We start from the raw sequence: 70,721 nt of genomic DNA, 5'->3' as shown, positions 1-70,721 counted from the left end.
ACACCCAAAACGGAGTCCCCCTCTTGGTGGGTGTCCAGCCAAAAGACATAACTGAGCCAAAGCATTGGGAAAGGAAGAATCTTACAAATAAAGGAGGACACCAGGGATGGGGGATAGTTCCCAAGGCAGTGTTTCCCAAAACCCGGGAAGTTTTAAGTTAAGGATGCATGTATATTCATGAAGGTGGGCGTGTTCAATGGGGGAATTCAGCATGGGATTGGGGCAAAAGGTGGACTTAAGAGTCCAAGTTTTAGTTGATTGAAATTACAAGGGCTGGCAAGGTTATCAGTCCTCTGGCTCCAGTTGGTCCAGTATCTGAGTTTAAATCCTGCAAAGGTAAATCAAGAATATGTGTCAGGTCAGTTTTTACTTTTGAACCAGCTTTGCGAGTTTTATTGCTGATTTTTTGTTCCTGAGCTGATAGTAGCTGTTCATTGTTGCAATCTTATGTTCCTTTAAAATCATTGTCTACTGGGTTCTATTTTGCAATTTCAACATATCCCAGGAAGTTCTGCAAAAAAAAATGTGCTTGGTCAAATAGTGCTGGGCAGCCATAGATCACAAGATGGCTAGGAGCCTAAGGTGACTTTTCTTCTTTTTCAAGATTTTTTTATTTATTGGAGAGAGCACAAGAGAGGGTTCATGAGCAGGGCGAGGGTCAGAGAGGGAAGCAGGCTCTTCTCTGAGCAGTGAGCCCAGGACTCTGGGATCATGACCTGTGTTAAAGGCAGGTGCTTGGGGCGCCTGGGTGGCTCAGTGGGTTAAGCCGCTGCCTTCGGCTCAGGTCATGATCTTGGGGTCCTGGGATCGAGTCCCGCATCGGGATCTCTGCTCAGCAGGGAGCCTGCTTCCCTCTCTCTCTCTCTCTGCCTGCCTCTCTGTCTACTTGTGAGCTCTGTCAAATAAATGAATAAAATAAAAAAAAAAATAAAGGCAGGTGCTTAACTGACTGAGCCATCCAGGTGCCCCTAAAATGAAATTTCTTTTGTCAAGAAAGCTAAGTCTTATCTTTCTTTCTCCAAGGACTGTCAGGGAACTTTCTTCTTCAAGTTTAACAAACAGTTAAAACCAAAAATAGACAAAACCACTTAACTCACATTCTAACTAAAGCCCATTGTTCTTTTTTTGTTGTTGTTGTTGTAATTTTTAAAAAAGATTTTATTTATTTATTTAACAGACAGAGATCACAAGCAGAGAGAGAGGAAGGGAAGCAGGCTCTCTGCTGAGCAGAGAGCCCAATGCGGGGCTCGATCCCAGGACCCTGGGGTCATGACCTGAGCCGAAGGCAGAGGCTTTAACCCAGTGAGCCACCCAGGCGCCACCAAAGCCCATTATTCTTATTGCTTATGGCACTTTCTTGATGCATTGATGAAGATGTTTGGCAAAGGCTAGAAAATTCCAATTGCCAAGCCAGAAAAGGCCAGATAGCAACAGAATGGTTAGAAGAGGTCTCATTCTCTGCTAAATACATACCAACCCCCACCCATGATCACACACCCTCTGCCTACTCTCTTGCACGTACCCACCCCAACCTCTCCCTGTAAGACTCTAGGTATCCATCTTGCGGGTACAGAGATTCAGTTGCTAAGGCCTGAAACTGCCACCTTCCCTTGCTATCCGCGCCCAAAATAAATTTCTTCCTTTCTCTTTTCCAAACCCTGATCTCTTGAGTTACTGGCTGCTCTTGTGATGAGTTTATCTGAGTCCGTTCAGCAGGTGTGTTGGCAAACTCAGGAACTATTCTTTTGATTTGTCCCCCCTCCTGGGGAATCCCCATGATGGAGCAGGTGGTCATAGCAAGTGTGCCTGGACTTACCTTTCATTTCCTGAGTGAGTGGCTAAGATAAATCAGCTGTAATAGATCTGTTGGAAACGGGACCCCTAATTCTTTCGGCTTACAATAGCGAGCTGGAAGTTGGGTCAGTTTTTAGAGCACCAAGACAAGAGGTACAAAGACTAGACCTATCAGAAGACCCAGCATGTTCAAATTTATGTGCGGGAGTAGTTGGGCTTAAGGGTTGGAAATTGGAGGAAGTGTATAGATTATTTATTAATTAGTCATTTTATTAATCAATTAATTAAACAACCTTTTTGTTTTAGTTGTTTGCTAAGCAGAGGAGTCATAAGGTCTAGTAAGATATAGATCAAGCCCACAGTGATTTTATAGTTTCCTATGGAAAAAAGGTGAGCATAATAAGTTAACTGAAGGTTAAAAAAAAGTAAGTTAACTGAAGGGAAAGTAGGAGGGCAGGAAGGAGGTGGTTAGAGGAAAATGCGGGGGCCGGTGTTTGGAGGTTGGGTAAATGGATGAAGGGGATGTTGGGGAGAAAAAATTTTTCTCTGTACTTCAAAGTATTTTTAACTGGTCTAGGAATTAAATTGACAGGAGACACGTTAACAGGAGAAGGTCAAATTTCTCCATTATTAGGTGGGACTCCACAAGAATATGAGGCCCAAAGGCAGTCAGGTACTTGAAGCTTATGTGCCATCCAGAACTAAGGAGAGAGGGGTGGGCGTAGGGGACCTCAAAGGGAAAAAAAGCAATTCACAGGAAGATGAAAATGAATAAATGTGTGACAAACAAATGTCTGCTGGGCCTACAAAACCAATGGGATTCAGAGAGGAATTTTAACAAACAGACTTTGCTAGGTTCCTTGCAGTCGGCCACACAAAGTTTGCAACATACCGTATCTATCTATGATGATAGTTCCTTTCCTAGAACAGTTCTAACTAAATTTTTTCAGGCAGTGATAGGGAATTACAAAGGTTCTTCCTGATCCTTTTGTTTCTTGTGCAAAAAAATCAGTTAAAAAATAATCCATATTCTGGGTTGCCTGGGTGGCTCAGTCAGTTAGGTATCTGCCTTCAGCTCAGGTCATGATCTCTGGGTCCTGGGATAGAGCCCCGTGTTGGGCTCCTTGCTCAGCAGGGAGTTTGCCTCTCCCCCTGCTCATGTGCTTTCTCTCTGTCTCAAATAAATAAAATAAAATCTTAAAAAAAAAATCCACATGCCAAAAAAGATATATTTTGGGGTGGCAAATTCTGCTCCCCTAGGAGTCAAAAGGTACAAACTTAATAAATAATAAATGTCATTGAGATATAATGTGTAGCATGGTGACTACAGCTAATTTGGAGATTGCTAAGGGAGATCTTAAAAGTTCTCCTTACAAGAAAATAAATTCTATAACTTTGTGTGGTAATAGATATTAATTAGACTGATTGTGCTGATCCTTTCACACTATATACAAATATCAGATTATGTTGTATAGCTGAAATTTACATGTTGTATATCAGTTACATCTCAGAAAAAAGTAATAATAGCATTGTTTACTCAACAGAGAGTTTTTATTTTATTATAAATTTATTTTATTTAAATTCAATTAATTAACATACAGTGTATTATTAGTTTCAGAGGTAGAGGTCAGTGATTCATCAGTTATATATAACACCCAGTGCTCATTACATCATGTGCCCTCCTTAATGCCCATGACCCAGTGACCCCATCCTCCCACCCTCCTCCCCTCCAGCAACCCTCAGTTTGTTTCCTATAGTTAAGGGTCTTTTATGGATTGTCTCTCTTTTTGATTTTGTCTTATTATATTTTTCCCTCCCTTCCTCTATGATCCTCTGTTTTGTTTCTTAAATTCTACATATGAGTGAAATCATATGATAATTGTCTTTCTCTGATTGACTTATTTCACTTAGCATGATACTCTCTAGTTCTATCCATGTCATTGCAAATGGAAGATTTCATTTTTTTGATGACTGAGTACTATTCCATTGTGTATGTACAGACACACCCCACATCCTTTTTTTTTTTTTTTTTAAATTTAATTTACTCATTTGAAAGAGAGGGTGCACAGGAAAGCATGATCAGTAGGGAGGGTCAGAAGGAGAAGAAGCAGCACACACCCCACTGAGCAGGGACACCACCACCCCTCTCCCTCCCCCACCCTGGATGCGGGGCTCAATCCCAGGATCTCAGGATCATGACCTGAGCCAAAGGCAGATGCTTAACTGACCAAGCCACCCAGGTGCCCCCAAACCTTCTTTATCCGTTAATCTGTTGATGGACATTTGTGCTCTTTCCACAGTTTGGCTACTGTAGACATTGCTCTTATAAATATTGGGGTGCAGGTGCCCCTTCAGATCACTAGATTTGTATCTTTGAGGTAAATAACTAGTAGTGCAATTGCTGGGTCATAAAGTAACTCCATTTTCAACTTTCTGAGGAACCTCCATGGTGTTTTCCAATGTGGCTGCTCCAGCTTGCATTCCCACCAACAGTGTAGGAGGGTCTCCCTTTCTCTGCATCCTTGACAACATCTGTCATTTCCTGACCATTTAATTTTAGCCATCTGTCAGGTGTGAAGTGGTATCTCATTGTGGTTTTAAATTCTATTTCCAGAGTGATGTTGAACATTTTTTCATGTTTATGTTGGCCATTTATTTCCCTGTCTTCTTTGGAGAAATGTCTGTTCATTTCTTCTGCCCATTTCTTGATTGGGTTATTTTTTCTTTGGGTATTGAGTTTGGTAAATTCTTTACCGATATTGGATACTGGCACTTTATCTGGTAAGACACTTGCAAATATCTTCTCCCATTCACCCAACAGGTTGTCTTTAGGTTTTGCCTACTGTTCCCTTTGCTGTGCAAAGGTCTTTATCTTGATGAAGTCTCAATAGTTCCTTTTGCCTTTGTTTCCCTTGCCTTTAGAGATGGTTCTAGCAAGAAGTTGCTGCAGCTGTCCAAGGTCAGAGAGGTTGCTGCCAGTGTTCTCTGTTAGGATTTTGATAGATTCCTGTCTCACATTTAAGTGTTTCATCCATTTTGACTTTATTTTTGTCTATGGTGTAAGGAAAAAGTCCAGTTTCATTCTTTTGCATGTAGTTGTCCAGTTTTCCCAGGACCATTTGTTGAAGAGATGGTCTTTTCTCCATTGGATATTGTTTTCCTGCTTTGTCAAAGGTTAGTTGGCCACAGAGTTGAGGGTCCATTTCTGGGTTCTCTGTACTATTCCATTGATCTCTTTGTCTGTTTTTAATGCCAGTACCATAGTGTCTTGATTTTCACAGGTTTGTAATAGAGCTTGTAGTCCAGAACTGTGATGTCATTGCTTTGGGTTTTTTTCCAACCTTCATTTGGCTACTCAGGGTCCTTTTTGATTCCATACAATTTTTTTTTAAGATTTTATTTATTTATTTGACAGATAGAGATTACAAGTAGGCAGAGAGGGAGAGAGAAGAGGAAGCAGGCTTCCTGCTGAGCAGAGAGCTCGATGTGGGGCTTGAACCCAGGACTCTGGGATCATGACCCAAGCCAAAGGCAGAGACTTTAACCCACTGAGCCACCCAAGTGCCACTCCACGCAAATTTTAGGGTTATTTGTTCCAGCTATGTGAAAAATGTTGATGGTATTTTGATAGGGATTACACTGAATGTATAGATTCTTCCAGGTAGCAGAGACATTTTTACAATATTTGCTCTTCCAATCCACTCAATAGAAATTTTTTGAGTTCAAGTATTTTTACTTAATTTTTTCCTTTGTGTTGCCTCACTTTATTTATTTTTTTTTTAAATTTATTTATTTGAGAGAGAGTGGGGAAACGAGCAGGAGGGGCAGAGGAGAAGGAGAGAGAATCACAATGGACTCCACACTGAGTGTGGAGCCCAGTGTGGGGCTTGATCTCAGGACCCTGAGATCACAACCTGAGCTGAAACCGAAAGTCAAATGCCCAAGTCCTTTGTGTTGTTTTATTGAGTTTGATTTCAACTTGATATTGGCAGAGGAAAATAAGTACAAAAACAAAGAATAGGTAACTTTGGCTAAGAGAAATATCGGTCTTTATAATTAAACTGTTTTACCAAAGCTAAAAATATGTATAGATGTTCTTTATAGAGCTTAAAATCTGAGGAGAGGCATTTAGGTTATAGGTTAACTATAGGTTAACTATAATAGTTATCAACCTAACTATTAGGTTGAAACTTTATTTCCAACTAATTGTGAGACTTCAGGTCAGTCATATAACTTCCCGAATCTTTATAACTTTCCTGATCTTTAAAGTAGATGTGTACGGGGAGAAAGAAAAATAAGAAAAGAAAATGAAGGGAACACAGAAGAAACATGTGGTGGGACAGTCCAGAGACATGAACCTGCCTGAAACATCTGGATCACTGCAAAGCATTTTCAGTGGTAGGAGCTGGAGGGGCAAGCAGCAATCATATTCTCAAGGGCTTTGAGTGATGTATGTAGAGGTGGAAAAATAATTTTCCCTCTACCATGTAAGGGTTAAGGACAGGCTGTCCCAAGATGGGATACTTTGGCATGAAGATTATTTTGAGTTAAAAAGCAACCAAACCCAGTAGATTCAGGAAAAGCTCTCTACCTCCCCCTAAACTGCCTAAAAATAGTATAGATAATTTGCTTTAGGAAATTTATCACCATAGATAACTTCATTATAATATGAACTAGGTACAGTAGGCAGGGAGGAACCTAGCTAGTTCTTTGATCAAAGTCCTCCATGTCCCATTGTTACTGAGTGGTGCAGCAAACCATTGTTTACCAAATATTTATTCTTTTTCATCTTTTTTTGAATTACATTCCTTCTTTTTGAAGTTCCCAGACCCCTATGCCCTTCTCCATAGTTCAGGATGACATATATATCTAATTCTGCCTGTTTTTGAAATGTCCACATCTGTGTGGATTTCTTATATGGAAGAAATTAAGTTTGCTTTTCTCCCATTATTCTGTCCTATCTATGTCAAGTTGATTTTTTTGTCCAGCTAGAAGGGTCTTGAAATGGACAGGAAATTTTTGCTCTCCAACACCTGGTGTGGTTGGTGGCAAGATACTTTTAACTTGTTGGATGTCATTCACCCCAGACACTGCTGTAGCTGAGAGATACATGGCAAATAGTTGGCAGAAGGTAAGATTTCTTACCATGTCAGTTTCCGGGAATCGCTGTCTGTGGAATCTGAAGGAGAGAGGTGGTATCTTCTTTCTCTCTTTCTAAATTTAGATTAGCAGGAGAAAATGCTTTTGGAATCAGTTCCTTGGTCTCAGTGACTCTTTGTTTGAAATTAGTAGATTATTCTCGTTTTTGATCCATTTCCTCCTAGGGATGGTCTTTGTATCTCTTCGTGTCTTTATGTCTTATGTCATTAAAAGGACAGAAGTCGGGCACAGCCTTATAATCCTGCTGTTGGAGCTGACCCCACAGACTGGTAAATTCACAGTTCTCATCAGACCAGAGTCTGCTTAGACAAACTTTGCTGTGGCTTACAGTTTGTTGCTGAGGGACAACTTGGGAGCCAAAGCTGCAAAATTGGTGGGCATAGATTGAACACTTAATAGCTGTTAGAACACTTGCCACCGCAAGAAGACTCCCCTGTTAGGATAAGTTGGTCATGGGTTAGATGGGCTGGGACTCCCATGGGTTGGGAATGGGTTAGACTGACACTAGGTCACCTGCCAAACTCACGAAAAACTTCCTTGCAAAGAGGAACACTGTAAAACAACACACAACCCTATGACACATCCCTCTGAAGTATGAGTTTGGCACCAAGAGACCAAAGACTTAACTAAAGTTGTTAAAGTGCATCTATTTTTCCTTTGGTCTTGTTCTGTGTCCTAAGGGCTTGGGTTTTTGACTAGTGAGAATATCCTCTTTGGTCTCTACTATCTGGAGCTTGTACTTAGTGGGATGCCCCGGGGTGGCCACTTGCATAGACTGGGGATCTGAGTTTCTTTCTCTCTCCAGTTGTGCCATCTCACAGGAGTGTTTGCCACGAGAGATTCTAGCCCAGAGGGGCCTTTGTTGTCTGAATGTTTGTTGCTTGTTAGTGCTGGAAAGTCTCATTCCAGAAACTTCTGCCCAGTGTCAGAGGTCAGGGGGTCTGTGACTGGAGGGGTCTCAGGATTTCATGGGAGACTGGAGGAGACACTGTTTTCACCATGGCATCCTCACTTATTGTACAGCAAAGGGTTTTTGCTTACTTAGATTAATTTTGGGAGTAAACTTTTGGATCATGGGGACTACATCATCTCTGCTCTCTCTGAATGCCTTTGCATCTTTGGTTAAGCCATTAAAAGGCTGATTGGTTTGAGTTGCTATTAATAGATCCTACTCATCGATGACTAAGTGATGGATCCTTTAAATTGGCTATGTTTTTAAAGAATTACATATTTTATGGAGAGCTTTCAATTGTCTTATTAGTATAATAGCTAGCCTCAGGGACTCCCTTGACGAATGAAAAGAACAATAAAAATCAGACTTAAGATATGAATATAAATGTTTGCATCTAATGTAAATTCCTCTTCTTAAAATCCAGCCTTATCTACCAGTTTTAACTTTTCTTCCCCTACAAGATTTACAGGGGGCACTCCAGCCTAATCTCTATGTTTGAAGAATACAGGTTGTTCATATAGATGTTGGATGCCAGGAAATGAATTTAACAAAATCGTCTGAGACTGGCATTAAGGCTCACTTTACTCCTATCTTCCAGGGCTCTGTGATCAAGGCATTCCTATGCAATGTCCTTTGCTGGTGTATTGTAGCTCCCCCACTGTATCTCCTGGAGAGTAACAGGTCTTTTAAATTATAAGGCCTTTTACCTCTATTTTCAAAAGATCTTACCAAATTTAGAGAGCAATGCAAAAGATTATTTGACTGTATTCACAACTTCCCCTTCATATAGGAAAAAGATGACCAAAATTTCTTTTAGGACTTCCTACAAATGATCTGCAAAAGGCTAATATTCAGGGGCTAATAGAAACCAAGGTTAAAATAGTACACCCAGAACAAAGGCTTTTGTTAAAATGCTTTACACAGATTTTACAAAGATAAATCTTTTGATTCTCACTTTAGTTAAAAACTCTCTCATATACAAAAGAAGAGTGAATTTAGTTTAAAAAGGAACTATTATGGCTGTAGTTTCAGTTATTTCGGGAATTAGAAACAACTGTTTTTGCCTTACAAAGTTCTACAAAACCAAAAATGCAGCTCTAGAAACAAGTCAAAGCCCATCTATTTTTACCAATCCCCAAACCTTGCCTGTTCTTCTCAAAATGTTTGTGGATATTATAAAAGATCATGATATTGGAATAAAATTGTCCAATACTTGCAAAAAAAGAAAGATTTTACATTATTCTTCTATCCCTTGAAATTATAAATCTTATCTTGTCTTTAAAATGTAAGCATAGTCCATAATCTCCTGAAACTGAAGGGGGGAAAAAAAGGAGATGGGGGTGGTGGCGGAGGGAAGGGGTGGGGTGGAGAAACCTTTTAAAAATACAAATTGCCCAGATTCTAGCACCTCCAAAAGACAGACATGCTCTAAATATCCACCTTGGAGAAAACTAAGACACTCCATCTGTGCTTTTATCATGTAAATTTTCTACCCTAGCTTTGCTAGTACCTAAGAGCCATTCTTTGAAACCCAAATTTTAGGGAGAGCTGTTTCTTTGAGGGGGAAAAAAAAGTGTCTTTGGAAATTGGACCTTTACTACCCTCTTCACAAATATTAGTAAAACCAGTATTAGATTTTGGTTGCATCTTGGTTGTGTATTTGTATGTGTGTCCAGATATGTTGTAGATGTGAAATATTTTCTCTACATCTGGCATTGCTAAAATTAATTTGTAAAAGAGTTCTGCTTGATTAAAGACAAGCACTTGTAAGAATTTGGTATTCTAAAACTAACCTAAATGTTTTCCAAGTTCCCATGATCAAGGGAAAATATTCAGTATTGAAGCTAATTTAAGATTGTTGGTTTAATTGAAAGAGATATGTCTTTATAGTTATCAGCATTAAATATAAAACTTTTATTCTGCTTATATATAAAAGTCAAATAAGTTTATGTTGTTTCTGTTGTAAAATTTGTCAGAAAGAAAGAATAATGATTGACATTGTCTAATGTCTCATGAAGCTTTATGGGTAGTCTAAATAAACATTATTGTAAATAAAATAGACATTTAATAAGAAGATTTGCAGGCAAAACTTTTTTTTTTTTTGAGTAGGCAAACCTTTAAATGGTTCCCAAAATCTTTGGTAACCTGACACTTTAAAGTTGTGCTGACGTAAGTGATGAGTAAAGTTATATTCATTAAATATCTTGATCATTTTCAAATAAGAAAGTAATGAAACATTAGGTACTGAACATGGTTTATCTACTTTTATTACAGAGAAGTTAAAGATAAATTTATGTCTTTTAGTAAACATGTCTTAATGCTTATAAAAAGATCATATTATGGGGCGCCTGGGTGGCTCAGTGGGTTAAGCCGCTGCCTTCGGCTCAGGTCATGATCTCAGGGTCCTGGGATCGAGTCCCGCATCGGGCTCTCTGCTCAGCAGGGAGCCTGCTTTCTCCTCTCTCTCTCTCTCTGCCTGCCTCTCTGCCTACTTGTGATCTCTCTCTCTGTCAAATAAATAAATAAAATATTAAAAAAAAAAGATCATATTATGAAAAAGCACATTTCTAGAAAGTATGAAATATATTCATAAACTTGCCAACCCAAAGAATTCTGGTGTGAGAGTTCACAATTGGTTATGTAGGGGCACCCCAAGGGCAGGCCACCCCACGATGGGTCACTTTGGTGGCATCGATGACGTTTTAGAATGTAGGTGAGGTCCGGAGCTGACCACCAAGAACAAATTCTTAAGACCTCTCTGGTGCAAAAGGTGATTTTATTAAAGCACTGGGCAGGACCCGTGGGCAGAAAGAGTTGCTGCTCTGGGCTTGTGAGGAGCGGTCACTTATATACTTGCAAGTTGGGAGGGGTCAGGGATAGCGTAAGTCTCTAAGGAATTTTGGAAGCAAGGTTTCCAGGCCCTTGAGGGACTAGCTGTTGTTGGGAAAGGTCACTTATTACCCTCTAATAAGCCTCAGTCATGAGTCCCTTCAGATGTATATCGGTGGGCCATATGATTGGGGATGATTGCCAAAACAGATCCTGGGCAGTGGAGAGATATAGGAAGTTTCCAAAGGAATTTTTATACGTTAAAGTAGACTTACAGGATCCTGATTGTGGTGGGAGAGGCGGTCAGGCTAGGATTGCCTTTTGCCTTTAGCAAACTATAAAGGTGGAGGCAGTGGAATCCCTAGGGGAATGTCACTCTGCCTGTTTCAAGGACTTGTCAGTGGGCTCTAGGTAGTAAGGAAATTTAATAACTTTTCTTCTGCCTCTGTTTTCCACATCAGCATGAATATTATTTTTTTTTAAGATTTTATTTATTTATTTGACAGACAGAGATCATAAGTAGGCAGAGAAGCAAGCAGAGAGAGGAGGAAGCAGGCTCCCTGCTGAGCAAAGAGCCTGATGCGGGGCTCGATCCTTGGACTCTGGGATCATGACCTGAGCCAAAGGCAGAGGCTTTAACCCACTGAACCACCTAGGTGCCCCAGCATGAATATTAGTTTGAGTCAAAAGCCAGAAGATTCAGGAAAAGCTCTTTATTATCCTCCTCAACTGCCTGCTTGTACCAAGAAGAGAGCTATTAACAGAGATTCCTCTTGAATCTCTTTACCTGAGAAATTTATCTGCATAATAGGGGAACCTTTGTTTTCTACACATCTCCTCTGACCTTCCTGGCAATGGTCCTTCTCCCTCCTGCATCCTCAAACCCCTTACCCTTCTCCTAGGCTCACATAAGCTTCCTATTGCTTCACTGCCTTTGGACTTTCCTGTCCGTGGTGGATTCCTTGTACATACTAAATGAAATGTGATTTTCTCCTACTACTCTGTCTCATGTCAATTTGATTCTTAGTCCAGCTAGAAGGGCCTTGAAGGGGACAGGAAATATTTCTATCCTTCCTTTCCTCATAAAAAACCCTCACTTTTCACCCTGCAAGTGGGACACAACTTGGATTACTCCCTGTATCTGGGCTCCCTAAATTGCGATACTCTGACTGCAAATAAAACACTTGTTTGCCTCATGGTGTCTCTTTAGGATGCAGTTTTTGAATGTAGGTGAGGGTCGGTGGGGTGAGGTCTGGAGCCGACGACCAAGGAAGAGTTCTTGAGATGTCTTTGGTGCAAAATGGTGGTTTATTAAAGCACGAGGACAGGACCTGCGGGGCAGAAAGAGCTGCTGCGCTGCGGTTGTGAGGGGTGACTGATTATAAAAGATCGGTTTGGGGGAGGTAAGGAAAAAGGGAGGTTTTCAAAAGAACTTTCATATGCTAAAGAGAACCTTCAAGATACCAGAGGCCTTGCCAGCATCAAGTTAAGGTTGTTTGTCCCTCTAGTAAGGCATTAACATTAAGACATTGGGGAGCTTCCCTCTGGAAGTTAGGTTATTGAAAAGAATGGGTATTTAGAGCGTTGGGTGTTATACACAAACCATGAATCATGGAAAACTACATCAAAAACTAATGATGACTAATGGTGACCTATGTAACATAATAAAAAATAATAAGCATAGTAAGAAAAAAAAAGATTGCTTTTTTTCCTTGTAAATCACTAAGGCATTTGTAAACTGAGGGAGGCTCTTGTCCAGCAGGACTGTAATTTCTACATTTGTTTTTTCCTTCCCTTAGTTTTAGGGTAAGCAGGAGTGCCTGAGGAATGTCACATATATCCCACCTTGGAAGGGGGGGGTTGTTTGTGGGGTGTCAGCTTGTGTTTTGTCCGCAGCTTGCCCTCTGCTCCCTCATTTATTTTCAGGTTAAATAGTCCATACAGGAGGCTGAGTATACAGTACCAGAGCCATTGGAAGAAACTAGGAGAAGGTGGAGTCACAGATGCTAAGAAAATAATATCAAGAAACTCGGGAGTGACCAACGGTATCCAGTGCCACAAGAAAATCAAGATGAGAGAAAATTATCTTTTGAGGTGGAGAAGGCTTACATTTTAATTGAAGCACCGTGTTGTTACCCGACGCTCAGTAAGCCTGTGTCTGAGACACCGGTTTTGAAACAAAAGAAGCAGCCCTAGGAGCCTTGGTGGCTCAGTCAGTTAAGTGTCTGCCTTCCTCTGAGGTCATGGTCTCAGGGTCCTGGGATACTGTTAGGTCGGCGGGCTCTGGGAGTGCAGGAGGAACAATAGAAATGACCTCCGGTCCCGCCATCTTCCAGCCTCCTCCCCTGCTTTCCTTCACCCTTGACTCTCCCGCCAAAAGGATGTATGCCCAGGTCACGCCTCCATAGGTAACCCGATACCTATGCAGGAAACAGATAAAAGACTCCCGCCAACTCCCTCCCAGTGCGACTTCCCCCACTCTGCTTTCCAGAGTCTGGGGAACCTCGCCTGAGGGTGCCCACCTCCTCCCAGAGCAACTTTCCTGGCTCCCCTTCTCCTGAGCCCTGAAACTTCATGGGAGAGTGTCTTTAATAAATCTTGCCTTGCACCCACTTCGCCTGGTGTTGTGTTTATCTCACCTGTAAAACCTTACAGATAGAGCCCTGCATCAGGCTCCCTGCTCGGTGGGGAGTCTGCTTCTCCCTCTCCCTCTGCTGCTCTCTCTCTCAGGTAAATAAATAAAAAAATCTTAAAAAAAAAAAAAAGAAAAGAAAAAAGAAAGGCAGCCCAGGAAGAAGGCAGGGGATTATTCCCAAAGCTGCCTTGCTTACGTTGAGCCTAGGGACAGATTATATATGTTTGGGGAAGGAAATGAGTTCGTGAGAGGAGGGTGCAGTGTTTCTTGAAACCTTCAGGGAGGGTGGCTTGAAACAGTTTGGAGGTGTGCATTCTTTCAGACAATGAGGAGCCATTTGGGACCTGGTACGATTAGGTATGTCAGATAATTCAAGACAAATGTTACTGTTTGGTCCCCTTTAGGTTTCTACAATCAGTGGGTGAGCAGGAAGTTGCAGGAAGTTGGAGTGAAAAAAGCAAAGTTAATGATTAATAAGATGTGCATAAAACTGTAATTAAGTAGGGAAAAAACAGAACGTGGAGCGAAGTGAATAATGCAACTAATACAACTAGAGTTGTACTCATGCTTTGAAAACAGGTCTAGGAACCAAGCATCTGGCCTCACCTCCTGCTTATATTCTTCTGCCTGGTCTAGTGGCTCTACCAGAAATTTCTACGTGTTTACTTTGTGCCTTCAGATACTCAAAGTTCATGTGCAGCTGCATATTTAGATCTATTGATTAACTTGGCAGTATTTGGTAACGAGCAGGATGACTGGGTTGATTCTCCAACAGGTCACCCGCTTTAATGCAAAGCTAGTCTGATAATAAGCGCGGTCCTGTCACTCAGAGCTAGGAGATAACAGAAAGTATGTACAGATCTCCCACAACTTACTGTTACTGATCTATCATAGCTGCTAACCTAGAACATGAATAGGGAAGCCCTGGCCAGCTGCTGTGACAGCCCCTCAGTCCCAGCGAATCCCCTGGGGGCTGGAAAGCTTAGCTCCTGGCTGGGATTGCCAACACTCTTGCTGAAAAACTTGAATAAACTAACTGGTCACCAGAGAAGCTGATCACTCGAGAGGCTGGGGTTTAGAAAAGAGAAAGGGAGAAATTTATTTCAGGTGCTGGCAGCCTGGGCAGGTGGCAGGCTCAAGCCTTAATAATCAACTTTTTTGCCTTCCAGATGGACACCTTAAGTTCTACAGGGAGAGGTTCAGGGGGGTATACGCATACTTCAGTATGACCAGTGTCTTTATAAAATGGGGAAATCTAGGTACAGAGACATACACAGAGGGTGTCATATAAATGAGACACAGGGAGAAGATAGCCACCTACACGTCAAGGAGGGATATATGGAACAGATCCTTCCCTCACAGCCCTTAGAAGAAACCTATGCTAACACCTTGATTTCAAATCTCTAGCCTCCAAACAATGACTTTCTGTCATTTAAGCCACCCAGTTTCGGGTACTTTGTTTGGCAGTCCTACAAAACTAATATAAGTGGTTTTCAGGGTAGGAGGTGAGGCAAGGGTTAACTACAGTGGGTCACAAAGGAACTTTTTGAGGTGATGGAAATGCTCTATGTCTTGATTGTGATGGTTACATGATTGATGGAATGTGTTTGTCAGAAATCACAGAACTCCATGCTAAAAAGGGAAAATATTATTCCTTGTAGAATTATACCTCTAGGAACCTGACTTGAATATATTAACAGAAAAACTAGATTAAAAAATTTACTTTTAAAAATTAAAAATTAGAAAAGTGACCCAAGATGTATGTATGTATATTAACATTGATCATAATAACAACACAGCAGAAGAAAACACTGTGTCCCAATATTAGATTCTTTGAGCATAAGAGTTACCCTCCCCAGAAACAAGATTCTTTCCCTGATGGACCTTACATTTTAGCAGATGAGACAGCCATTATATAGATAGAGAAGCATATATATATATATATATATATATATATATATATTATAGTGAAAAATGTGTATATTTATATATCTTTTTATATATATAAAATGTCAGGTCGTGATAAGTTCTGTGAAGAACATAAAACAGAATAAGGGGGATAGGGAATTAAAGGAATTCTTATTTTAAAGATTTATTTATTTAGTTTTAGAGAGAGAGAGAGTGGGTGGGAGAGAGGGCCAAAGGGAGAGGGAGAGAGAGAATCTGGAGCGGACTCCTCACTGGATGCAAAGCCCAATGCCTGACCCTGAGAGCATGACCCGAGCCAACCAAGAGTTGGGTGCTTAACCGACTGAGCCACCCAGGTTCCCCAGGAACTCTATTTCAGATACAGTAGTGTGGTGGTCAGTTCTGTACGTCAGCTTTGCTAAGCTGTAATCCCCAGTTGTTCAACTAAATATTAGTCTGGGTGTTGCTGGGAAGATATTTCGTAGACATGATTCAAATCCAAAATCGGTTGACCTTCAGCAAGGGAGGGTGGACCTGATTTGCTCAGCAGAAAATCGTTAGAAAGAGATGCTTCCCTGAAGGGGAAATTCCAGCTGTGTTGGGAGATAGAAAACTCGAGAGAAAATGTGTTATCTTAAATGAGTTAACCATGTTATCTTAGAATTTTACTAACCAAGGAAGGGGCCACATTTTTTAATCAGATGTGCTTATATTCTACTTTTAAGGAGCCTGTTTAAAAAAAGTTTGTTGCAAGGGTTATCGAAGTATAATCCACAGACAACAACATCAGCATTTTTCAGGCTCACCTGTCTTCCTGAATCGGAAACTCTGGAGGTGGGACTTAGTAATCTGTGTTTAAGGAATTTACCAGGTGATGCTGATGAACACTAAAACCCAAGAACCACTGGCCTAGAGCAAAGATAAAATTCCACCAATAAAGACTCCAAGACAGCAACTCTTGGGTTCTTGAGAATCATCAGGTGCTCGTTTAAGAGCAGAATTCTGGGCTTTTCTCCAGGGTCTGATCTGGTAGGTCTGAGAGGGCCCCAAGAATCCATTTATTATTCATTAATAATCCCCAAGAATATTTATTTATTTATTATTTGTTTGTTTATTTAAAAAAAAGATTTTATTTATTTGAGAGAGAGAGAGAGCGCGTGCTCATGCATGAGTGTGAGCAGGAGGAGTGGCAGAGGGAGAAGCAGAATCCTCAAGCTGACTCTGCACTGAGCACCTAGCTGGACTTGGGGCTCAGTCTCAGGACTCTGAGATGGTGACCCGAACTGAAATCAAGAGTCGGCTGCTTAACCAACTAAGCTACCCAGATGCCCCTAAACTACATTACATTTGTATATGTTAAAGACACTGACTTAACACAATAAAACTTAACCCATCTTATAAATGAATGGCATTTTAAAAAGTCCTATAGCCCAAGAGTTGCTAAAACAAAATTCTGCAGTAAATCATACTATTAGTTCATTGTTAAAACTTGGGAAATTAAAAAAAAAAAAAAAAACCTAGGTTATTACTGCGTAGAACCAGATTGTTACTAAATAAATATTATATTCTTCCTTTTCTTCATTCTTTTTTAGTTTCTTTTCTAATTTGCTTTAACTGATTTAGTAACAGATATGGTAAAAATTTGAATGTAGTATAACTTCTAACTCATAGAAAATATTAGAAGCAGGGATGCCTGGGTGGCTCAGTGGGTTGGGTTAAGTTCTGCCTAAGCCCAGGTCATGATCTCAGGGTCCTGGGATTGAGCCCCACATCGGGCTCTCTGCTCAGTGGGGAGCCTGCTTCCCCTCCTCTGCCTGCTGCTCTACTTACTTGTGATCTCTCTCCCTCTGTCATATAAATAAGTAAAATTCTTAAAAAAAGAGAGAGAGAAAATATTAGAAGCCACTGATTATGGGGCACCTGGGTGGCTCAGTGGGTTAAAGCCTCTGCCTTAGGCTCAGGTCATGATCCCAGCATCCTGGGATGGAGCCCCGCATTGGGTTCTCTGCTCTCTGCCTGCCTCTCTGCCTATTTGTGATCTCTGTCTGTCAAGTAAATAAATAAAATCCTAATAAAAAAAAAAAAAGAAGCCACTGATTATAATTACCAAGACTTTTAACTTTATATCATGTCTCTACATGATCAACAGAGATTTTATTAATGATTTGGTAAAGCTGAATCAAACTTTTAACATTTTACTTTGATCAGTGTTGCCATCTCTGGCATGTAATTACAGAGTATTAGTATTGTCTTGTACTAAATTAAAATGTTACAAAAGAAGATAAAGTAATTAAAGAGGACAAAGAATGTCTGCCATGCTTTCATTAATATCAATAAATTGGTCTTAAAATGAACTGAAATTCAAGGGGTGCCTGTGGCTCTCAGTTGGTTAAGTGTCTTCCTTCAGTTTAGATCATGATCTCAGGGTCCTGGGATCAAGCCCTGCACCGGGCTCCCTGCTAAGTGGAGTCTGCTTCTCCCTTTCTCCTCAATCTGCCCACTGCTCGTGCTCTGTCTCTCAAATAAATACAAAGAATCTTTAAAAAAAAAAAAAAAAAGGAACTAAAATTCAAGTCAAGTTTGAAAAGGGGTAAAACGGAAGCAGGGACTTTCTAGTATCTTATCTTTCTGTTACTTCAATTAAAGTGAGATCTTATATTTAACATCGATTTTTTGAGTTATTAAAAGTATTGGCCTAGTCCCTATCCCAGCGATTGCTTATAGTATAGTTTTCATCCATTGGTACTGAGTACTTAATATAGTGTATTGAGAAGGATCTGAAATTATGTCCAGCTTAGTAGTAAAAAGTATTACAATTGATGATGACTGCTTGCGTGTGGGGATAGCATTTTTTATATAATATGTTTTTCCTCACTCTAATCCAAGACATTATAGGTAGTGAGATATTATCTCATGAAAACATAACAATAACCCTACCTTGGTACCCTTATCTTCTTTATGCAAATGAAGAAAGTGAGAGTAGGGGGGTTAATAAGTTACTTGCCTGAAGTAATCATTTTACTTGGCCTTATAGTCAGTTTATAATGGAAGAACTAATATTAGTTCTGATTATCAGAAAGGTTTCATAGATGAAGTGGGACTTTTGCTAACCCTTGAAGAATGTACGTCGTTTAATATGTGGAAAGATAGGTGGTAAGAGAACAGCATTAGCAAATGTGGAAAAATGAGAATGGGACTTTGTGTTTCACGGAATGATTGAGTCAGAAATACCTGGTGGGAAAGCAAGGAGAATGTAGTACGTGTGGCCACACGGTGGAGTGCTTTAAATGTCAGGAAGAGTATGGTTTTAACTCCACAAGCCCTGGTAAGTCACAGAACATTATTGATAAAAGCGGTATTTTAGGAAGATGAATGTAATGTTGGACTGTTGTCAGCAGGCTTCATGGGGGTTATGCGAGAACAAGTGGGAGAGATTAGTTCCAGAGAATTCGAGCATAGGTAATCATAGTGTGCCCATTTTATTGAACAATTTTATGTTTAGACATTGAACTAAGCACTTGACATATGTTATCTTTAATCCTCACAACAATGTAGTGTATTGTGATCTTCATTTCATGGTGAGAAGATAGGTCTGGAGAGGTCTAGATCACAAAGTTCATTGATGGAGCTGATCTTCAGTCCTGGGTAATCCAGTTCCAGAGCCCCATGTTTCCCTGCTCAGAATTAGTAAGTAGGAAGGCCTGTATGTGAGTGCTGAGAAAGGAGGAACTGGATAATTGACTTGAGGAGATATTAAAAGCAGTTGGTTTCAACATTTGGGCTGCTGCCCACAGGAAGAAATAGGAAATGCACAAACCAGGACATATCTACTCATAGATATAATCTGAATAGATCCATGAAACGCATTTATTTAGCCTTACAATGTGCTCTAATGTTTTTCTGTTATTTTATTAACATTTTTTCTGATTGTTACTCCCTAAAGACTTTACATAGGTTTTTAAAAAGTTTGTTTATGTTGGGACGCCTGGGTGGCTCAGTGGGTTAAAGCCTCTGCCTTCTGCTCAGGTCATGATCCCAGGGTCCTAGGATCGAGCCCCACATCCGGCTCTCTGCTCAGCAGGGAGCCTGCTTCCTCCTCTCTCTGACTGCCTCTCTGCCTACTTGTAATCTCTGCCTGTCAAATAAATAAATAAAATCTTAAAAAAAAAAAGTTTGTTTATGTTAAGCAATCTCTACCCCCAATGTGGGCCTCAGCCTCATGACCCTGAGATCAAGAGTCACGTGCTCTCCCGACTGAGCCAGCTGGCGCCCCTCCCACTAAAGATTTTATATTTGACTAACAGATGGGTTGTGTCTCCAAACTGGAAAACTCTGAACTATAAAATATGAAAGAGACAAAAAGCTGAAAGTCATCTCTAGGTTTTTCTTGAGCATAAAGGCGATTGATGAAGTTTCCTGCAGCTCTGTAACAAATGACCACAAACTTGGTGGCTAAAACAACTGATATTTATTCTCTTATAGTTCTGGGGACCAGAAGTTCAAAATCACTAGCACTGGGCCAAAGCCAAGGCGCTGGCAGAACCACTTCCTACAGAGGCTCTAGGGGAGAATCTCCCTTGTCTCTGCAGTGTCCAGCGGCTGGTGGCGTTATTGTGGCTGCATTACCCCCGTGCTTACCTCCATGGTCACACTGTCTTCTTTTGTGTGTAATCTCCCTCAGCCTCCCTCTTTCTTTCTTTTCTCCTTCCTTCCTTCCTTTCTGTATTTTTTTATTTATTTAAGATGTTATTTATTTATTTTAGAGACAAAATGAACATGGGAGTGGGGGGGAGGAGAAGAGGGAGAGAATCTTCAAGCAAACTCCCTGCTGAGTGCAGAGCCTGATCCCAAGACCCATGAGATCATGATCTGAGCCCAAACCGATAGATGCTCAAAAGACTGAGCCACCCAGGCACCCCTTCCGCCTCTTCTTTTAAGGACACTCATGATTGCAGTTAGAGCATACATAGATAATTCAGGATAATCTGTCTATCTCAAGATTCTTAAGCCAAAGACATCTGGAAAACAATGAGAACGGCATATCTATAGGAACATGGGTTTATCAGGTAATTATGCCCCTGGATTCCTTCATTTCCTTTCCTTTTCCTCCCTCCCTTCCTTAGTTCCTCCCTTTCTTCCATCTTTCCTTCCTTCCTTCCTCTCCTCCCCGCTGCCCCTCTTTTTTTTTTTTTTTTTTGTTCTTTCTTTTGTATCCACCTGAGAAATCACAATATATTAGACATAGAGCCACTTTGTACAAATATAGGGTAGTGCCTAGCACAGTATCTGCCATATAGTAGGTGCTTGATAAAATAGCTGTTGAATGATTGTGATGTTTCTTTCTTTCTTTCTTTCTTTTTTTTTTTAAGCAACCTGTCACTCTAAAACAATCTAGTCTTTTTTCTGGCCCATTATGTGTCTCTCTGGCCAACAGAAATCTGCTTTCACAATTTGGTAGGAGACCTTAGAGAACATAAGGTTCTGGTTGTAACCCCTCATTTTTACTCTTGAGGTAACAAAAACCAAGGACAAGTGATGGCAGTGGAGCTAAAGAGGCAACAAATTTGGATAAGACGACAAAATTAAAGGCCACATGACAATGGGTTCTTTTTAGATGGTGGGTGTGAGACTTACTGAGTCAAGGCAGGGTCCAATCAGTTGGAGATGTTCTACTTGAATCCCATGTTTTATGAAATGCTGAGTAACATAGAAAAGGCAAGTTTATGTTTGGTCCATCAGACATCATTCAGTTTTGAGAACGAGGTTCAGGGTAGAAAGTTAATAGCTGTGGCTTAGGACTCTATCTTACCTCTTTTCTTTGCCTGATATTGGGCAATTTTCTTAGCTCTGCATGCCCTCACCACTCAGTGGGAGAATATCTATAATAGTATAATACCTTTCACTTAGGGTTCTTGTGAGAGTTAGGATAGTGCATGTGCCTTGGTCAGAATGAGTGCTCAGTAAATGCTAATTCTTATTCTTGCTATACTTTATTTGCCTTATTCATTTTTATTCTCTCATGAATATACACTGGAGTTTTCCAGTGGCTCTGTGATATGTCATATGATACAGCAACAGATCAAATATAGAAAAAGATGTGAGAATCCAGCTGTCCTCTGTTAAGCCAGGCACTAAAGAGATTTGCAAAAATTTAACAACACTCCTCTCACTAAATTCTTATTTTTGGCAAACAATCATAACAGCAGTAGCGAAAAAAAATATTATGTTAACGAGTAATGGGTTTATTTTTATCACTTAAAAATGAATTTGTAAGTATTGAAATATTTCTCACTTTTAATTTTTAATACATTCAATGATAGATATCATCCACATAAACAAATATATCTTTGGGGTCCAGAGTAATTTTTAAAAGTTGCAAAGGAGTCTGGACTGATAAATTTGAGAACTGAAAATTTAGAGGCATGAGAATGGGATCTAATAGGGTAGCATCAACTTCTCAGAGTCCAAGCTCCATTGAACATCTTAACTAAATTTGGTTCCTTTAGTGACAGCTGACAAGTAGCTGATGAAGAAGAGCCCAGTAGAGGTGAACATCTTGCAGGGAGTGATAAGGGGAGTTTCAGCTGGGGATTTCAGGGGAAACAGTAGGCCTGGAGAAGGGTGCTTTTAGATAGAGCTAAGCCACCCCAATCAGTTCTTTCCACCGGGCCCCTTTCCTCTATCTATCTATTTATTTATTTATTTTTTCTTTCAAGTTTTTATTTAAATTGCAGTTAGTTAACATACAGCGTAAAACTAATTTCAGGTGTAGGATTTAGTGATTCAGCACTTCCATACAAGACCAAGTGCTTATCACAAGTGCCCTCCGTACTACCCATCACCTATTTCTCCCATCCCCTTGCCCATCTCCCTCCCCTCTGGTAATCCTTTAGTTCTCTACAGTTAAGAGTCTTTCCTGATTTGCCGCTCTTCCACACCCCCTGCCCACATGTTCATCCATTTAAGCTGTTAAGAGTGCTTTAGGATGAAAAATTACAGTAATATATTCTAAGAATTATTTGTCTTATAGGTTTTTTCTTTTTTTTAATTAAATCATGCTTTTGGCATGCCAAGTGGCCACTGGGGACCATTTCTGGAAAAGGTTTAATTATAACTGCAGAAAGCTCTATCATCACCTGAGGCTTTATACAGAAAGACCGAAGCTCTACTGATTTAGTTTCTTTTTTTTTTTTTTTTAAGATTTTATTTATTCATTTGACAGAGAGAGATCACAGTAGACAGAGAGGCAGGCAGAGAGAGAGAGAGGGAAGCAGGCTCCCCGCTGAGCAGAGAGCCCGATGCGGGACTCGATCCCAGGACCCTGAGATCATGACCTGAGCCGAAGGCAGCGGCCCAACCCACTGAGCCACCCAGGCGCCCCTGATTTAGTTTCAATCCGCTCACATTTCACAGAGCTTTAGGAGAGAAAACCAGCTCTCTGGCATCTTTTTTTAAAGCCTCTCTCTAAAATCCTATAGAGGAGTTTTTGTTAATTGTGAATTCTTAAGGAGAATTATTGAACGGATGGTGTTCTTTCCTCTCTCTTCTCTCCTTTTAAAATGGTTTTAGAGAATTTAGTGGTGATTGCTAACCAAGGATCACAGGCCAGAATGTATATGACATCATTTATTTTCCAGTGTGCACCTGTGAATCATAGGCCGCAGTGGAATGTTTAATATTTTCAGATACATTGTTTTTTCCTAGCCCTAAACATTTTCTTTTGCAAAAAAAAAATCTTGTGCAAAACAGAGATTAAAGGCTTAAAAAGAAATGAAAAGCGAATTCCTAAGTTTCTAAGTCTGATTCTTTTGCACCTTTTGTAGTTAATTGAAATAGTTTGCTAATTACTGTTCTGCCTTTGAGTTGCTAGAAAAAACAATTATTTTTTTAGTATAATTATATTTCAAATACTGCAAAAACAATATTTATATTGGTTGTCTATCTGAAATTGAGTTTAAGCAGGTGCCCAATATTTTAATTTGCCAAATTTGGCAACCCTATCCTACCTAAGCACAGCTAGTTTCCTTTGTTTGTCTTTATTTAGAATATTTAGAACAGATATATTATTTCTGAGTGGTTTTGTAGTTAAAAGCAAAAACACAGTTTTCTCAATGAAACAATTACTTGGCAAAGTGCTCTAATGTATAAAACAGAATACTTAATTCTCAGAAATGGAGTCCATAAACTAGTACTGGTCTTGCAAATCAAGTTTTGCTGCTTAGCTTGGGAAACGTTGCCTTCTGGTTACTGGGTAAACTGGCTCCACCCAGCTGCTGGAAGGAGATACAAATTGTAACAAAACCGGAAGTTGGCTGGGCTGCCTTCGCCTCTCAAGGTAAGCGTCTCCTTCTGTTCTCTTTAAGTCAGAGCTCTTTGCAAAGCGTTTAAAAATTGAAGCCAGCTAAGGCAGCAGTAGTGAGAGCAGGCCCCTGTGATGATGGGGGCGGTAGGCGATGCAGAATGAATGCTTTAACAAAGTGCGTTCTGAAGCTTGTATTGAGCTAATGAGTTTTCACAAACGAGTTAGGTTAATAATATGTCCCATGACTTTGACTAACGAGCTTTAATCCCGAAAAAAGGGTGATTATAAGTAGAATCATGCTTGGGATCCTGAAAAGCATGGACTTTATTCATGCACGTGTGTTTCTCCTTTTTTAAAAAAATTGGAAACTGTGGGAGCTCTCTTTTATAATGAAACCTAATGGCATAATTACCTGTATGCAGATTACTTAGAGCTTTGTTGTTTTTTAAAGTACGTTTTAATCTAGAAGCTTTAGCTCCCCTCACCCCCTACCCCTGGTGTGCCTTTGGAATTTCAGAAAGGCTCTGGTAAGACCTTTGCCGCCCCCTCCTTTTTTTTTTTTTTTTTTTTTTTTTTTAAATCTTGTCAGTGCTTCCCTTGGGACAAAGGAGATTTTTCAGTTTGTAAATGTGTTATCAGGGATATTTCTTTACAAAGCTAAACTTTTAAGTTCAGATATATTCTTTTTCTTCTGAATTAAAGTGGAAAGATTTGAGTGCTATATAGAAGTGGAGGCTAAATTTTGGTTTATTGATTTGTTGAAAATAATGAGCTAGACATTTTAGATCATAGTTTTGTTTAAGGGGATGAGTTCTGGTAGGTTCTTTAGTAAGCCAACATGCTGACTCTTTTAGCCAAGCGTAGCTTCTATTTCACAGCTCTCCATTAGGGTAATATCAGATTCTCTGGAAATCCCACTGTACAAGAGCTGTTTTCAGGGTTGTCTGCTAGTCAGTGTGAAAGGGGATCCTCAAGCCGACCATAAGACAAGTCACCAGCTGGGGAAAGTGTGATAATGTTTTTTATTAGCAAAACCAAAGCTTCGGGAGGTTGCGAAGAAAGAGCAGTTACAGAAGGTGGACAGAATTAGGCAAGACTCCGTGGAACGAAAACCTTATTTATTTTTTCTTTTAATTTATTTTTACTTAAATTCATTTAATATACAATGTTTTATTGGTTTCAGATAGAGGTCAGTGATTCATCAGTCTTCTATAACACCCCAGGGCTCATTACATCACATCCCCTCCTTAATATCCATCACCCGGTTACCCCATTCCCCATCCCTCTCCCTTCCAGCAACCCTCAGTTTGTTTCCTATGAAGAAGGAGAGTTCAACGGAAAACCTGGTTTATGGTGGGCACAGTGCTAGATGTTTCATACGTATTGCCTTACTTAATCTTCACAAAGCACCTTGGTATTGGTTGTATTTTCTCTAACAAAATGAGAAAACTAAGACCTGGTGAGTTTAAATAATTTGCCCACAGTCACATAATTTGCCCACATTGGTGCCGCTGGATTCCAATCCTGCTGGATTTGAACTATGTGATTTTGATGTCCATAACGTTCACTGTTCCATGGGATACAGTAGTAGATGACATTTGAAATAAACTGTGAAAGAGGGGAGGAGGTTTTACTTACTAAAATGAAAACAAACAAAAGCCCTGAAAGTAACATAGAATGTTTGAAAATAGATAAAAGAAAAAAAGCTAAACAGTTTTATCATTTCTTTACAGTCTTTATATATGCATATTTTGTGGTTATAAATTCTTTTATTACATTATAAAGCACTACATGCTTTAAAATTTTTAAATCATTTTTATATTATAAACAGTACATACTTTTCAAAAATAGGTTCAATACAATGAGGATTAAAAAGAGGAAGTCCACTCCTCTTCCCCTATTGAAAACACTCTCCTGGGGGTAACCACTCTTGACAACTGTTGAAAGTGTGGAGTAAAGTTGGTTTTTTTTCCTTTTCCCTTTAGCTTTTAAGTAATATTTCTTTCAGTATACTAGGTATCATTTCATAATCTGCCTATTTTCATTCCTCAGTGTGGCATGAGCATGTTTCCACTTAAGTATATGTAGACTCCTGTTTTAGAGTTTTTGTGAAACAAGTTGATACTTGCAGAGCACCTAAAAGAATACCTCACTCCTGTAAAGCACTCAGTAATTATTAGCTGTTATCATTGACTATTCTTTTTTTTTTAATGTTTTTCCTTTTATTTATTTTTATTTTTATTTATTTATTTGACAGAGAAAGAGAGAGCACAAATAGGGGGAGTGGCAGGCAGAGGGAGAGGGAAAAGCAGGCTTCCTGCTGAGCAAGGAGCCCCATATGGGGCTGGATCCCATGACCTTAGCCTAAGGCTGACACTTAACCGAGTGAGCTACCTAGGTGCCCCTGACATTGACTATTCTATTTCATTCTTCTAAGTGAGTGAGTATACAGTATTCTAGTTTATTTTGTAACCACCCAAATTGTCTTAGATTTTTGTTATTACAAATATAATTTTTGTGTAACTGCAAATTTTTCTGTAGGATAAATTCCTAGAAGTGAAATTCTTAAGTCAGAGGTTAAACATATTTTAGTTTAGTAGGATTCTGTCAAATTTCTTCCAAAATATTGTGCCACTTAACACTCTTCACTGTGTATGAGTGTGCTCATTTTTCTACATTCTTGCTTATTCTGGATATTAGCAGTCTTTTGCATTTTCCATGAAATGACAGGGAATAAATTTTTTTTTTTTTTTTTTTTTACATAAAAAGCATAGTGTTCAGAGATTTTTGTATCTTGTTTTTTCCCATTTACCCTAAGTCTGTTTTTACGTAGATAGGAATTTGATGCATGAAATAATGGAGGTCCCAGTTAGAAGGCAGAACATGGGTAGAAAGAAAGAGTGGTGCTTATTCTGGAAGTTAGTACAAATGGTATGTTGTCACTAGAGCATGGGAGAAAAAAAATCCTTAAAATGGGGTTGGGCTGAATAGTACAAAACATTAAATGTCTAAAGTTTTTGTCCTGAATTTAATTATTCCTGGGGGGCAGATGAAGGTTTCTGGGGAGAAGAGTGATATGATGAGAATTATATTTTAGGAAAATGATCTTGTGCTGGTGTGTAGGACAGATTAGAATGGAGATAACGAAATAGAGGCCAGTTGAGAGTGTTTCATTAATTTTGGTGACAAGTTATGAAGGCTTTGTGCTTGGAGTGATGATGGAATGGAAAGTAACAGATGTAATAGAATGGAGAGCAGAAGAGAGATGCAAAAGGGATAGGTAGAAGGCTAGTGGAAGAATCTGCAGAACTGGTTTGGAAACTGGTCTTAAAGAGTGTTTGGGCTCAAGTCTTGAGAATACAGGGTTTCGAGTATTGCTGACCAGTAATGTGTTGACAGGCCACCATTAGAATAGGGAAGTCAGTTGTAAGAGCTAGTCTGGAGGGAAAAATGATAATTTCATTGCAGACAAATTAAGCTTATTGTCATCCAAACAGAAATCTCTATAGAACTGGAAATTTGAATGAAAGCATTATGGAGATGTGGGGTGGGGCATTTGGAGAATTGGGAGATATTCTACGGATGAAAACTGAGGCTAGGGAAGTGATGATGAGCTGGCAGAGAAACATAGGGGAAAGGTTAAAAGTCTTGGGAATGGATATGTTCATGTATGAGGCATAAAGAGGAACCAGACTTAATTACAATATTTTTACAATAACTATTTCTAACATTTGACCTCAGATCTAGGTAGACTATCCTTTAACAGCCCCCAAAAGTCCATGCCCACTTTTTTTTTTTTTTTCCACCTTTGGTTCTTTTATTGCTTCTGTTCAAATTGTGTACCCTCGGAGCCCCTTTTCCTCCATAATGCCTTGTTTACAATTACTATGTCAACGTTAAAGGTCTGATCTGAAGTTATGGATGGCTTATTGGTTAAAACCTCTGAAGTCAGATCAGAGACCATACTTTTCACCATTCATTTGCTGTGCTTCTGATAAATGTCTTAATCAGTGCCCTGGTTTACAGTGGCAACAGTTACACCCCTCACACTTTCCTGGATTGTTTTGAGGAGTACATGCCAAATCGTTGACATGATGTCTGACATGTTGTAAGCCCTTGGTAATTGTTAGCTCTTCTTATTTTCTCCTTGTACCTCTAGATATCTACAATGAAATACAATTTTTTCCTATTCTGCTCCTGTGTGATCTTAGACCATAGTTTCTATAAACTACATGAGCTTCAGTGTCCACATAGCAAAAAAGCAAACAAACCAACCAGACTCCTCCCCCCAAAACCCAAAAAAACCTTTGTTTGTTTTTTTCCAAGGATTAGAGTTCATTTCTGTGAAGCACCTACTGTGATGAGTAGAATGAATTCAATAAATAGTATCATTTATTTATTATTATTATTACTTTTAAAGATTTTATTTATTTATTTGATAGAGAGAGATCACAAGTAGACAGAGAGGCAGGCAGAGAGAGAGAAAGAGGGAAGCAGTCTCCCTGCTGAACAGAGAGCCTGACTCGGGACTCAATCCCAGGACCCTGAGATCATGACCTGAGCCGAAGGCAGAGGCTTAACCTGCTGAGCCACCCAGGTGCCCTAAATAGTATTATTTAAATGATAGATTAATGGCATTTGCTTTTGTTTCATCTTTTAGTTTTGCATCTTTAGAGAAGGTGCCATTCCACCAAAATTGTACCTAATTTTGTTTTGAGGGTTATTGAGAGGGCCATGTGGAACGATCCAGATGAAAGCTCTCTATCATGTAATAAGATTTTTGCTTCCAGCCTTTTTTTCAGAGATGAATAAAGAAGATGAAAACATTGCTTGCTGAGGATGCTGTGATTAGGGGAATCAGGATTAGATTGTAGAGTTCCCCACTACTTTTTCTTTAGTGGTTTTCCTCTACCTTTCCTTTACTTTTTCTTGCTTTTACTTAAACTCGAAATTCTTTTTCAGAATTCTTTTCAACCATGTTAAGTTGTGAGACCTGACAGATCTCAGATTGGTGTTCAGTGTGCCAATTTTGGTGCCTCTCTGTTTTTTAGAACCATTTCTGAAAATGTCATAACTCCAATTGTTAATTTAAAAAAAAATCTTTTTTTCTCTTTGCTCCTGCTGTGCAAATGGAGTCTGAAACATTTTTATCTGAGGAAGTGGCAATACTTGACCTATTTTTCATTTTCTCTATAATTTGAGATTCTACTTTCAAAGCCAATTTTTGATGTAGAACTTTCTGTGAAGATAAAGCAAATTGCTGGAAAGAAGGGGAGCACATTTTCTGAAATATTTCAGAAGGCTTGAACAAATTAAATGCAGATGAAAGAAATATATGAAAATCTCACTTGTCTAACCACAACAGTGTTTGGAGGAAATTAGCACATACTGGTGATAAGGAACTTTAATAGTGATAATAAATAATGGCAGTTACCATTTATTGACATCTTGATGTTTTTAGGCATCAAACTAGTTGTTTTAATGTCCATTCTCTCAGGAGCTTTAGTTGTATGACAGATCTCTACATTGCTTTTTAGACTCCTAGACTCAATGTTTTGTTCTTTGTTTTTGTGTTTGTTTTTTGTTTTTTAAATTTTATTTATTTCTTTTTTTTTAAATTTTTTAAAGATTTTATTTATTTATTTGACAGACAGATTACAAGTAGGCAGAGAGGCAGGCAGAGAGAGAGGAGGAAGCAGGCTTCCTGCTGAGCAGAGAGCCCGATGTGGGGCTTGATCCCAGGACTCAGAGATCATGACCTGAGCTGAAGGCAGAGGTTTTAACCCACTGAGCCACTCAGGTGCCCCTAAATTTTATTTCTTTTAAAGATTTTATTTATTTATTTGACAGAGATCACAAGTAGGCAGAGAAGCAGGCAGAGAGAGAGGAAAGCACGCTCCCTGCTGAGCAGAGAGCCCAATGAGAGGCTCAATCCCAGGACCCTGAGATCGTGACCTGAACTGAAGGCAGAGGCTTTAACCCACTGAGCCACCCAGGTGCCCCTTGACCTATTTTTCTGAAATTCTTTTCCACCTAACTCTGCCACTCTATTTCTACCTCTTTCCACCTCTAGCCCTAGGCCCTCTAGGTTTTTGGTCACAGGCCTATCTGGTTTACCCTAGATCCTGCACAAAATGCTGATGTTACAAGTGTGCTGAGTCCCAAATTAATTTCCAATTCAGCTTGGAATTTTAATTCCATTTTCCAAGAGAAGGAATATTGTAAATGGTGGTTCTGTTTCTAGGCCCAAAGCCTAAAAGTGAAAGCATGTTTAACTTAGAAATTAATTGAGATATTTTTCTCTTACAACAAAGGAAAAGAAAATAATGCCACTGTAATTCTAGTAATAAATAAAATGAAAACTATATTGAGTGAGAAGTTATTTTCTTTGAACACTGTGGAATGCAGTTGATGGAAATTCTGAAAGTGTTTAGATGTTTCAGGGATTGCCGTGTTTTTGTTGTGATTAATTAAAAATATATTTTTTTCTCATGCAGAAGGTCACTGTGAGAATGCTTATTTATTAGTTTCTGTTTAGGTTCACAAATGGAATAAGAGAGAATAAGACATTTTTATCGAATAAATACATCTCCCATCTCCAAAGTCCTCCCTGTTGCTTGGCTTATTTTTCTTCGGTTCTAAGAACTCTCCTACTGAAATTCTCAATACTCCTAATTTAGAGCTTGATTCAAGGCTGAAACTTAATGGTCTGTATATGCTCTAAAGTAGCATTTTTCAAACTGCAGGTTAAGACCCATTGATAGGTTGTACAATAATGATTCAGTAGGATAGATAAAATCAACATTAAAAAAAAACAAAAACAAAAACAAAGTAAGGAATAGAAAATGTAGGAATTTATCCCAAGAGGTAAAGGTAAATAATGTCTCTTGAAATGTTTGTTGGGTCATAATGTAAAAATATTTCTTATTTTTCTTACCCGAGTATGGTAGAAAATTACATAAATTCACTGCATGTAGCAAAAACAAAAACAAAAACCCCCAAAACAAATAAACCTCAAACCAACCTTTTCTAAATTATTTAAATATTTTATAGTGAACCCTTCTGGTTAAGTTTTTTTTTTTGTCTTGTTTTGTTTTTTGTTTTTAAACAACTCATTTCCCATAATTAAGAAAACCTTGTTACCTCATAGCTATGCTTTAAGACTCTCACTGTGTGGGCACCTGGGTGGCTCAGTGGGTTAATGCCGATACTTTCCACTCAGCAGGGAGCCTGCTTCTCTGGCCCTCCCTCTCTGTCTGCCTCTCTGCCTACTCGTGATCTCTGTCAAATAAATAAATGAAATCTTAAAAAAAAAAAAAAGACTCTCACTGTGTGCTTGTATTCATATCTTGGTAATGTAGACTGGGTGTTACTGGGCTGAGTTCCTGCAATTTTTGTGTGCATGTTAATTTTTGAACTTTTTGATGCCTTAATTTAAAATGAATGACTAACAATGAGAGCTAGAGCTTGATTGCAGTATAACTAGACTTGATTAGTTATTTGCTAGCTTCATCATCTGACATGTTTTTAAAAGATGTGCTTTCCTCCACTTCTTCTTTTCCTCAAATGTTCTTGGATTGACACAATAAAAAGACATTAAATTACTAACTTAAAAGAAATTCTTAACAGACTCCTTATTCTAATGAATTTCTTAACCTAAATGTTTTCCAATTGGATTCTTCTTATTTTGTCTGAATTTTATCTTTGCTTTAATTAAATATACTGTCTTGATTCATATCACTTGCCTCTGTGGTCCACAATCACAATACTAATTAAATATTCATGCAAGTGCAAGAATTTGGTATTTAAATAAAAAAGGGTACATTTGTTTTGAAGTTTTATCTTTGTGTGGGATGTGTGTAGAACATGGTATAAGCCGTTAGCATCCTTTATTACTAAATGCCTGTTTTTCTGGCAGGAAGGAAAACTATGTAAATATCACGTTTGGGAATATTTCAGTTAGAGAATCAGAATAGATTCTCTTTTAATTTTTTAAACTAATCAGTCTATCTTTGTCCTGGGATGACAAAATGCAAATTATGATACTTTTATTTTCTATATTGTACTCACCACCGAATCCACTGTCAAATGTGAATATAAAAACTTTAAAGAATCATACAAAATTGGTGTGAGTTTTTCAGTGCTTGAAGACCTCATAAATGAATATAATACAGTTCATTATCCATATTACATAATTTTAACTTAAATGTCTCATGAATAACTCCTTATTCTCTTTCATAACTGTGCAGTCAGTTGGCATAAGTTGGCTAATGAAAGTATTTGAAAAAAGGTTGTTTCTTAAATCATTAACTGGAAAATCATCAGTAACCATTGTAATGCAAATAGAGCTTCACCCTAAAGGGTCAGCATCTAACCAAGGACAGAGAAATTGCTGGTTTACTTCCCTCCCTCACCTTGTTTGTTACATTTTCCTCATGATTGACAGGTGGTGGGCCTTGGTCACTTCCCTTTCCCAGTTTACACATCTTGCTTTGATCATTCCTGATATCCTTTCCTAATTGGCTCTCTTTCTTTTTTTTATTATTTTTTTAATTTTTAAAATTTTTATTATTTTTTAAAATGTGTTATTTATTTGAGAGAAAGTGAGAGTGAGAGAGATCACAGAGAAGGAGAGGGAGAAGCGACTTCCTACAGAGCAGAGAGGCAGGGCTCCATCCCAGCACCCCGCGATCAGGACCTGAGCCAAAAGCAGACCTTTAACCGATTGAGCCATCCAGGCACGCCCCCACCCTTGACTTTCTTAAAACCATAATGTTAGGCATGAAGATGATCCTGAATTTATTCTGGTTCATTTGTTATATTTCACAAATGAAGACGCTGAGACAGAGATTAAGTAACTGTATTGACGTCATTCAGCTGCACAGTGCATAGCAGAGACTGGAAATCATGTCTTGTTTCTGCTTTCACCGGACAGGAAGTCAGTGCCAAGTAATTATTTGCTAAACTGGGCTGACTTTTCACCTATACCATCCTTTAGTCGAGTGGCGCATTACTGCATTTAATCTTCATGATAATTTGGCTAAGTTCACTTGGTTAAAACTGTGACCTTGATTCTCTCCAGCAGATCTTGCCTGGTCCTCAAATTAGGTCTGCCCCTGACAAATGCACACGAATGTCATCTTTGAATAGAAAAATTCCCGTACCGCTCCATTCTTTAGTGCTCCTTTTCTTTTTTCTCTCAGTTTCATTGAGAAGTGATATAGGTTACTGTATATGTTTAAGACAGTTAATTCCAAAATATTGTTTCCTATAGTAATTAACCATTTCCAAATTTACCTTTTTCTTATGACTCTAGAGAAATTTTGTGCTTCTCTTATATTATACATTTTTTTTTCAGATGCTTTTGATTTGTTTATTTGTTCTTTTTGTTCATCCTTAAATGGGAAAAGCTCTACCTAGATTTGATGTTTGAGAAAAGATAGAGGAGTATGTGGTACCATTGGATCCTATGCTATCCTATCCTATCCTATCTGCTTGATAGCAACTGGTGGAAAGTGCAGGGCTGGTTGAAATATGTAGGCCCCACCGTAATTTCTGGTGTCCAGCAGGAATTCCTTAGTTTAGTGCTGGTTCAGTATGGGGTTTGTAATTTATGTGATGACGAAAGAGTAATGTACTCTAGTGATTCTAAGAGTGCTTTTATTTTGTCCCTTTCCATCTCTGTGGAGGAGAATGAGCTGCTTCGTGGATTCTGCCCATTTGTAGCCTCTCCACAGTTGACTTTTCTTGACGGCTATGTAACATGTCCCTGCCATCTTTCTCTAGCCTTGTTATGTGCAGTGATTAGAAGGTTCTGAATATATGAACGAAGTAAAGTGATTGCTGTAGGCCACAAGAGGGTGGGACTGACATAAAGTAGCTGGTTTTCTGTTTAGGTAGATGGTAAGAGGCGGAGAAGAATATTGCTTGGACTGACCATTGTGTTTCTTAATTCAGAAGTACCCGGGCTGTGGGTAATAGAAATACTGTTTCTTGCAGTTGGTTCTCTGTTATCCGCAGTTTTCAGTATAGCAAATTAAATCATCCACCCTGTCATGATTAATTTAATGGGAAATTGGGAGAAGTCATAATATATGAGACCTATTTAGGTGACGGTATTTAAATCTGAAGAAACATTTCTTACTTATTCTTCAAGCTTCCTAGGATAAAGTAGGATAGAACCTTTTGCTTTTAGTAGACTGGTTTATTATTACAAATCATGCTAACCAAAGCTAACATTAATTATCTTTGTCAGACTTTGGGTTGTGTCTTTATTTCTTTGTATCTTCATTTTATTAAATCAACTTGAGAGGAGGGTATTAGTTTCCTAATTTTTCAGGTAAGCAAGTGGAGGCATAAACGTGATTTGGTTAAGGTCTCATAACTGGTCATTGGTAGAGCCAAGATGCAAATCCAGTCACACTTCACATATCATTCTTTTTATTACATACTTCTTAAAATATGGTTAGCTGTCTGTTGAAAGCAAGCAGCCATCTACAATTACTATTCTGTGGTATGAAAGCTTTATATTTTAATTATGTATGAAAATAATATGCTTTTAATCTTCTTTTTGAGATGGCAGTTCTTGGATTTACCCTTGGTACCTTCGTGTTTGTGCTGCTCATTAGTTCTGTGGCTAATTATCCCACTGGAAAAGTAGGAAGGTCATGCCATGGAATGGTTCCTGAACACGGCCACACGGCACGCCCCGATCCTATTCACAACATTTCAGTGAGCCAAGTGACATTCAGACCAGGAGATCAGATTGAAGGTACTGTGCTGGGATGAACTATTTGCGTTTTGAGTTTCACTCTTTTCCTGTACATCAAATCTGTATTACTGAGGGATTTATACAGTTTCATTTAAATCTGTTCACCTGTTTTCTGTAAGATGCCACCGTCTCATACTTTCTATAAGATACCACTGTCTCATACTCATTTTGCATTTAACTGCTACTGATGACTAAATTATGTAAGTGGTATATCTCCTCCCCAGTCAGAGAAGATTTTTAAGTACGCTTTTATCATAGGTTAATAGATCTTTTTTAACAGTGCTATTGACTCAGAAGAAGAGGAAAATAAATTTTCTTTTGTCTGGTTTAAGGTGTAATAAACCCTTACTCTTCTTGGTACAGTGTAAACTCTTCTGTTTTTCTAATTATTCTGGTGAAATAAATGTAGGCTGACTTAAAGGTGTGTCTATAGCAGTGTTTTACAAACTATTTTCTGCAATTCTAGAAATGCGAAATATTAACAAACTCTGACAAAAAGAATGTATGGAAAAATAAGTTTGGAACCCTATGTATTATATATCATGTACTTTGGAGAGTTTTGTCTTACACGTAGGATGTGAAAGGCTTTGCAAGTTTTCAGTAAAGAGACAAGTATTTACTTTCAGTCAGCATTTTTCAAACCAGTTTGGCCCTGTGGACCGCTCCCTGACCGTCACCTACCACTCCTTCCCCTGCCTGTAGAGTGGCTATTGACATCTCACAGAGTGAATGTCCAGTGGAACACAGTTTAGAACTTCTTCGTCTGTAGGATAGTTTCTACCATTTTCTCACCTGGTGCAGTTTTGTATATGTACGCCAGATTCAAACTGTGAGTGCCTCCTCTGAACAGTTTCCTTGTGGGGATGTTGCTAAGACTCTTGAACTATCTTTTCTTTTGTTTCTCAGTTACCTTGTCAGGACAACCATTTAGAGGCTTTCTTTTAGAAGCACGGGCTGCTGAGGATTTGAGTGGCCCTCCTATTGGCTCCTTCACATTGATTGACAGTCAAGTGTCACAGCTTCTGACCTGTGAAGATGTACAGGTTTGTGTTATGTTTGAAATCTGTCGGTTTTCCGAGGTTCTTTTCACTACAGCATGGTGGTTGTAAGACACACAATGACATTACCCATGTATTGCAGACATCTAAACAGATTCACACTGATCAAGCTTTCTCTCTCATTTTCCTATCTGCAATATATTTTTACACATCAGCGTCCTAGAAAAGGCATTAGCTTGAAGAGTTTTGATATTTTATGTAGTATTGACTCTTACTATATTGGTTATAAAGGGTGTTAGTATTGAAGATGGGATTCTAGAGTGGAACAGAGGTCTAATTTTTGTCATTCATTCCTTCATTTAATAAGCATTTATTATGCCAGGAACTGTTCTGGTGCAAAGAGATATGGTGATGAGCAAGACTTATTCTTGTTCTTTGAAGAGCTCAGAGCATACACATAGGGAGAACATACGAACATAGGATGTATGATACAAAAGTAGAACGTAAGGGTATAGGACAGATACGCAAGGAGAACACGTAAGACTTAGCTTAGAAATGCACAGGATAGGTAGGAAGCGAGGCAGGGAAAGTCACACACAGGCTGCAGGAAATTGAGAGAGAGCTCCTTGGGAGGAGGTAGTCTCCACATCCGGCCTCAAAGAATGAGTAGGAATTTTCCAGGTGAATGAAAGTGGGAAATGAGATTGTCCAAGGGAAAGAAATCCCTAAAATATAATATATGTATGTGGAGGCAGGACTTTTTTCCTTTGATGACTTTTCTGCATTCTCTTTGTATCAATTAATGGAAGGAATATAAATTTATAGTATAAATGAAATAAGGAGCAGGCTCTATATAACGTTAGTGTACCCAGTGTTCATAACCCTCTGCAGTTCTTAAATTTCCATCGACTCTACTTTATTCACAGAGCTGGCTACCAATCTGGTGTCCATTAGCCGACATGTATTTGTTGAGTTCCTGAGTTCCTCTTCTTAATGAAACTGTCTTTACCAGGGTGTTAGCATCACACAGTGATAGATTACTTTGCAAAATGATAGTAGTTCCAGCCATGCTCAAATATTGAGTGGCTGAATGGTCTTTCTTTTCTATTTTACTTCAGGGATATGCTGTGAGTCACACAAGTTCATCCAAGAAAACAAAAATTAAAGTCTATTGGAATGCTCCAAGCAATGCTCCGAATCACGTAAAGTTTCTGTGAGTAGGAGGGCTTACAAATGTGCAACTAGTAAAATTGAAACAGTAATGGTCTGGATCATTTTTGATACCTTTTGGACATTTACCTGTACAGGAGAGGTTTGCTGTAGTAATGACACCACCTTAACAAGACAAGTAGTCTTTTACTTTTTTGCTTGTTTTTTTTTTTTTTTTTCCTAGCACAGGACCTGGAACCTAATAGACACTTAATAGACATTTGTTGAATGAGTGAAGTATTGCAATGCCTTAACACTAAGAGGCATCAATTACTACTTGAGTCTATGTATAGTGTACAGACTATTACATTTTTTTTTATTTTCTCTTGTCTTAATATGAGAATATGAAAAAAAAATCCTGAAGTTTGGGTGACTTTTTTTTAGTGTTACAACTTGCAGATTAGATTGTCAGAAAAGTAAGATGGTGCATGCCCTCAGAATAACGAAATTCAGTAGAATTAGAAGTCCTTCCCCCTTCTATCTGCAAGGGTAAGTGGAATGTTATAAAGCAGTGTAATGATTCCTTAGTGGTGTTAGAGACATATATTTTAAGGAGAATTACTCTCCTGGCATGTCTCTGTTTTTTGTTCTACTTGGTACACAGGTCCCAGCACACAGTAACACAGCTTTGCCCCTGTCTGTTGTGTGGAATGTGGAAAGGGACTGTGACTCCAGTAAGAGTTGATGGTCACCTATGTAGCATTCTCCCTGTATTTCCCTGCTACACCTGCTCTGTGGAATAATTTGAATAGTGCACTCTGAAATAGGTAGTGACAGTAGTATGTTCTTTATGTGTCAGGGAGTAGAAATCTGTGCAGTTTAGTTCTTAGTTCTGCATTCAGGACTGCTGTATGTCCAAAGAACAGACAAGGGAGAGAGGAGAAGAGAAGAAAAGAAAGCTCAAGAGCGAGCAAGAGACCAAGGGCAGTAAAAGTTCACTTAGTGATGAGGTGGAAGAGTCATAGAGTTTCACACTAAACTAGTAGTACTATTAGGTAGTATTAAGTTGGGTGTCCCTACTTTACTCCTTTTTTTTTCCCTATTTTTTTTTTTTTCAGTTTGATTATGATGGGCCACAATCAGGGTTCTGTTTGATCTCATTTGTACTGCATTTCAGAGTCACAGTTGTTGAGAAGTATAAAATCTACTGGGTGAAGATTCCTGGTCCTGTAATTTCACAACCTAACGCACTGCCTTTTACCACACCGGAAGCTACAGTAGCCCCTTTGTCCACATTACCTCCGGTCTCCCATCTAACCAAATCAGTAAGTGACCTTTTTATGGTTTCGACAAATGCAGTCTGTAATAATGGTATCATTAGGGACTGTGGTTCTTGGTTGGCGAAGCGTATAGAGAAGTAGCTGTACTGGGTTGTGGTAGCAAGTTTTTGGGACTTCCGCAGGACATCTGCAGGATATCTTCATGGTAACATTATGACTTGGAGGTCAGAATAAAGACAGTGCCAGACCCTGCATGTTCGAGGTGTGGATCTGATATCACTCAGAGTCTCTTCTGCCAAATAGCAAATGTGGAGAGGAAGATTAAAGCTTGGGCTAAATTTAGACAGGATTTGGAGGAGAATCTTGAAATAGCGATGGAACTCTTGGATCCGATTTCATGAAGGCCAATGAGTACTGGGGGATTCTCTGTGCTGAGCTACAGAAACTCTTCACACACCCCTCAGGCAGAATTCCATTCAGGCCCCCTGGTTCAGAAGAATGATGACGGAAGAAAACATATTTGGTAAAGGATAATGCATATGGGAAACATTAGGAAAGTTTCACTGAAAGAAATTCTGATGTTAGACTTCCTAATTCAGAAGTCCGTTAAATGAAAAATGTCTTAGAGCTGGTGATTACTGTTGAAAGAAAAAGCTTGGGCTGATTCCCAACTTGTCTACTTTATGTGTGACTTTGGACAAGCTATTTAATTCTCAAGAGGTCAGTTTCTTTACCTAAGAAATGAGAAATCATAATATCTAGCTCTTAGTATCATTATGAGAATTAAAGTAATGAATGTAAGATTTCTAACTGATTTGCACTTAATAGAAATTCTGTAAATATTAGTTCCTTTTTTCTTTTCCTTCTCTTTTTAAAAACCTTTTTATAGCTCTTTGTTCTTGTAGAGAAGACTGAGTAAAGCACTTGTGATCCTGTGTAATGTCTCACTTTGTTTCCCTTCTACATTTTGCAGTATATGATGATTTTATTTGACTACATTATTATGAATTTTACACCTTTTAAAAAAAGATTTTATTTATTTATTTGACAGAGAGAGCTCACAAATAGACAGAGAGGGAGGCAGAGAGAAAGGGGGAAAAGCAGGCTCCCACCGAGCAGAGAGCCCAATGTGGGGCTCGATCCCAGGACCCTGGGACCATGACCTGAGCCGAAGGCAGAGGCCTAACCCACTGAGCCACCCAGGTGCCCTGAATTTTACACTTTTGACCATACAATTAGATCTTTTATTTGCACTAGTTCTGTTTACTTAGCCTCTTTTTTTTTTTTTTAAGATTTTATTTTTAAGTAATCTCCATGACCAGTGTGGGTATTGAACTTACAACCCTGAGACCAAGAGTTGCACTGCACACTCCACTGATTGAACCAGCCAGGCACCCCTCAGTTTAATTAATCTTAATGTTTAGTTTCAAAGCTGCTTTAGGGTAGTAAATGGCCATTTTGGACCTGAGCTTCCTGGTAGGAATCTACTGATAGAATTATCTTTCCATATATTCACATAAAAGGCATTTGTTCTCGGAGCCTTTATGGTATCTCTGCACCAGGTTTGTAATCCTGATTTTAGAAAGGCAGAGTCACGAGATTATAGCATTTGTAGAGCTAGAAGAGACCTCAGGGTTCAGTCTCTGTTGTGTAGTTGGAGGATGCAAGAGAGACAGGCAGTAAGTTCTTTAGCAAATGTGATGAATTGAAGGGGAGAGCAGTGATCAAAACCCAAGTTTGGTAGTGGCTTGCTCTTTCCACTCAGTGACTTTTCTTTAAGTTCCTGTGAAATAATAAGAAATATATATATTGGTCTCTGCTGTGTTTCCTGCTAATATTTGGCCATTGACCCCAGTACCTGATACAGAGCTCCTAATCCCTTGTAATTTGCTGAGTGATAGGGATACCTTTTGTTCTAATGAGGTAACTCTGGGTGGGCTCCTAGATGGGGGCAGGTCTCCAGAAAGACCAGCCCATGCCTTTCCACCCCACTCCTTATTTTCCAGAGTTGAGAGGTGGGCTGAAAATTGAGTCAACAATCCATCATGCCTCCATGATGAAGCCTGTATAAAAATCCCAAAAGTATGGGGTTCAGAGAGCTCCCAGGTTGCTGAACACATGGAAGTGCTGTAAGGGTGGTACCTTGGAGAGGGTGTGGAAGCTCCATGCCCCTTTCCACATTCCTTGCCCTGTGTGCCTTTTCCATCTGACTGTTCCTGGGGTTTCATCCTTTAATAATACACTTGATGCACCTGGGTGGCTCACTTGTTAAGCATCAGACCCTTGATTCTGGTGCAGGTCATGATCTTAGGTTGATCCAGCCCCACATGGGCTTTGTACTCAGCAAGCAGCCTGCTTGAGCCCCTCCCTCAGCCCCTTTTCCTGCTTATGTGTGTTCTGTCTCTCTTTCACTCTGTTTCTAAATAAATAAATAAAATCTTAAAAAAGAAATATCACACTGGTAATCTAGTAGGAAAGCTGTGTTCCTGAGTTCTGTGAGCTATCCTAGTACATTATCAGACTCGAGGAGTGGGTCATGGGAACCTCCAGTCCTCTCCAGTGGGAACCTGGAACTTGTGATTGGCCTCTGAAGTGAGTAATCTTCTGGGACTGAGCCCCCAACTTGTAGGATTGAACACTAACTTCAGGTAGATTGTGTCAGAATGGAATTGCAATGTGGGACCACGATTGGTGTCCACAGAGAATTGCAGAATTGGTTAATGTGGGAAAACCCGCTACACATTTGGTGGCCAGAAGTATTGGTAGAGTAGAAGAAATGAGAAGTTTTTTTTTTGATACAGTTCCCATTAGATCTAGTTACACAGTGTTTAACCCACAGAATGGGAGAAGATATTTGCAAATGACACTATAGACAAAGGGCTGATATCCAAGATCTATAAAGAACTCTTCAAATTCAACACCTAAAAAACCAGATAATCACGTCAAAGAATGGGCAGAAGACATGAACAAACAGTGCTCCAAAGAAGACAAAACAAATGGCTAACAGACACATGAAAAAGTGTTCATATCATTAGTCATCAGGGAAAATCAAATCAAAACCTCATTGAGATACCACCTTATACCAGGTAGAATGGCCAAAATAAACAAGAGAGTAAAAAACATGTGTTGGAGAGGATGTGGAGAAAGGGGAACCCTCTTACACTATTGGTGGGAATGCAAGTTGGTGCAGCCACTTTGGAAAACTGTGGAGATTCCTTAAGAAATTAAAATTAGAGCTTCCCTATGGCCCTGTGATTGCACAGCTGGGTATTTATCCCAGAGACAGTGAAAAGAAGGGCCTTCTGTACCACAGTGTTCATAGCAGCCATGGCCACAGTTGTCAAACTGTGGAAAGAGCTAAGATGCCCTTCAACAGATGAATGCATAAAGAAGATATATGGTCCTTACACAGTGAAGTATTATGCCTCCATCAGAAAGGATGAATATCCAACTTTTGTATCAATGTGGATGGGACTGAAGGAGATTATGCTGAGTGAAATAAGTCAAGCAGAGAAAGTAAATTATCATGTGATTTCACTTATTTGTATATAATGTCCTCCCATTATGAGAAGGAAAGGAAAAGTGAATTGGGGTAAATCAGAGGGGGAGATGAACCATGAGAAACTATGGACTCTGAGAAACAAACTGAGGGTTTTCGAATGGAGGGGAGATGGGTTAGCCTGGTGATGGGTATTAAGGAGGGCATGTATTGGGGCACCTGGGTGGCTCAGTGGGTTAAGCCGCTGCCTTCAGCTCAGGTCATGATCTCAGGGTCCTGGGATCGAGTCCCGCATCGGGCTCTCTGCCCAGTGGGGAGCCTGCTTCCCTCTCTCTCTCTGCCTGCCTCTCTGTCTACTTGTGAGCTCTCTCTGTCAAATAAATAAATAAAATCTTTAAAAAAAAAAAAAGGAGGGCATGTATTGTATAGTGTACTGGGTGTGGTTGATAAACTGAATCTTGGAACACTGAAAAAATTAAAGAAAAAAAAACTCTTCTGAAATATACCCTCACAGCACCTTTTCACAAGATGACTGTACATTTGCTCTGTCAGATTGTAGAGCTGACATTTTTTGATAATATTTCTCTTTTTTGCTATAACAAGGAGCTCTAAATTAAGTCATTGTAGGTTGTTCATGCTTCTTCTCCACTTAATTGTTATTACTATTATTTAGAGTGGTGGTATATATAGGAGTAACCATTTTTTCTAATACTGTTTTAATATCCAATTTGAATGGTGGTATATATAGGAGTAACCATTTTTTCTAATACTATTTTAATATCCAATTTGAACCTGAATTCTAGAAGCAGAGTCCAGGATCTAAATATAAAAACTTGCTAAGAGTTTGTCTGTTTGCTTTTTAGAAGTGCATTCTAAAAACTCAAGGATACACTTTAGGCAAGAGTCAGTGTGAACCTAAATATTCTTTAAAGTGTTTTTCAAAATTTGCTAAAAACCTCGCTCCAGAACTTAATTAATGTGAAATATTTTGTGTATTAAAGTCCTTTTAGTACTCTTCACATTATAGTCCAACTAATGTTGTGTCTTCCAGGTTTCAATTAAAATTAATTAAGTTTAAAAGTTCACAACCTAACTACTGCTCTGATCATTTCTAATTTGGATTGTGTCTTTTGTCTCCTACTTTGAATCTCTATTATGAAAAGATACTTTTGTGAAAATTTGTGCTTCAAGTAGTGGCTCTTTTATCATGGTGAAATGAACTGCCTTGTCAGTAATTAAGACTTTTTCTCCCTGTCATTTTTCTAGTTCAGTGCCTCAGATTGTGGGAACAAGAAGTTCTGTGTTAGGAGTCCTGTGAACTGTGACCCAGAGAAGGAGCACGCCTGTTTCTTCCTGTCCTTCACACGAGATGACCAGTCAGTGGTGGTTGAAATGAGTGGGCCCAGTAAAGGCTATTTATCCTTTGCGCTTTCTCATGACAGATGGATGGTTTGTATCCCTCACTTACATAAGTGATCACGAAAGAGGGAGGCTAATCAATGGCGGTGGACTTGTTTGTTCCATGGTCAAATGATCATACTTAAAATGGGGAGGGGGAGGGGGAGGGCAAGACACAGTAACTTAGAGGAGATGCTGACTTAAACACTTTTTAAGGTATATCGTGTTTATAACAGTTGTGCAATTATATAGCTCTAAGAACAGTCCATCCTACGGAGAGTTCAGAAAATTGCTCTATAGCCGGTGGACTTGCCCCTGTATCTTTCTGTCTGTCTCTGTGATAAAAGCAGGAAGTGCGGTTAAGAAAAGTTGCTGTGCATAAAAGTCTTACGTTGTTTGTGATGCTTTTCCAACACTCATTGTTTTCTCCAATGGCCAGCAACCACAGCGTGAGTTGCTGCCTCAGTGTCTCCATTTTGGTAGTCATCGATCGGTACATATCCCGGAGAATGACACCTGCTGTGTCCAGGCATAAATACACCTTCACTGGAGGCTCCTTTGTCAGATCTAGGGAAGGCAGCATTTGTGTTTTTTTTTTTTTTTTTTTTTTTTTTTAAGATTTTATTCATTTATTTCACAGGCAGAGCACAAGGCAGAGAGGCAGGCAGAGAGAGAGAGGAGGAAACAGACTCCCTGGCGAGCAGAGAGTCCGATGCAGGGCTCCATCTCAGGACCCTGGGATCTTGACCTGAGCCAAAGGCAGAAGCTTTAACCCACTGAACCACCCAGGCGTCCGGGCAGCATTTGTTTTGAGCTGATTCTCCCTCTCCCCTGGTAGTGCTGGCTGGATGGAATAGTTCTGTAGATGGCAGCCTTGTGCCACGGTGTGGAAGAGCAGAGTGCTGCCAAGGCATCCTGATCTCCCCGAGGGAAGGCCAGAAAGTGTGGGCCAGGACACGTTCGAGTCCTGTTCAAAGCAGAGTTGGCAGGAGGTCAGGGATGACTACAAATGGAGAAAGCCTTTTACTTCCATGTTAGCAAAGTCAACAGGGTCTTTCCTGTCCGGTTTTAAACTTAACATCACTTCTTTAGGAAATCCTATTTCAAAAAAAGAAAGGAATGCTGAGATTCTGTACTAGAAGAACTAATATTTCCCTAAAAGTGTACTCTGATCATATTGGTCCTTGTAGGTTGCTTGGAAGTTTTGCAGGAAGCCAGGGGTAAAAAATTACGCCAAGGTATTTTACTATATGTGTCTGCATATGACCTAGATGTTTTACGATATAGTCCTTGAATGCTCCCATTATTCTCTTTCATTAGGCAAAATGTATACCTTAAACTTAGGAGAGATAAGATATGTCATATGCTTTTATTTTTTATTATTTTTTTAGAGAGGGGAGGGACAGTGGGATAGGGAAAGAAAGAATCTTAAGTAGCTCCATGCCTAGTGCAGAGCCCGAAGCGAGGCTCTTATCTTATGACCCCAAGATCATGACTGAGCTGAAATCAAGAGTCGGGCGCTTAAACGTCTGAGCCACCCAGGTGCCCCAGATACATCATATGCTTTTAAAAATAACATATAAGAAATTAAAACTCTTTCTTTTTTAAAGTTGTTTGTTGGGGGGCGCCTGGGTGGCTCAGTGGGTTAAAGCCTCTGCCTTCAGCTCAGGTCATGATCTCAGGGTCCTGGGATCGAGCCCCGCGTTGGGCTTTCTGCTTGGTAGGGAGCCTGCTTCCCCCTCTCTCTGCCTACTTGTGACCTCTCTCTCTGTCAAATAAAAAAAAACCCAAAAAACCAAAAAACCTTGTTTTTTGGGAAGTTTTATACTTGATTGAATGATGTTACAATAGTTCCAAAACATTTTCCCCATTTCCCTGTGTAACTGTCATCAGACCTATAGCATTTTTTTTAAAAAAGATTTTATTTATTTATTTGACAGACAGAGATTACAAGTAGAGAGAGGGACGGAGGTGGGGGGAAGCAGGCTCACTGCTGAGCAGAGAGCCCGATGTGGTGCTCAGTCCCAGGACCCTGAGATCATGACCTGAGCCGAAGGCAGAGGCTTTAACCCACTGAGCCACCCAGGTGCCCCAGAGCTATAGCATATTCTTTTGGGTATTTGCAGTTCTGGCCAAAATGAACCAGGTTTGGCACCTAAGGTAGATGACGAGACTGGATTAAAAATAAAATGGAACTACACAGCAATAAGAAAAGAAGGTGGTAGTGCTTGTTGTGTGAATGGGATGGAACTGGTTATGATGGAAATTCTGAAGATGGGCCCCCCAAGGATTGATTAACAATGGTGGTCTTGTTGGAAATTAGTGTCTAGCTTCATCTCTAACATCAGTGCTCATTTAGATATGTGCTCCAGTCCCTTAACTAAAAAACAGTCACTTTAGACCCAAACTTTATGCAGCAGTATATTCATATTTTTCTTTCTCTGGTCACAGAAAATCTGTCAGCGAGAGGAAAAGACACTACTGCTCCTCTGGGCGTGGTGATGAGGAGCCCATAAGTAGACCAGTTGTTTCTTTTCTAAGTTGTAGGCATAGATGGCACAAAAGCATTTGTCTTTAATTCAAGATATATTTATCTTACTTAGAAATCTTATGTTTCTAGTATAGTACTCATCAAAAAATGTTTATAAAAAAGACTTAATTATGCAGGTGCCGTTGATTTACAGAGCAATCTTACTTAATGATTAAAATCATCTGTACACCTGTTTGCCTAAATTGAGTGAAATAAATCATCCTCAGAAAATATTTTTAAAGTAGTTATTTCTATTTTTGGCTATTTCAAAAATTTTAGGATATTTTTATGATCTGCTCTTTCTTTTCAGTACCTAATATAAATTTAAATACAAAGGTATCTGATGCTATGAATATTAGCTCAATGTTACCTTTTTCAGTTTTACTTGTAAATTAATGATAACAATTGTTTTGGTATTAGGCTTTGCCATTAAAATTGATGAAGAGTATAATTTTCCATATTTTTGCTAACAATGACTTGATAATGTCTGAATTTTAACTACATTTCAAAGCACACACATATTCCCTATCTCAGATACTTTATTAAATGATATAACGTACATAAATAATACTGTATATTCTTGATATATTTTTTCCCAAACTATTTGAAAGTTGAGTTATAGATATATCATGACATTTTATCTTTGGAATTTTTAGCAAGTATCTCCTAAGAACAAGGATGTGCTCCTATAATTACCATATCTTGATCACATTGAGAAAACTTAACAATGATATAATAATTATATGCAATATAGTCTATATTCCAAATGCTTCAGTTGTCCCCATATAGTCCTTTATAGCTATTTTTTAAAAATATTTTTATTTATTTGACAGACAAGCAGGCAGAGAGGCAGGCAGAGACAGAGAGAGGAGGAAGCAGGCTCCCTGCTGAGCAGAGAGCCCGATGCGGGGCTCGATCCCAGGACCCTTGGATCATGACCTGAGCTGAAGGCAGAGGCTTTAACCTACTGAGCTATCCAGGTGCCCCTTTATAGCTATTAAAAAAAAAATTTCTGACCCAAGATCCAATATATAATACTATATATTAGCTTCTTTTGCCTTCCTTCTCCTGCCCAGTGTCACCTTGCTCTGTACATAATTTCTTTCTTTTCTTTTTTTTTTAGATTTTATTTATTTATTTGACAGACAGAGATCCCAAGTAGGCAGAGAGAGAGGAGGAAGCAGGCTCCCCGCTGAGCAGAGAGCCTAATGTGGGGCTCCATCCCAGGACTCCAGGATCATGACCTGAGCCGAAGGCAGAGGCTTTACCCCACTGAGCCACCCAGGCGCCCCTGTACATAATTTCTTAATGTTCAGTTCTAGAATGTTCCCAATTCTGGCCTCTATTGTACTTCAGATTGGAATTTCCAGTGGCCAGCTGATCTTGTCCTGATGAATGTTCCTGGATGACACTAACTGTCATCTGTAAAACTGAACTTAATATATTCCCTCCTCATATTTCTTGTGTCCCCCATTCTTGGTGATCAAAACTAGTAGTAAAAAAGCAGTTACCATTATTGATTCCTTGCTTCTTTTCAGATACCGTCCTGGGCAATTTATAGACTCTCATTCATTGCTGCCGCCGTTGTCTTTGTGTTCAGGGAATTTGGTTGTGACTTAGAGTCTTTCCTTTTATTCACAGCTATAAAGCTGTTTTTTAAAAACAAATTCTGACCCAAAAGCCAGTCATTTATCACTCAATACCTTTAATTGTTACATCTCTTTCATCTGTTATCCTGACTGTTTTCTAGATTTTTTTTTAGTCTAATTCTGTAGAATGTCCCACAGTTTGTACAGTAGATTCAGGTTCAGGTTTTTGGCACAGTACTACCTAAGGGGGTTGTTTCTATCTCAGTGCATCATATCAAGAGATGTGTAATGTCTGATTATTCCATTATTGGTGATTCTGTGTTTCATCACTCGTCTCTGTCAGATATTTCCATTGTGAAGGCGTATTTTCTCTTTTTAATTAGTAAGTCATCTGTGAGGTGATACTTTGATGGTGAATATTCTGTTCCTCAATAACATTTTACCAAATGATTTTAGCATCTATTGATGTTCCTTTCCTGAAACAGGTTTTACATTTGTGGTTGCAAAATGGTGATTTTCTAATTTATTTATTAGCTGGCATTCTTCTAAAAAGAAGAGCATTCTTGGCATCCACCCTTCACTTTTTGTGAAACAGTATGGACTGATGAATTCCTTCGGTCTGTTGTGTTATGGTTTATCATCATCATTCTTCTTTTAGATGCTCATATTGACCCAAATGTGGCTCCTTCAAGCTGTGTGTGTGTTGCTGTTTTTTGTTTTTTTTTTTTTAAATGCCCTTTGATGTGTCTCCATTAGTTTTTTGGTGTGGGTTTGTTTTTTGGTGTAACAAAATGTCCATTCATCTTACGCTGTTATGCATTTTCATTTCTCAAAGGAGGTCTGTTCTCTGTTATAGGAATAATGTTTAGAAGTCAAGATTTGGGTGCTAGTGTGTTCATTGCTTTTAACCTTCCAGATACTTTTGATTCTGTCTTTGACATACTTCTTCATTCTCTTTTTTGCATTGTCACTATCTCTGACTTGGCTTACACTTTTATTGTCATTTCCAGACCATCACAGTGGCCTCTCACTAGTTTTTAGCAGTTTTATTCCATGTCATCTTTTTTTTTTTTTTCCTCCACATGTCATCTTTTAACAGTCACTGTTGTTTTCTTCCTGAGCTTCCATGGAGATCATCTCAATCCTGTCCCCAGAAACTTTGGTGAGCCTTTAGTAGTTATAGGAAAATTTTTTTTGTTTTGTTCTTTTTTTCATTAGCTTGGCTTTCAAAACTCTTCAAGGTCCATGTTGGAATTTCCAGGCTTACCATGTATATCTTTTTGGCTAACGTAATTACCTGTTTCCTAAAAGTTTCACATATTTTTTTGTTTCTATGTATTTGGTTCTGGAAGTTCCTCCGTTTAGAAAACTTTTCCTTTAATCTCAGCTCTACCTTATCCACGTGTATTTTTTATTCTCTAAGGCCTACATAATTATAATCTTTTCTGATAACTTTTTTTCCAGTCTTTTGGCTCTACATGATTTGTGTTTCCGTGGTACTTTGTCTAAACCTGTTTTATCATAATTCACATACTATTGTAACTATCTCTTCCATTAAAATGTAGTCTTTGGTTATAAGAACAATGTAGTCATCTTTATTTTTCCCACAATATCCACACAATTATTTTCTGAACAGAATACGTTCTAAATGCTTGGTTCAAGAGGAATAAATGGGAGAAAGAGGATCTGTCTGATTCAGAAACTTGGTGGAACTTCTTCCATGTGTACTTCCCTGCTCCAAACTTGGGGTTTTTAGAATTGCCTGGAGCCCAGGGTTACAAAAGCACCTTTTCATACTCTTCGCTGTAGAGTAGAGAGAACTGAGAGTACTTCTCCTTCCCCAACATTCTCTCCAGTATTGGAGAGTACTCTCTGCAGTGAGTTAGTATGGCAGTTGGCCCATCATCATTTTGCCTCAAAATCAACCATTTTGTTAAAAGCAAAATTTGTTTTAAATAAAAGAAGAGTTTGTATACCTCAGAGATGATAGTCTAGAAAATACGCCATTGTTCGTTTAAATTAGAGATCTGCGAACTTTTCCTGTAGAGGTCCAGGTAGTAACTACTTTAGAATTTGTGGGCATCTGGTCTGTGTTTTAAATACTAATCTCTGTGTGGTAGCACTGAAACAGCAAAAGACAATCCATAAATTAATAGGTGTGGCTGTGTTCCAATAAAACTTCATTTGTGGGGGCACCTGGGTGGCTCAGTGGGTTGAGCCTCTGCCTTTGGCTCAGGTCATGATCTCAGGGTCCTGGGATCGGGCCCCGCATCAGGCTCTCTGCTCAATGGAGAGCCTGCTTTCCCCTCGCTCTCTGCCTGCCTCTCTGCCCACTTGTGATCTCTCTCTCTCTCTCTCTGTCAAAACAAAACAAAATAAAACAAAACAAAAAACTTCATTTTTGGACACTGAAATTTGGATTTCATGTATTTTGGCTCATCATGATATATTCTTCTATTTAACAAATGGTTTAGATATGTAAACATCCTTCTTAGCCTGTGGGGTCTACCAGAACAGGCTTCAGACTGAATCTGGTCTGTATGCCATAGTTTGTTGATTGCTGGTTTAGATCACCATGACTCTTTGAGGTGGGCTAATTCTGATTTGAATAGAAGGTGTGTAACAGTGAATAATTGGTTTGTTAAGGTTATGAACTTGGGAGTTCTCAAAAGTGGAACTTTAAAAAAAAATTAAAATATGTTAGAATATCATTGGGATTCACAGCAAAGTTTATTTTAAGTTGTCAGTCGTGGCTTTGTTTAAGGAGTTTAGTGACTACTGCAACATATGAAAGATCTTGTTATATAGTTTACAGAGAATGGTTTAGAATAGGTGAAAGAACCAGAACCATACACAGTAAAGTGCAGATTATTTCTTTGTACCATCATTTAAATGTATTTTAAAGATTTAGTCTGTCCTCTGATAGTCACTTTAAGCTCTAAATTTAGAGCTAAGGAATATTGGAGACTAAAGGGTAGATAAGAATTAGACTGACAAAAAAGTGCTCCTTGAATTCAGACAAGTTGGTTTTAATATGTAGTAGTAAATCTCTTGAGTGTGGACAGTATTAGCAGTATCTGATTACAGTGTCTTCATCTTAAAAGTTACTGCCCCCTTGGGGGCGCCTGGGTGGCTCAGTGGGTTAAGCCGCTGCCTTCGGCTCGGGTCATGATCTCAGGGTCCTGGGATAGAGCCCCGCATCGGGCTCTCTGCTCCGCGGGGAGCCTGCTTCCTCTTCTCTGCCTGCCTCTCTGCCTGCTTGTCATCTCTCTCTGCCGAATAAATAAATAAAATCTTAAAAAAAAAAAAAGTTACTGCCCCAAACCCAATGTCGTGCAGTGTATTTATAGTTATGAAAATTTGTAAACACAGATACTTATTTACAAACAATGTTCATAATAAATTCAGTGAAAAAGGGTAATAGAACTGAGTATTTTTCTATTTGGGGTGAAAAGATGGGTATAATTACAAATAGGTTTGGATGAATGTACATGAAAGCTTTGACAGTCCTGTTTGAGTTTATGGGCATATAAACATGTTATTTTAATCTATTTTTACATTGAAATTATGTTGCTTTTGAATTATAACAATTTTTTTTATTTGAATAATATGTAATTGACACACGATGTTACATTAGTTTCAGGTGTACAATGTAGCGACTGGACAGTTGTTTTTTTTTTTTTTTTTTAAGATTTTACTCATCTATTTATTTGACAGAGAGAGAGATCACAAGTATGCAGAGAGGCAGGCAGAGAGAGAGAGAGGGAAGCAGGCTCCCCGCTGAGCACAGAGTCTGATGTGGGGCTCGATCGCAGGGCCCTGAGAACATAACCTGAGCTGAAGGCAGAGGCTTAACCCACTGAGCGATTGGACATTTTTAAACATCATGTTATGCGCATCACAAGTATAGCTACTATCTGTTACCATACAACACTGTTATAATACAATTGACTGTATCCCTGTGCTCTACCTTTTATTCCCACGACTTTACTCATTCCATAGCTGAAAGCCTCCATCTCCCACAGCCTCTCGCCCATTTGCCCATCTGTCACCCTCCTCCCCTCTGGCAACCATCAGGGTTGTTCCCTGTATTTATCAGTCTGTTTCTGTTCTTTGTTTGTTTATTCATCATAGCAAAATTATTTTAAAGTTATAAACTGGACAGCCAGTTCTTGGAATTCATAGTATCATTTAAGACTGAATCTGTAAATGATGTTTTAAAAGCATCCAACACCATTTGATTTGATTTCATTAGGGGTGCTTTTTAAAAACAAAATGTTGACATTCCTTTGAATTTTTCTCCTGTGCAAACGTTTTCAGGGTGATGATGATGCTTATTTGTGTATTCGTGAAGATCAGACTGTACACATACAACCTTCCCATGTGATGGGGCGAAGTCACCCTGTGATGGACTCCAGGGTAGGTGTGAAAATTCTGGGACCCTCCACCTGGTTTGTCTGCCTTTTGGCGAGGTGGCCAACAGTGGCAGAACTGTGCTGCAAGATAGCTCAGTTAGCAGAGAGCCAGAGAAGGAGTCTGGCAGCAGGCTTCCTTTCTTATAATACTCTGGGAGAAACTTTTCTATGCTTTATTTTATTTTAAAAATAGTATGTAAAAATATAAATTGTATTATTATAGCTATAGGTTTAATGTATTATTAATATCATATCATTTATATTTAACATCATATATTAAAGTATATATCTTATTTTTCTCTAAATTAATAAAATTATATTTTAGGTATACAACATGATGTTTTGATACACATATACAGAGCAAAATGATTACCACAGTTGTGTCCTCACAGACTTAATTAACTCTTTTTTGTGGTGAGAGCACCTGAAATTTATTCACTTAGCAACTTTCCAGTATACAATACAGTATTACTAAATACAGTCATCATGCTGTACGTTAGATCTCTAGACTTATTCATCCTACGTAACTGCAACTTTGTTCCCTTTGACCACTATCTCCCCTTTTCTACACTTTGGAAAAGCACCAGATAAGTTTCTCTTGTAGCAAAAGATGAATTCTTGCCTATGTCACCTAAATCCTTTTTTCACATCTTAGAAAAGAGTATATTTCTCGTCCAGTGAGAAAGAAAAGCGTGTAGGGCAGGGACCGGTTCAGTGCCTTGGTCAGTTGTCTTCTGTGCCTCTTCTTGGCATCTGTGCCACCGGTATTTCTGGTAGAGAAGTGTCCCTTTCCACGTGGTGGTTGGCAAGCACATGAGCTCTGACAGAGCAGTAGCTGTCGCCTAATGACTTCACACTCTCTGTAGAGCTTTCCCCAGGGCTTGGGACTTCTCCCTTGTTGCATATTACATTTTGGCCATGAGTGTATCACTTCCTAATTGTTTCTTCAGTGTTTTGATTTTGTGTCTGTGGCCAGACGGGGTTAGTGCATCTGCCAAAGTTTCTAACCTGGGTAGAGGACTTGTGGGGTTCCAATTCAATGTAAAAAATATTTTTGCCAAGTTGGGGATAAAGACAAACTAGGAGAAAATGTTTCTTATACTCCTCAGAGAGGAAGTAGGAAAACAACAATACAGCAGACAAAACATGCACAAAGGATCTTAGGGAAAGGATATCCAGCAGGTCAGGTCGATCATATTTTAGTTTTAGCAAATCTGTGGGAAGTGCTGAGAAGACCCATTGTGTATGTTTGTAGGACACTCTTGAGGATCTGGCTTGGAGGCTGGCGGATGGTGTTATGCAGTGTTCTTTCAGAAGAAACATTACCCTTCCTGGGGCTAAGAATAGATTTGATCTAAACACAAGCTACTACATATTTCTAGCAGATGGTGCAGCTGACGATGGTACGTATACTGATGAAAACTATCTTTTCAAGTTTTTCCTCTCTCTTCTTTCCTTTTCTACCTTTCCTGGAGAGACTGCTATAATTGCTCATTTTCTTAAGATATATATATATATATATATATATATATATATTTGTGGGTAAAGAATTATCAAAACCCCTTTTCATTTTTGCCTGACAGTTTGACTTTGGATGACATTCTCATTTTGTTTCCCAGGGAACTAGATAAAAGTAGTGTCAACTATGTTGTAAGGTGACATGCTTATGATAAAAATGACTTCTGACTGGCAAAGTGCACTGGGACCAGGAAGAACTATAAATACCTAGCAAGAAGCCATATCTTTGGGTTTCCCTAAGTGTTGTGACATTGGCAGATCCCTGGCAGGGATCCTGTTAGCAGTGGCTGTAGGAGTGTTGCAAGAGATACTGCTTTTGCAGGATAACCTGTCTAATGTGAAATTCATCTCCTTGAACCTGAGCTTTCTCTACGGAGGTGGAGGAGGGGTAGGGAAAATAGCTTCTGACCAACTGAATAAGGTGCTACAAGATCTCTCATCAAAGCAAAATGCCTTTAAATGCCCTGCAGCTGTGCTAGTCTCTGTACCACATCTAAGTGAATCTGATGTCAAGTGCAGCCCATGGTAGTTCTATGAGTTTGAATGTTTACTTTATCCTTTTTTTTTTTTTTTTTTAAAGAATTTTTCCTTTATTCTTAAGAAGACTGCCTGGTGGGTATTGTAATACCTATTAATAAGGATTATTAGATTTTGTTTAAGGTCTTGGCTGATGATGTTTTGAAGAAGTACAGGAAATGCCAAGGTAGTATGTAGTGACTCGTCTCTGGGGAGATAATACCGTCCCCAAACTTTGAGGATATACCTTTCTTTGAAAATGGCGAGAAGCTGGGCGGATGGAACGGAAGGTTAGGGGCTGAGGTAAAGGAAGAGGAAGAGCAAAAATATGGTGTAGGTAAAATTGTGAAAAGCCTTTGCATTTTCTATCATGTGGTTTTTGATTCTTTTTTTTTTTTTTAAGATTTTTATTTATTTATTTGACAGATAGAGATCACAAGTAGGCAGAGAGGCAGGCAGATAGAGAGAGAGGGACAAGCAGGCTACCTGCTGAGCAGAGAGCCTGGTGCAGGGCTCGATCCCAGGACCCTGCCTGAGCTGAAGGCAGAGGCTTAACCCATTGAGCCACCCCGAGGTGCCCCTGGGTTTTGATTTGATACTCTAGGTAAAGGGGAGATGATGGTTTTGAAGCAGGATAAACTGTCCACTCAGTGTTAGGAGAGAATTTAGGAATATTTGTAGATTTAGTTGTAGGTGATATGTGTAGTTATCTGAGTCAAATCATGTAGTCTTGTTTGCACCAGCAATAGCAAATATAGCTTGAAAGTCATTTCTTGGTAAGTGATATTAATGAAGAAAAACTACTCAGTGCTTCATGAGTGCCAGTGACTGGCTAAGCACTGTAGTTAGATCCTTCATTTTAATCTTAATAAAGATTATATTAGATATGTTCAGAGAGCACAAGCAGACAGAGAGGCAGGCAGAGAGAGGAAGGGAAGCAGGCTCCCCGCTGAGCAGAGAGCCCGATGAGGGGCTCGATCCCAGGACCCCGGGATCATGACCTGAGCCGAAGTAGAGGCTTTAACCCACTGAGCCACTCAGGTGCCCAGTCAACACTTTTGAATGTGGAAAATATAGGAATTGAATTTTTAGTGAGGAAAAGGGTCAACCTTTTGTGTTTTTAAAAGGATACCACTTAAGTAGAGGTAATTGTGTTTGTTGTTATCATAGCGGTCACTTACTGTGTGTTACATATATCTCGGGCTTCACAGAGGCTTTGTCAGTAGACATTATAGTACCCATTTAAGAGAAGGAAACTGGAATGGAACCTAGAAAGGCTAAGTAACTTGTTCCAAATTAAACAAGTAGCAGATTCAGAAATTACGCCCCAGACTGTTCCACTTACAGAAGCTGTGCTCTTTCCATGATACTAAACTGCTTCCTTTGGTGCCCAGTATGGTACAGGTGCTTCATGTATGACTACGGATGCAAATGGATACCTTCCATTGCTAGGGGATTTAGCAGTTTGTATTTATACTTAAAAAAACTCGACACTTAGGGGTGCCTGAGTGGCTCAGTTGGTTAAGTGGCTGCCTTTGGGTCAGGTCATAATCTCTTGGGGTCCTGAGATCGAGCCCCACATTGGGCTCCTTGCTCAGTGAGGAGTCTGCTTCTCCCTCTCCCTCTCCCCTTCCTCCCTGCTCTTGCTCGCTCTTTCTCCCAAATAAATAAACAAAATCTTAAAAAAAAAATCTTGATACTTAAAAAATTTACATCTTAAAGGAAAAGCAGTTTCATTTAAGTGGATGAATTCTATTACATAATAAATTATGTGTGTGTGGGAGGGGGATGTGTGACAAAGCCAAAAATTTCTTCTTAGGGTAGCACTGTAGAAATTGGAATACATTTTGATAGAAACAATATTTTAAGTGATAGTTCCAATATTTGCCTAGAAAACTCTAGTTCATGGATAATGTAGGTGTAGAATGGAGTATTGTATCTCCCTTTCCAGCTGGTGTTGCTATGCTGATGTTATGGTGGGGAGAATCTCTCTCTTTTGTGGTGTTTCCCAAAGTGTGGCCTCAAACAACCTATATCCTAACCAGTTGGAGGAACTGCTGGAAATGTAGATTCCCAAACTCCAGCTTTTAGACTCACTGAATCTCTTGTCATTGGTGATTGGAATCTGCATTTTTAACAAACATTCCAGGTGATTGTTTTATGTACTGTAGTTTGATAACTTACTACGCCAGGACAGGGTTCTCCCAAATAAGGTATATACATTGTAGGAGAGTCTAGAGGATACAAGGAGTAACGCTAGAACCTTCTATTTAGATTGATCTGATCTCATCTCAAAAATTTCGATTTTAATATATTTTACAGTGCTCATAATGCATTAAGACAATAGTACATCAATATGTTTATTAACTAAAGTATATGTATATCAGGAGCATAGATTCATTTTTTTTTAATTAAAAAAAATTTTTTTAAGACTTTAGGGCACCTGGGGTGCTCAGTCATTAAGCATCTGCCTAGGCTCCGGTCATGATCCCAATGTCCTGGGATCAAACCTCATATTGGGCTCCCTGCCCAGTGGGAAGCCTGCTTCTCCCTCTCCAGCTCCCCCTGCTTGTGTTCCCTTTCTCACTCTCTCTTTCTCCTAAATAAATAAGATCGAAAAAAAAGTAAAAAATAAAAATATTTTTAAAAAGATTAAAAAAGATTTTAAAAAAGAGAGCAGGGGCAGAGGGGAGGAGAAGAGGGAGAGGGAGAGGCAGACTCCTTGCCAAGCAGGGAGCCTCATGGCAGCCCAATTCCAGGACCCAGGATTGTGTCCTGAGCCAAGGGTAGATGCTGAACTGACTGAGCCGCCCAGGCGCCCCTGGACTTTTTTTTTTTTTAAATAACTGGTGTGCAGAGCAAAAAAAGCAAAACAAAACCTTAAAAAAAAAAAAAAAAAAAACCCCAAACCCAAACCTAGATATTACTGCTTTAGGGAATAAACTTTCCATTACCCTTGTGTTGGGGAATAAAGTATTGCCACATAAATCATTGTCTCTTCTGTTATCTAGTTATGTGTATGTGAACCAGGTATAAATTGCACTCTGCTTAAAAGCAGTGAGACTTTGTGAGGTTGAAACCATTTTTCAAAGCAATCATAAAACTCTGTAACCCATATAAATGTAAAAGGTACACAATTGCAGTAAAATCCATTTAAAACCTTTTTCTAATGCTATCTTCACCCTCCCTCCCCCAGAATGCTGACATTGTCCTATCATGAAATAAGGAGTCATGGGAAATGATAGAACTCACTTGGGTGCATAAGTAATTCACAATTAGGAAATCTACCAATTTAAATAATTCAGGAATTGGAGACCCTGTCATCGCATGACTGGTTATTTTAACAATTTAACAAATTTAAAAATTTAATAGTTTAACAAAATGACTGGTTTAACAATTACATCACTTAATATCATAGAGTCTTGTACTAAACACGAACTCCATCTGCCTTAGAGTAGAAATCCAAGATTATGATGGAGCCATACAAAGGAATCCCAGAGTTATAATGGACTTCTGCCTTAATGAAGGTTAAGTTCTTGGTTAGCCCGTGGGTCTGCAGTGAATCAGAGTTTAAAAATACTTTCTTCCAACTTGCCTCTTAGGCTATTTGGACTGTGGTCTGGTTTTCATCACCACAACTCTGCTAATTCAATATAATTCTCAATAGTTATTGTCTTTTTCTTCTTGACTCTCTTCTCTAGGTATTCATTACATAAAGCTTTTTTCATTTTCTGCTTTCTCTCTGATCTTCTCTGTTATAAACAAGCCATGATATAATAGTATTTGTGAAACAAATAACCAGTTGTCCTGAAACCATTTTTTGAATAGTTCACTTTATCTCTGCTACTTCAAAAATCCTCTCTATTTTTTTTTTAAAGATTATTTATTTATTTATTTATTTGCCAGAGAGAGAGAGAGAGAGATTACAAGCAGGCAAAGAGGCAGGCAGAGAGAGAGGGGAGAAGCAGGCTCCCTGCTGAGCAGAGAGCCCGATGCGGGACTCGATCCCAGGACCCTGAGATCATGACCTGAACCGCAGGCAGAGGCTTAACCCACTGAGCCACCCAGGCGCCCCCAAAACCCTCTCTATTATATGCCAAACATCTATCAGTAAATCAAACTATTTCTAGCTTATTCTTCCATTAATTTATTACTGTAGCAGTTGAAATTACAGTAGCTTTATAAAAGGTTATGAATTGTGGTAGAGCATGATTCCTCTCCTGGCCTCCTTTTCAGCAATTCTTGCCTCTTTGTTGTGTATCTGTTCTACTAGATAAACTTTAGAAACACGTGTCAGATTCCATTGAAAATCGTATTCGGTTAGGGTTAGAACTGCAATGAAATTTTAAGTAAATTTTGGGAATAATCGACATCTTTGCAATAGTGAGTCTTTTCTATACAGGAATATATTGGATAAAATCTGATGGTTTTCTTCAGGTCTTCGTATAGGTTATATATTTTTTGTTACTTTGTTTCTATGTATTTTATAGATTTCTAATACAAGCTCTTGTGTGGTTATTTTTCTTACACTTTCTAAATTTGTTGGTGTATAGGAAAGTTACTGATTTTTGAATATTTGTCTTGAATTTAGTCATCTATTTTGCCAGTTGATTTTTGTTGGTTTTTCTAGATAAAGTCTTATCTTATGCAAATAATGACAAGGTTCAGCAGTCCTTATTTTTTTTTTTTTCTTGTTTCATTGCATTGTTTACTTTGTTGTGGAAATGGAAAAATCAGACCAGGGAGAGATCAGTTGACACTTGGAGAAGTAGGAGAACTCATTTATTTTACACCCACAGACCCCGATGAGCTTGTGCTCAAAATTCTGGGCCACAGACAATGGAGTTATAGAGTTTTAAAGGGGACTGCAGGCAGTCAGGTTCCAAGGGCTAAGCTGACTGCTGGTAGGTGGGTTTAAACCATGGGAGCAGGGGTGGGGGCACTGCCTTAGTTGGGAGCAGTAGTGCGAGGAGCCTGTGGTGGGAAACCTGTTTACAGAAGCAGAAGCAGCTGGTTATCTCTTGCTCCCAAAAGGGCTTCTGGTTATCTCTAGCTTATTGTTAGTAACTTTACATCTTCTGGGGCCATCTGGCCTGGGCCTGCTTGGTAATTCTCCTCTTCAACTTCTCCCAGAAAAACGTGGATCAGTAGTGGTGATGTGGCAAACATTTTTGTCTTGTTCCTGGTTTTGATGGGAATGCTTCTGATATTCAGTGTTGTGTCATGTTTGTTGTATTTTTTTGGTGGATGTCTTTATGGTGCTTAGAATATTATCTTTTCCTAACTTTTACAGAGTTCTTGACATGAACATGTGCTGAATTTCATCTGATATCATTCAGGCAGCAATTGAGATAATATTTTACCATTATTTTTATAGACTTCAGAATTGCAGACAGTCCTCTCTCAGGGTAAACTTTGCTTGGCTATGTTTTATAGCTCTCTTAATGCACAGTTGATTTAAATCCCTAATATTTTATTTAAGCTTTCTGTATCTATATTTGTAATTGATTTTGGTCTATGGTTGTGGGAATGTGTATGTGTGTGCACATGCATGTCTAGTTTTGGTTTCAGTATTATGCTAATCTCATAGAATGAACTCTAGAAGAGCTTATTAAATAAGAATTTTTAAAGTTAAAAAAATTTTTTAAATTGTGTGTTAGAACTCATCCACATAATAACTGTCTGAACCTTTAGGGATTAATTTAAAAAATTCTTCTATCATTAGTACTCTCCAGTTACTACTACTTCTTTGGTGAAGTTTTCTAATAAGATTTTTCCAGAAATTCATCCATTTCATTTAGATTTTAGAATATTTTTGGCTTAATTAAAGTAGTGTGTAGCATTTTTGTATAATTTTAGAGTATCTTCTGTATCAGCAGGTGTGCTACCCTTTTTATTTCTAATACTGTTTGTGCTCTTTCTTTTTATCTTGTGGTTGGAATTGCCAAAAACTCAGTCGATTTCACTGGCTTTCCATAGACTTCATTTTTTAACTTACTAGTTTGTTAATTTCTACCTTTATTTTTAATCCATCTTCCTTTCTGGTTTTCTGGGGTATATTTTGTTGGTGTAAACACCTCTTGAATTAAATGATGACTTCAATACTTTGTGTTTTTTTTTTTAATAAATGATTTTTAAATGATAAAAACTTCTTTTGAATGTACCTTGATTGTATCACATTTTTTAAAAAAGGATTTTATTTATTTATTTGACAGAGATCACAAGTAGGCAGAGAGGCAGGCAGAGAGAGAAAGGAGGAAGCAGGCTCTCCGCGGAGCAGAGAGCCCGATGTGGGGCTCGACCCCATGACCCTGGGATCATGACCTGAGCCGAAGGCAGAGGCTTTAACCCACTGAGCCACCCAGGTGCCCCTCACATTTGTTTTGATAGGATAATAAAATCTTTAAAAAAAACCCCAAAAGACCAAAATGCTTTTGTTTGTCTTCTACCCACCCACTTTGTCCAGGTCCAGTTTCTGTTAGTTTGGTCTAAGATTCCAGATTTTTAAAAGTATTAGTATTTTTGAAGAATTATATTTGACATTTTCAGTGTTTTTTATATTGTCAGTGATCATTTTGACTTCATAGTGTTTGACTGGTTTCTTGCCTACCACCAGCTATTCCAGCATAACTTCTCCATTCTTCGTCCTCATGGTGATTCAGCTGTTGATTGGCTCAGTTATTTCTTTAACATGTTTCAAGATGATTGTGTGTACTGTGATATACATTTACATGGCTTTTGCATATGAGTGTCATCCCTGATGATATTTATTTATTTCTTCTCACCTTAAGAAAGACTGTTTTTGTGCCATGCCACTGTTTTTCCATTCCTTCTCTCTTGAGGAAGTAATTCTTCATTTCCTATCTTTGAAATTTCAGGTCGAATTTACAAGCACTCTCAGCAACCTTTGATTACATATGAAAAACATAATGTGACAGACGATCCGAAGAGCGTGGGAGGATCCCATTCTTTATTCCTTCTGAAGGCTCATGGTAAGTTACATGGGAAGTATTTTTACTACTTTGTGCAGGAAATTTACCTGATGACCCAGTGCTGGCTGGATTAGGAATGGCGGTGGGTATAATTTACCAAATGTTTATCAGTCTTCCATGTTTAAATATTAATATTTGCAAGTAGCCATATCTGTCTTAATGTTTGCAACTTTTTATTAAAAATGGAAAGTAGAGATAATTAGTGGTTTTAACCCTGGCTGTACATTAAAATCACTAATGGAGCTTTTAAGACATCCATAATTTTTCAAGAGTGCCCTAGTTATTTCTAACCTTAGCCAGAGTTGAGTATCTGGGTTAATCAATTTAATTTTTGTAGCACCTTAATTAGGCCATTTATTAAAATGAAGGCTTGTAATAGAAGAGTGCTTTGTGATTTTGATTGTCTAACAGTAGTTTGGCTTCAAAGATACAGTTTGGTTGAAGAACTGACCAGCATATAAGTAATTAAGGGTATACAAATTACTCAATGCTACACATATGATGATTTTAAACATGGAATGATTAAATGATTAAAATAATGAAATTAACCATGTTGGAAGAGCAGTAGCCTAAAACAAAACTCTAACATGCTCTGGTTCTGCAGATGAAAGTTGATTCCATTTGAAAAGTAGCCTGGTTTATTGTTGAAAAGATGGGATTCAAAAGTAGGGGAATAGTGAAGTGTATACTTGTATGGGGAGGGGATGTCCTTATTTGATATATTTATTTCCTTCATATTCTCCAGAGTTATTCTGTCCAGTAGAGTTTTCATAAATGCCATCATAGTTAAGCTTGAAAATAATTTTATTATTGGCAATTTGCTTCTACAAGTAGCTCCAGGGGGACAGTAATCGGATTCTGCACATAATCTGCCTATTTGTTTTTCACTATTTTGGAATGAGAAGTGAGAAGATGCTCGTAGACCTGCAGAAGGGCTGTATTATTGTCCTGGTTAAGGGTACAGTTGCTGAAGCCAGACTGGGTTTGATTCCCAACTTTGTAACCTTAGGCGAGTTACTTAACTTCTTTCTTCCTCAGTTTCCCCATCCAGCAAAAGTAGAATAATCATTATAACTACTGAATGGGATTGTTTTAAAGATCAATTAGAGTAATACATGTGAAGCACTCAGTGCAGCAAAAGTAGAATAATCATTATAACTACTGAATGGGATTGTTTTAAAGATCAATTAGAGTAATACATGTGAAGCACTCAGTGCCTGGCACAGGGTAGGAGTGATGGAAGTGTTAGCTATGAGAAGTAGTAGTGGTGGTGGTAGAAGCTAGGATATGCAGGGTATTTTTAGGTTATACTTCATGTTCATTGAATCTATTTCCTTAGTTGTTTTCTATGTTCTGAACATTTGGTGTGGTTTTTAAGAAACAGCTTGGGTTGTGATGTCAACCATTCTGTCTTTCCACCTGCAGGTGCCTTAATGTTTGTGGCATGGATGACTACCGTGAGCATAGGTGTGCTCACTGCTCGGTTCTTCAAATCTGTTTGGTCAAAGGCTTTCTTTGGTCAAGCAGCTTGGTTTCAGGTAGGCGGGAGAAAAAGTTGAATGAAATTTCCATATTATTTGAACATTGTGATATGAAGACATACGCAGTATGTGGGTTTTTTTCCCCTGTGTGTGTGTGTGTGTGTGTGTATGATTCTAGTTGTAGTTATGGAATCTTAATAATTCCTTCAGTTTGCCCTTTGGTTTCCTAACCAGTTGAGAAGAGACGTAAGATGCTTGGTGGTGGTCAAAATAGAGACAGCTTTATGAGGGTCAGGCCGGATTGGAGAAGGTCTCAGGGCCATGTGCATCCCTTTGTAACATAAACTTTGGGACCCAAAGATCTGACTTGAATGTCTATTGGCCGAGGTAGAGCCTGCAGGAGCATTCGTGCACTGCCCTCCCTGAGTGCAGTTAGGTCAGGGAGGATGGGAAAGCCGAAGACCGAAGTAGCAGGGGTTAATGCATTTCCAAACAGGGGCCTGTCCTGTGGTTGGTGCCTGCAAATGTTAGACTGTCCCTCACTCGCTAATCAAGATCATCTATCTCCTCTGTGGGTGGGAAGAGGAGCTAGAAGTGTTTCTTTTCATGCTGCCCCTTTGTATGGGATGAAGAGGCAGTTTCATAATAGAAAGACAAGAGTCAATAAGCCTGCTTCAAAACAGAGCAAAGCAAACCTTCCCTTTCGCATGTCGTGGACTATAGATGTGGCACGTCTAGTGGAAGATCAGTGCGTCTGTGCTGAGATGAAGGTACAAGTCTGCTTTTGAGAAAATGCTGCTTATTGAAACAGTTTGAACTTTGTAAGGGTATTCTTGAAACTTAATGTTGATATATGTTGGTAGCCTTTAAGACTTACCTTATCCTAGCCTGTTTTCTCACTATTGGCTGGTGGGGTCCATCTGTTTTATATGTTCTTCTACTGCTATGTGCCTTGCTCATCTCTGTCACTGGCTTTGATTTCTCCCTCTGCCTCTTTCTGTCTCATCTGCTCGTATGGATATTCCCAGTTGGAAAAATCTTTGTGTCTCCACTTTATCAGTTCAGTTCTCTACTGCCTTTCAAATCCGGATGTGTCTATGTGTAGTGTGATACATAGAGCGATTACGTGTCCTCCTTTCCCCGAGACGGTTTCTGTTTGCACCATTTATCCTGACATACTCAGTTGACAGTGTCCTTCCACTCGTATAATTTAGACAAGGAATTGACATTGCATGTACGTTTCTCTCATCTGCTCACTGTGTGCTAAGCTCCTTAGGAGACAGTATTTTCTGTTTCCTTGCTGTCCCAGAGTATCTGGAACAGCACTGTCCTTGGCGGTGGAACTTAACAAAGGAAGGAAATGAAGGACTTTTGGCAAGTAGGCGTGCTCCATGTGTGAAGCAGTCCGTTCCTGCTGCTCTGTGCAGATGAAATCATGGCAAATGCTTTTGAATGACGAAGATGGCAGCTCAGAGTTTAAGTTCAGTCATTTACCAAACTTTTTTTTTTTTAAGCTCAATGTAAATGGTGACTAGATGTTCATCGAATGCGTGCCTTCTGTGAATGCCACCCCACGGTAATGCCAACACCGTCCGCGTCCTCTTTCCTAGTTAATTGAATTCTCCTGGTGCCATTTCACCCTTGCAGGTGCATCGGGCGCTCATGTTCACGACCACCACACTTACCTGCATTGCTTTTGTTCTGCCTTTTGTTTACAGAGGAGGCTGGAGCTCGGTAGGTATCTCTTAAACAGGATGTTTCTTTCTTTCTGTTTTTTTTTTAAAGATTATTTATTTATTTGCCGGGGGGGGGGCAAGTAGGCAGAGAGGCAGGCAGAGAGAGAGAGGGGGAAGAAGGCTCCCTGCTGAGAAAAGAGCCCAATGTGGGGCTCGATCCCAGGACCCTGAGATCATGACCTGAGCTGAAGGCAGAGGCTTAAACCACTGAGCCACCCAGGTGCCTCTTAAACAGGATGTTTCTATAGAAATTCATTTTGATGTTGCTGTTTCATTCTCCGAAGAGAGCTTAAAAGATATTTCTGCATGCATCTCTCTTTCTTTTTTTAATCATCTGGCGACTGTTCCATATGGCTGGGGGGTCTGGGGGAGATCGACGTTGTCATTGCAGATTACTTGGTAATGAAATATATATATATGTATATATATACATTTAAGATTTTATTTATTTATTTGACACAGAGAGAGAGATCACAAGTAGGCAGAGGGGCAGGCAGAGGGGGAGGGGGAAGCAGGCTCCCCGCTGAGCAGAGAGCCCCATGCGGGGCTCAATTCCAGGGCCCAGAGATCATGACCTGAGCCGAAGGCAGAGACCAGACATCATGACCCACTGAGCCACGCAGGTGCCCATAGGCTGCATCCAATGTTATGAAGACTCCACATAGCTTGGGTGAATTTTCTCACTATGGAGCAGTGAAAATTCACAGTGTGATATCTAAGGAACATGAACACTGTAAGTGTTTTTCTCTAATACTATGATTGCCAGTAAGCTAATGACAGAGCAATGATATTTACTGGTATGCTCACTGGTGTATCTTAAGCACCCAGAGCAGCTTCTGGTATATAGTTAAGTCCTCAGTAAAGAATGAATGAATGAGGAAGGCTTACTGAGAATAAGTGATATACCTAAGGTCAGATCTGTGCTTCCATGACAGTTTTCCAATTTTATAGCTGGCCTGAATGCGATCTCAAACTTTAGTATTTCAGTTTGGACTGTTGTTATAAGGGCAAGATTGATAAATCATGGGTTACTAGGAAGCCTCCCTCCTGCTTTTTAGGTAGTTTCTGAATTGGTCAACCTGTTTTTTTTTTTTAAAAGGAAATGGTGATGATTTTCTGATATGAGCCTAGACAGCAGAAACTTACTTTATGCAGGTATTTGGGACAAGGGTATTGCTTATTTTGTAAGTTTTGTAGTTTGCAGTCTTTGCAGTTAGTGAATCGGATCGTATAAAGGGGAAATTATAATAACTACCTCACAGGCTTTTTGAGAATTGAGAATTAATTAGCTGAAAGAACTTAGGATTGTTCCCTGCACATTCTAAGCACATACCGGAATTTTATTGCTCTTGTTACTGTGGTTTTATGAAATAGAGACACTTTCCCTCTCCATGGTCCTGGTTATAATTTTATCCACATATAACCGAGGCCATAACTTGAGCGTGTTTTTATAATGTTCTTTTGTCAGCTTATCCTGTTGACCAAAGCTTCCCATCATGAGTAGAAACATCATTGAGTAGAAACACCCTTGTTCTAGATCACAGATTTTAGAGCCTACCCATGCATGGCAGTCAGTGACAACAGACTGTAATGTTCCCCCATCTAAACATGTCACAGGTTAGAGCATGTCCTTAGTCCCTCTCTAAGTTTTTAAGTGGAATAATTGTGCCAAGTGGTCTGACCCAACCATCTGCTGTTTTAAGCAGGCATGTGGCATCTCTAAGGGAGGAGTGGAGCTGACAGTGTTGAGATACTTTGCTGATGTTTTTTCTCAGGTTATCCCTCCATTCTGAACCAAGGACCTGAGATTTTCATGCAGTGGCTACCTGGGTTATTCATTCATTCAATGTTTATTGAGTGACTAAGGCTCTGTTAAGCAGTTGAGTTACAAAGGATCATCTAGAACCTTCAGCTCAGGGAAACACAGAGTTCTAAACAAAATTACTGTACATCGGGGTGATTGCTCTTGGCATGGGGATACTAACTAGTCGTAGGTGGGCTGTACGGGTGTTGGTAATCATCTAACATCCTGATGGGGGTGAGGCAGCACTCTGCGTGGACTGCACCACAACCATTTACACATTGGACACACTATTTGATATCTCTAAGCCTCAGTTCCCCATAAGTGGGGTAATAATAAGTGTCAAGCATTGTAGTGAGCATCAGTAATAATGTATATGAAGTACATGCCTGGTATATAGTAGGTGCTCAGTGAATGGTCCTGTTCTATTAGCAAATGTTTTAAGCGACAGAAAAACGCTAAGAATACATCATTTGTGCATCTTATTTTTAACTTGAGGATTTAATTTGCTGGGCGAGATCGAGACCATTAAAATGATGTAACTTTGTTCAGTATGCAGGTTATCATCCGTACCTTGGTTGCATAGTGACGATTTTAGCAGTTCTTCAGCCTCTTTTGGCAGCCTTCAGGCCTCCTTTACATGACCCAAGGTACTTACAGCTTTTCTGTATAAGTGGTCTTAATGTGGATATCATTACTTGGTGAACTAATTCCTTTTTAAGTAAAAACACTTTGCATTTTGTAAAATTCAGTGATAAACTATGTTTACTTTAAAGGGTTTTAAAACATATTTCAGATACCTAATTCCTAGGCAATAGGGGAAATTGCTTGCTTTTTATTCTCTTGGGAATTAATTGTAGTTCTGTCACTTCTGAGAATGCTGACTGGTTCTTTATTTGGTAGAAGGCAAATGTTTAACTGGACTCACTGGAGTGTGGGCACAGCTGCTAGAATAATAGCAGGTAAGTGATTGTGATGCCACTTACTCATATATAATTGCTGGTGGTTTATATTGCAGGTGGTAATTTGGCTTAAATGATTTTTGGATGTATTAGTAATTGGAGTAATTGGTTGTTGAGGAGAGATCAGCCTTAAACGTTGAAATCTAGAAAGTAATTTCTAGAGGTGACTAAGTCATTATTTCAGTGTTAAGTTTAAGGTTTTTGAAATGGCTTTAAAACTTTTTCTTCAAAGGCTCGTGGTTTTTTTTTTTTTTTTTTAGCATTTGCCTTTGCCCACAGAACAAGCTATGTTAATGGCCAAATGCTCAAGTTGAAGGTCATTTGTGAGTTGGGCTGAGGTGGGCTGGGGGTGTCCCAGCCTTCTGTCTGCAGGTCCTCTCCATGGGGATGGTGCCTTCCAGGGAAGGGTGATTTTCAGAAGTCAAGTATGGTTATCCAGTATTTTTTGATGCTTTGTATAATAAATACCTAAACTGATACCTCCTACGCTTACATTTTGATAGTCTTTGGGGGTTCTTCATGGAAGGAGGAAGATAGTCAGCAATGATTTCCATACGTTTCTCCCTTTCCTACACTGCAGATTTAAAAAACTTTTTGGAAAGTTTGAGCGTCTCTCTCTCTCTTTTTTTTTTTTTTTTTAAATATTTTATTTATTTATTTGACAGAGATCACATGTAGGCAGAGAGGCAGGCAGAGATAGAGGAGGAAGCAGGCTCCCTGCTGAGCAGAGAGCCCAATGCGGGGCTCAATCCCAGGACCCTGGGATCATGACCTGAGCCGAAGGCAGAGGCTTAACCCACTGAGCCACCCAGGGGCCCCTTGAGTGTATCTTTTTAAACAATTTATAGATCATAAGTATAATTTCCCATCTTACCGTTTCTCGTCTTACAATAAAAAAAAAGACTGAGTTTATTATTTGGTCTTAAACATTAGTCTAATTCATCTCATAAACTCTTTTGTTGTGTTTTACTTGATATAATACACACCCATGTACTCACATAATTACCTCTCTTGAGGGGGACTACATTTGAATAGATACATTTTTCTTATACATGTAGTGGCAGCAATGTTCCTGGGAATGGATTTACCAGGACTAGATCTTCCTGGCCCGTGGAAAACCTATGCAATGATTGGATTTGTAGCCTGGCATGTTGGGACAGAGATTGTTCTGGAGATGCATGCCTACCGACTCTCTCGAAAAGGTAACCTGCTCAAACAGCTATGTTATGTAGAATCACCTTTATACAAACTCCAGGAATGTAATTAGTTTGTAGATACTGATGGTTGACTCTTACAGGGTAGCTCACTGAAAATGTCTGTGGTGATTAGTCAGTGTTAGAACTCATGGAAATATTCTGCTCTTGTGGTTTTGATACTCATTTGAATTTGTGAGGGGAAAAAAGGTAATGATCTTAGGTTTTAGGGAAGAAGTCTTTTGTTATAAATACTTATTATGTTGCATCCTGGTCTGACTTGGAGCCCGTCCACACCGAGAATCCTGAATGCGTGGAGCTAAGAGAACCCAGAAGTAGAGGAAGAAGAGATGTCCAAAGTCAGCACAGGGCAGAGCTGCAGGCTGACTTTGCCTATTTGATAAACTTGCCATGTGCTAACAATTCGGTTGCCATCTACATCATATATAGCTAGCTAACTAGGCAAGTGGGATAGGGAAAACTTCTTTTGCCCAGCGTTTTCTTTTCTTTTTTCTTTTTAACTATTTTTAAATTTTTATTTATTTATTTTTAAAAAAGATTTTACTTATTTATTTGACAGAGAGAGAGAGATCACAAGTAGGCAGAGAGGCAGGCAGAGAGGCAGGCAGAGAGAGAAGAGGAAGCAGGCTCCCTGCAGAGCAGAGAGCCTGATGTGGGCCTCGATCCCAGGACCCTGGGATCATGACCTGAGCTGAAGGCAGAGGCTTTAACCCACTGAACCACCCAGGCACCCTTAACTATTTTTTTAGAAGATTTTATTTATTTATTTGACAGAGAGAGATCACAAGTAGGCAGAGAGGCAGGCAGAGAGAGAGGGGGAAGCAGGCTCCCTGCTGAGCAGAGAGCCCAATGCGGGGTTCGATCCCAGGACCCTAGGACCATAACCTGAGCCAAAGGAAGAGGCTTAACCCACTGAGCCACCCAGGTGCCCCTTACCCAGACTTTCTAATGGTAAGTCTGTATCGATCTTAGTGCCAAATGGACCTTAGAGAGGGTCAAGATACCTACAGCTATTAGGAATGGAGACATTAGTAGAGGCTGCGTGTCACTTTAAACTAGCTGGGCTTCTGAGCTGTGTCCTTTGTGTCTTTGGTTCCAGCCTCCTAAATGATAAGTTAAGGGGGACTTCTGAAAATAGGACCTTTTAGGTTTTGTTTTTTTTTTTAATTTATTTGACAGACAGATCACAGGTAGGCAGAGAGGCAGGCAGAGAGAGAGGAGGAAGCAGGCTCCCTGCTGAGCAGAGAGCCCGATGTGCGGCTCCATCCCAGGACCCTGGGATCATGACCTGAGCCGAAGGCAGAGGCTTTAACCCACTGAGCCACCCAGGTGCCCCAGGACCTTTTAGTTTTCAATCTAGGAGCCTGGACAACTTTTAGGAGGCTAGTACTAAATATCTATCCTGCCATTTTTGATTCACAGTAGAGTCACATCCATAGGGTTTCTGATGCCCACTGAATTATGGCTTGCTATTTAAAATATATATGTACTTAAAATGTTGTTTGTTAAAACTTTGATATGATGTTTACTGACCAGGAGAAGGGGCATATTTTAAGTCCCTTGACAAGTATGTTCTGTAGCCAGCTTGTCCCAATTTGTGAGAACCTTACATGTTCAGGAAGTTTGCAATGTTTGGTAGCTTGACATGGGAGAATATATATACCTGGAAATCAACAAATGCTACACATGGACTTTTTTTTTTTTTTTTTTTTGAGTTAGTTTACTGGCATACTCACGGGCCTTACAAACTTATATTGTTGTTTTTGACAGTTGAAATATTGGATGATGCCAGAATTCAGATCCTTCAGTCATTTACTGTAGCTGAAGCAGAAGTAAGTCCCCCTTTTCTTATTTATTGACACAAACCTTGATGAGAGTTGTTTCTTTCTTTCACGTCTCAATTTTTCTTCCAGGGTCATGCTTTTAAAAAGGTGGTGTTTGCAGTTTATGTCTGTGGGAATGTGACTTTTCTCATCATCTTCTTATCTGCAATCAACCGACTCTGAGCAAGCAAAGACCTTGGCTTTTGCAGACCAGATGATAATGATCATTAAGCCAAAGAAACTTGAAGCCTGTACTGACTGCCTGCGCAGCGTAGCATGAGTTCTGAATTGGAAGAGCAGCTCACATCTGCAGAGGAATTCTGAGGTGTGGTCTTTAGAAATCCTCTGTCAGCAGGGTTCTACGGACTCTAAAAAGGACGTAAAGTCTTTATGTGTGATTCTGAGCGTTACCAAGGAGGTTGTCCTTGAGGAGAAATGACTCTCAGGTATTTTCCATGATGAGATTTCTAGAATGCTGGCATTTAAGAGAAGAACTATTTGGAAAGACAGAAATGATGTCATTTGGAGGAAATGGAGATTGTATTAAGTTGAATATATTTTGGACTATAAAGGTGCTGTTTTAAAGAAAAATTTATGCTAGTTTATCTGAATGGTCTTTCTTAAGACTTTTTTGGGGGCACACTGTGTTTTTCAGTCCAGTTTTTTGAACATGTCCTTTTTTCTGTGTATTCTGTCACTTCTTTGGTAAAGGTGGAAATGGGGCTAACTCCATTTTATTAACATTTAAATATATTTAAATATATTATATACCTTATATATTAAATTATATTTAAATATATAACATTTAAATATATTATGAATATTATAATTTCTTTCTTAGCAGTGAAATACAAGTGTGCATCTTCTGCTTAAGACTGTATTTTTATATACAGTTACAGGGCTGAAAGGACATTTTATATATTAATTTTTTTGACTCTTAGGATTTACGTCCTAGCTTTTGGAGACTGTAGAATTGCATTTCAAAAGTAATAAAATTTACCCTTGTGAATATATTTAGCAGTTACTCTTCTTTCTTTGTAATAATAAATAATATGGATGGTTCTTTTTTTTTCAGAAGTTCCTGGTGCTGTAATGAATTAGAATATCAGTGTTATTCTGCTTCCTATTTCAATAATCTTTTTTTAACCGCTGGGTTTCATATTTGCTCTGGGGACTTCTTAGCCAGTGGGTGGCGCCATAGTATCAAAGTAATGCTTTGGTCCTGTTTCATTGTGTTGTTACTCATTTTTAGTACTTAGATAAGTAATACCATGGTGTGGCATTTCCCTTAAATTCACCAATCTTTACTTGAAAAGTTTCTGCCTTTTTGGGAAGTGTGAGGGGGTTGGAGGTGTGAGTTAGAAACTGAAATTAGGGACTGTTACTATTTTTCTGTTTACATTTCCATTTGTTTTCTACCCATGATTATTTGTAACAGTTGCTTGGTTGTTCCATTTACGTTCATCTGA

At 39.1% G+C, this 70,721-nt stretch overlaps 1 protein-coding gene and 1 long non-coding RNA gene across 2 annotated transcripts in view; both read left to right on the top strand.

Moving 5' to 3' along the window:
* The window catches only part of LOC131809863 (uncharacterized), a 16,846-nt gene extending 2,711 nt beyond the window's left edge, over nt 1–14,135 (top strand). Inside the window, exon 3 of the long non-coding RNA XR_009345319.1 lies at nt 12,662–14,135. This is a non-coding gene — a long non-coding RNA (uncharacterized LOC131809863). The remainder of the gene's footprint in view (nt 1–12,661) is intronic.
* A 9,422-nt stretch (nt 14,136–23,557) lies between these two features.
* Nucleotides 23,558–70,329, top strand: FRRS1 (ferric chelate reductase 1). Its single transcript, XM_059136746.1, has 16 exons — nt 23,558–23,613; nt 34,156–34,351; nt 35,258–35,394; nt 36,468–36,562; nt 37,676–37,823; nt 42,544–42,726; nt 51,115–51,213; nt 52,465–52,612; nt 60,122–60,235; nt 61,661–61,773; nt 63,364–63,450; nt 65,806–65,903; nt 66,157–66,215; nt 67,274–67,417; nt 69,200–69,261; nt 69,343–70,329. Exons 2-16 carry the CDS (start codon nt 34,156–34,158, stop codon nt 69,433–69,435), a joined length of 1,776 nt encoding a protein of 591 aa, XP_058992729.1. The 5' UTR covers nt 23,558–23,613; the 3' UTR covers nt 69,436–70,329.
* Nucleotides 70,330–70,721: the final 392 nt, after the last annotated feature.

Source organism: Mustela lutreola, chromosome 10 (assembly GCF_030435805.1).
Source record: "Mustela lutreola isolate mMusLut2 chromosome 10, mMusLut2.pri, whole genome shotgun sequence".
NCBI lineage: Eukaryota > Metazoa > Chordata > Mammalia > Carnivora > Mustelidae > Mustela > Mustela lutreola.
This window is presented reverse-complemented; position numbering and strand designations above follow the sequence as displayed.

Bases quoted from the DNA above. Each gene is read 5' to 3' on its own strand.
- FRRS1 (XM_059136746.1), top strand. From the start codon at position 34,156: ATGGCAGTTCTTGGATTTACCCTTGGTACCTTCGTGTTTGTGCTGCTC. The intron at 65,904-66,156 runs GTACTTACAGCT...TTTATTTGGTAG, and splicing joins CCTCCTTTACATGACCCAAG to AAGGCAAATGTTTAACTGGA. The intron at 69,262-69,342 runs GTAAGTCCCCCT...TTTTTCTTCCAG, and splicing joins TTACTGTAGCTGAAGCAGAA to GGTCATGCTTTTAAAAAGGT.